Below are 72,089 nucleotides of genomic sequence, written 5' to 3'. Positions count from 1 at the left end.
ATTACCGAATTCACGTCGATTAACTTACGACGAAATTTTAATGTATAAAAATGCAGGATGTAATATCTCGTTTCCGAGCTTTCATCAATTTACTTATGGCGTACTTTTACGTACGAAAACATGGGGGTGTAACAACAATTTCAAGGATCTCTTTACTTCACTAAGGTATAAGACCTTTTATTCAAAAAGAGAGCAACGAGAGTTCTTGGATTTGCAAAGGAAGAATTCACCTTATATCAAATTCACAAGTAACGATCTTCAGCAAAGGAATTTATACGAAGTTATACTACGTAATAGCAACGGGATTTGTACTTCTAAGGGAGCCCGGTATAATATTTTTTTGAAGAACATCATATGGACTTTTTCCTACTTCGATCCGCTGTTACGTGTTTTCGCAAAAGACATATGTTAGAGAGGTTGTTAAGAGAATCGGCTCAGGTATGTTAAGGCTATCCCTTCTTTCCTTTTGGCATGATCCATACGATACAAACGAAATGAGTAAATGCATAACTTTCATAAATGACTCTATTCATAGAAGTACTAGAAGCGCCTATGTTCTTGATTCCCCATGTGTCCTATTATTCTATCATCTGTTCATGGGTCCCAAAAAATACGTAAGTTTGATAAAGTTTATTTTCTGATATTAATCAGAGGCATAATGGTCTTATGACGTTCCGAGAGATTTTATTAAAGTACTTCTCATGCATTGCATTCATTTACATTGACCCATGATCAGATGGCGTTATATACACGTGTATATGTGTATTATATATATATGGGATATGGGAAAAGGTTACGACGTTATATACGCACCACCACCTGATCAGCTGGTATACGTTGATGATTTTGCCCACAATGGCTGAGATGATATGATGGGATGCCCTCAGAGGCTTGATGATGTTATGAACGCATATACCTATGCATGATATGACATTTATACGAATATGCATGACATTATAATATTAATGATTCATAGAGTTATTCAGACTTACATGTTGAGTCTTTTACTCCATGTCTCTCTCATGTCTATTACTTACTAATTTTCATTCCTCACATACTCGGCACATTATTTGTACTGACGTCCCTTTGCCTGGGGATGTTGCATTTCATGCCCGCAGGTCTCGATAGAGAGGTTGAGAGCCCTCCAAGTAAGCTATCAGCTTAGCGGAAGGTGTTGATGCACTCCATTTGCTATGGAGTTGCCTATTTGGTCAGTATGCATTGGACACGTATTGATTGGTATGTCGGGGCCCTGTCCCGGCCTTATGAAATTTATGTACTCTTAGATTCTTGTAGATATATGTCATATATGTGAAAGATTGTATGGCCTTGTCGACCTATGTTCATTGTACGAGCGATCATTTTGGCCTTATAGGTCCGTTTGTTAAATGTATAAGTTTTTATATCAGATTTGGTCGTCTTATATTGAGTATTCCCTTATGTTTATTCTGGTTAGCCCATGACGGCCTGTTTGGCCCATTTTCCAATGACAATACGATAAGAAGGATATGTGACGTTGGTACTCGGTTGAATAAGGCACCGGGTGCCCGTCGCGGCCCATCGGTTTGAGTCGTGACATTTGCCTTCCATGGATGGTATAAAATATCAACACCATAGTCTTTCAGTAGCTCCAACCATCGCCTCTGATGTAAATTCAATTCCTTTTGCTTGAAGACATACTGAAGGCTCTTATGATCCGTATAGATATCAACATGAATGCCATTCAAATAGTGCCTCCACATCTTTAGAGCATGAATCACCGCGGCTAACTCTAGATCGTGGGTCTAGTAATTTTTCTCGTGCTTTCTTAGTTGTCTAGAAGCATATGCTACAACCTTACCATGCTGCATCAGTACAAAATCCAATCCAGTGCCCGAAGCATCATAATAGATAACATAACCATCGGTCCCCTCTAGGAGTGTCAGAACTAGTGCTGAAGTCAATCTGTCCTTCAATGACTGCAAACTCCGCTCACAAGCATCAGTCCATTGAAACTTAGTTGCCTTTTGAGTCAACTTTGTCAATGGTGCTGAAAGATAAGAAAAGCCCTCTACAAATCTCCTGTAATAACTTGCCAAACCCAGGAAGCTACGAACCTCCGTTAGTGTCGTAGGTCTAGGCCAAGTCTTCACTGCCTCAATCTTTTGTGTATCAACCCGGATACCCTCATCTAAAATAATATGACCAAGGAAAGCTACAGAATTCAACCAGAATTCACATTTAAAGAATTTTGAGTACAACTTCCTTTCTTATAGAACTGTGAGCACAGTATGCAAATGATCTACATGCTCAGCCTCTGAACGAGAATAAACCAAAATATCATCTATAAATACAATCACGAACAAATCTAGAAAGGGTCTGAACACATGGTTCATCAAGTCCATGAATACTGCTGGGGCATTGGTCAAACCGAACGACATAACACGAAAATCAAAGTGCCCGTATCTAGTCCTGAATGTTGTCTTTGGAATATCTTTCTCTTTAACCCTTACCTGATGGTACCCAAACCTCAAGTCTATCTTCGAGAGACACCTGACACTCTGCAACTGATCAAATAAATCATCAATCCTCGGGAGCGGGTACTTATTCTTAATTGTCGCCTTATTTAACTGCCTTTAATCAATACACATCCATAAGGAACCATCTTTCTTTCTCACAAATAATACAGGTGCTCCCCACGGTGATGTACTGGGTCTGATAAAGCCTTTTTCAAGCAAATCCCTCAGTTGTTCTTTCAACTCTCTCAATTATGCAGGTGCCATTCTATAAGGAGGAATAGATATCGGCTGAGTATTTGGTAATGTGTCACTAGCAAACTCAATCTCCCGCTCTGGCGGAAGGCCTAGAAGCTCATCAGGAAAAACATGGGGAAACTCATTAACCACTGGGATAGACTGAAGGGTTGGTGAGTCTGCTTTCACATCCTGTACCCGAACCAAGTGATAAATATAGCCCTTTCTGATCATCTTCCTTGCCTTGAGATAGGAAATAAACCTACCTCTCGGCGATGCAGTATTACCTTTCCACTCTAGAACTGGCTCCCCTGGAAACTGGAACCGAACCATCTTTGATCTACAATCAACGTTAGCATAACAAGAAGCCAACCAATCCATACCCATTATAACATCAAATTCTACCATATCTAGCTCAATCAGGTCTGCTACTGTAGAACGACTATGGACTACTACTATACAATCTCTATATACCCGTCTAGCTATCACTGGATCCCCAACATGTGTAGACATCTCAAAAGGTTTAATCAACTCAGGTTCTATCCCAAACTTGCTAGCGACCAGTGGAGTGACATATGATAAGGTGGAACCTGGATCAATCAATGCATATACATCATATGAGGAGATTGATAATATACCTGTAACAACATCAGGTGACGGCTCCTGATCCTGTCGACCCGCTAATGCATAGACGCGGTTCTGAGGACTGCTCGAGCTAGATGCTATACTTTTACTTCTTCCACGACTGGCTGGTACTTGTGAACCTTGCCTAGGGGGCGTACTGATGACGACGAACTAGCTACAAATCCCGCTGGCTGAAATATACCTGCACCATCTCTCGTCGGATAATCTCTCATGACGTGGCCTGTATAAACACAACTATAACAAACACTCAACCCCACGAGTCACTTCCCGACATACTACTTACCACAATGAGCACATCGTGGCAAGGGTGGCCTCATCTGACTTGACTCACCCTTACACTAAGAACTAGAGACCCCGAAACTCTGACTGGGCCCTGGATAGGTGGAACAATCAAATCTCCTACTGGCAAACTGAGGGGGTGCACTAGCCGATGGCTGGGCTGGATACCTCGGGTACTGCTATCTCTGACCACCTCGAAACTCACTAAAAGGACCTGAAGATCTCGCTATCTTACTTTGGCCCCTATCATGCTCACGGTCAGCCCTATGCTTCTGCTTACGCTCCTCTACACCCTGAGTGTATGCCTGAATACGATAAATATCAATGCATGGATGAAGTGAGACCGACATACAGTCATTAAGTAGGTGTGGCTCCAACCCCATCACGAACCGGTGAACCCAATCCTCCATCTTAGCTACAATAGTGGGAGCATACCTAGCCAAAGAATCAAACTGAAGGTTGTATCCTGAACACTCATATTACCCTGCCGAAGGGTCAAGAACCTATCAACTCGGGCCTGTCTAAGTTTTGGTGGCAAATAATAACGAAGAAAAGCCTCTGTAAACTCCTGTCATACTGCTGGAAGGGCATCCTCACCTCTAGACAATCCCAAGACTCGTACCAATTAACTACAACATCCCGAAGTCTATAGAAAGCTAGCTTAACTGACTCAATCGCAGTGGCCTTCATTACCCTCAAAGTCCTCTGCATCCTATCGATAAATACCTGAGGGTCCTCATTTAGATCTACTCCACTGAATATCGGAGGGTCCAAATTAATGAAATCACGAACCCTCGCACTGATGGCCCTATCTGCATGACCAATACCTACCTCTTAGCACCGAGCCTGTGCGGCCACTAATTGAATCAACTGCTGAATAACATCTCTCATCTCCTGATCCGGTGCATCTGGTTGAGGAGCTGGGGGTACTGGAGCGGGCGCTGGAGCTGGTGCCCTTCGGATCTCCTCTGGAGAGGGTAGGGTATGTGAAGTCTGAGATGGAGTGACACTATGCGACTCTCCCCGAGCCCTGGTAACTCGTGGCGCTTGACTTGTAGTCTCATCAACCACGGACTTGCCCTTCTAGGCGGCTATAGCCTTCTTGGGCATCACTGAAAATATAACATATTGTTAGGAAAATGAGTCCTTATATCGCATGATCTAAGATTAGAAGGGAGGATAACATCCTATATGTCTCGCAGCCTCCTGTTTATAAGTGTGGTGCACAACACACTCATAAACAAGACCCTACTAGACACTGTCTGTAGACAACCTACGATGGAACTGCTCTGATACCACTTTTGTCACGACCCAAACCGATGGGCCGTCACGAGTGCCCGAGTTCTACCTATCGAACACCCCTAAGCATATGTCTAAGATATAAACATGAAATAAGTGTAGGTCATACATAACATTTGAAAATAAACTACTAATTCATATGAACAACATACGTGGGAAAACATGCCCAGTACACACACACACACACACACACACACACACACACATATATATATATATATATATATATATATATATATATGTGTGTACGGTAGGGCGAGCCGATAAGGCCACATACTATCCAACTATACATGACTGTCTACAGACCTCTAACAGAGTGTAAAACTGTATAAAGGACGGGACTGGGCCCCGTCATACCCATATGTATACAAAAGTATCGTACCAAAACTCAATAGCAGCTCCAGATCAAATGGATCACACCAACTCTCGCTGAGCAAGGATCCTAAGATGGGGGACCGTCATCCTTTCTACCTGCACTTGCGGGCATGAAACGCAGCCCCCCAGGCAAAAGGGGCGTCAATATGAATAATGTACCGAGTATGTAAGGCATAAAAATTAGTACTCCCTCCGTTTCAAATTAGATGAGGTATTTTCCTTTTTAGTCTGTTCCAAAATAAATGACACATTTCTAAATTTGAAAATATTTCAACTTTAAGCTCTTCATTTTACCCATTTTACCCTTAATGAGAAGTTCCAAAACAAGTTTTAAAAGTCTTCTTTTTTTTCTTAAATTCTGTGCCGAGTCAAACTACCTCATCTAAATTAAAACGGAGGGAGTATATAAAAGACATGAGAGAAACATGGAGTAAAGGATTCAACCTGTAAGTCTGAATAGCTATGTGAATCATGAAACAACTATAATGTCATGTATATGCGTATAAATATCATATCATGCATAGGTATATGCATACATAACATCATTAAGCCTCTGAGGGCATTCCATCATATCATCTCAGCCTCTGTGGGCGAAATCATAAATGTATACCAGCTGATCAGGTAGTGGTGCGTATATAATGCCATAACCTTTCCCCATACCCCATATACATATACTATACACGTATATAATGCATTCTGGTCATGGGTCAGTATACATATATAAATGGATGCAATGCATAATAAAGTAAGTCAATAAGATCTCTCGAAATGTCATAAGACTTATGAACAGACGATATGATAGTAGGACATATGGGAAATCCAAAACATAGGCAACCCTAGTACTTCTAAGAATAGAATCATTTATGAAAGATGTGTGCTTGCTCGTTTCTTTTGTATCATATGGATCATGCCAAAAGGAAAGAACGGATAGCCTTAACATACCTCAAGTCGTCAATGCAACTCAACAATAAGCTGATGACAACTAACACGCCAACCCTATAAAAAAGAAATACATGTACAACTTAGATGGCGGTAGTATATCACCTATCTCAAACGATAACTCGATTTTAAAATAAAACGAGCAGCATTTCCCCTGATTTTACTGCTCCCTCAAGCCTAATATAGGCGAAATACAAACATAATACAATCAACAACTCAAAAATAACCCAACTACAATTCGGGACCTTCAATACAACAAAACCCCCAAATATACCATAACACACCCAATCAACAAGTTATCAATTAGCCTTAAATTGCAACGACGAGCGACCAACCTACTACCCTACCACATGTGGCATTTCTCCACACCCTTTTATCCTTCCAAACTTCATAAATCAGCAGCACAATAGGCCAACACAAGTGGACTACAATATCGCTATGCCCTGACACAATAACAATATCCATCCATATCGCTTTTCCCTGACACAATAATAATATCAATCATAATTGCACGGTAAAAACCTCATGACATACCCAACCAATCCGTCGAACATATCCGTGTGTGCCATAATCACAATAATGCAATAATCTGAATCATTATCATAGACATGCACTCATAATTTATTAACAACATGCACAAGGATATGGAAAATAAATGAATGCGGATGAAGGTTTAACATATAAATCATGACTATAGCAAAATTAATTTAGCAACCAAGTTCAAGTAGTCATACAAATGATCACATGTGTGTCACAGAGTGCACACATCCCAATTAAGGTACAACACAAGAACAAGCACAGTTGTATGTTTTTAACATATATGTATCTACTTCCGAGGCAAGTATAGCATAAATAACAAGATTAGTTCATCATGTTAAAACTAAGGTACCAATAGCCTTAACATTAGCTCTAGCATGATTTATGTAACAACTCGACCGGTTATTTTGAGCTTTGACATTTTATTTGGTGGTTTGCGCTATGACAAGCTTCATATAAGGTATTACGACATGCATTCATGGTTGGTTTAGTTTCGGAAAGATTTCAAAGTGATTAGGAACACTTAGTTCCTAATTTGGAAGCTTAAGTTGGAAGTGTTGAACAAGTTTAATTTTTTGCATATTTGACCTCAGATCAGAGTTTTGATGGTTCCGTTAGTTGCAATTGGTAATTTTGGACTTGGGCATATGATCGGATTTGAGTTCCGGTGCTCCTAGATAATTTTGAGGCTAATTGCCAAAAGTTGAAAGTCTGATGGCTTGGAGAGTTAATAGGTTTGACCCATAGTTGAATTTGTATTTTGTCGATGTTCGTTTTTTATTCTGAGCCTTGAAATAGGTTTGTATGGTGATTTATGACTTGTGTGTAAAATCTGAGATCATTTCGAGTTGTATAGGCATGTTCGGCGTAAGCTTGGATTCAGGAATTTAAAATAGTTCATTAGACTTGAATTGGTGGGCGATTCGTGGTTTTGATGTTATTTTGTGTGATTTGAGGCCTCAAGTAGGTCCATGTTATGTTTAGGGATTGGTTAATGTGATTGAATAGGATCCCGGGGGCCTCGGGTGTATTTCAGATGGGTTTCAGACCATTTTCCCTTGTTTTGGATCAACTGTCTTCTGGTGTTCAGGTGTTAATCACGATCGTGGAAGGGCTACCGCGATTTCGTAGTGTGTTTTATGGCTGGCACCTTTTTGTTCTCGCATTCGCTTTGTTTAGTTCACGATCGCAGTCATTATGGAGCTGAAGCATCGTGTTCGCGATCATTGGTTGCCATCGCGATCGCGTAAGGATTTTGTCAGGCAAGGAAAGTCAGGTGGTTTGTTCTTTGCATTCGCGTGTGGGCGTCTTATTCGCGTTGGCTTAGGTGATTGATGATTCGCGACCGTGTCCATGTAGTCACGTTCGCGTTGTGTCTTCTGAGTCAACTTTTGATTTGTGCTTTGCGGTCGAGATGTAGGTCCCGCGATCGCGAAGGGGACCCCTGGGCAGATATATTAATACTCTATTTTGAAGGTTTGAGTTATTTATCATATTTTGAGATTGGGAGCTTGGATTTGGGCAATTTTTGATAGGATTTTTATGATTTGGATTGGGTAAGTACTCTTGATCCGAATTTTATTATTATTCATGATTCCATCCTTGATTTTTGCATTTGATTGATGAATTTAAGTGAAAAAATAAGGGATTTTGGTAAAACTTTTCTAAAATAAAAATGGGGATTTGAACCCCAATTCAGAGTCAGATTTGGACGAAACTTATATAGTTGGACTCGTATATAAATGAGAGTTCAAAATTTATGACTTTTGTCGGGTTCCGGGAGGCAAACCTAAATTGATTTTTTGGTTGACTTTTTGTTTTTTTAAAGATCAGAGCTTTATTTATTGGAATCAATTTCTATAGCCGTGTTTGATAGTATTGAGTTATTTTTTGCTAGACTTGACCCGTTCGAAGGCTGATTCGAGAGGCAAGGTTTTTTCAGAGTATTAATTTAGCTTATTTGAGGTAAGTATCTTTCCTAACCTTGTATGGGAAAATATCCCATAGAATTTAGCCTTAATTGTTTATTCATGTTATCTAGAAAGCAACTTGTATTCGAGGTGATGACCGTGTACATGGGTGTTATGTGTGGTTTATGACCGGGTTAGACTGTAGGCTTTTAATATGCTTTAATTTGATAATGTACTTTATATGAAACATCTTAAACTACTTTGTGATTACATGATCATGATTGCTATATTTGACTTAGCCATAGTCATGCTTTAATTGTTGAACACCCCTCCGCACTTTTATGTTATTGTCATGTCCTTGTGCACTTTGTTGATAAGTTGTGAGCTTAAATCTTGATGAAACTTGGTATTGTTATTTTGTGATATTGTGGCACATGTGGACATGTTAAGCGGATTGATTGGGGTTATTGGCACGAGGTTCTGCCATGCGTTTGTGATTGTTGTTGTTGTTATTGTGATGGGAATATTTTTATTAAATAGGAGCGACAAGGCGGGATGTTGTTATATTGTCAGGCGGGAGCGACCAGGCAGGATATTGTTAAACAGGAGCGATAAGGTGGGATGTTGTAATATTGTCAGGCGGGAGCGAAAAGGCAGGATGTTGTTAAACAGGAGCGACACAGCGGGATGTTGTTATTTTGTCAGGTGGTAGCGACAAGGCGGGATATTGTTAAACAGGAGCGACAAGGCAGGATATTATTATTTGTTAGGCGGGAGCGACAAGGCGGGATATTGTTATTGTCAAGACAGAGTGATATTAGTGGCTATTTTTATCGTGACTGAATTGTGGGTGCCATATATTTGTGTTTCTATTTGATGACTTGTTGTCAAAGCTGAGCTTTTACTTGTTTGAGTTATTATCACATGTTCGGTAGAGGTTGTTGATATTGTTTTTATTATATATTCTCTTATCAGTTTCTCTTGATATATTGCACAGGTTATTTTGATTAATGAGTATCATATGATTTGAACCTTGTCACTAATCCACCAAGGTTAGTTTTGACACTTACTAGGTACCGATTGTGGTGTACTCATACTATGCTTCTGCATATTTTTGTGCAGATCCAGGTACTTCGGATCGGGCAGATTGTTAAGGAGGTGTTGTGCTTATTGGAGACTTCAAGGTATCCCTGTTGTTCCATTCACAGGCTTCGGAATCACCCTCCTTACTTTGTTTCTACTGTTTATGTATTTCAAACAGTATTGTATTTTGAGATATTCTCATGTATTCAGTTAGAGTTCGTGACTTTGTACTACCTAGCTATGGGGATATGTTGTGATTACCAGTTCTTGGGGATTGTATACGATCAGAATCTTTATTCACTTAAATTGCTTTAATAATTATTATTGAAATTGGATTGTTGGTAATTGGCTTACCTAACGGGTTGGGTTAGGTGCCATCACGACTAGTTGGATTTTGGATCGTGATAAGGTAATATTAGAGCCCTAGGTTCATAGGTTCTACAAGTCATGAGCAAGTGTCTAGAGTCATGCAGATCGGTACACAGACGTCTGAACTTATCTTCGAGATGCTACGGAACTATTAGGAAATTCCACTTCTTTCATTTCTTGTTGTGCAGATTTATTGATTTCGGAGTATGAGACTTTGTCTTCCTATTCTCTCACAAATGGTGAGGACATGAGCTTCAATTATCGATGATGCTTCCCCCAGGGCCCGTGTTGCTAGAGTCCAGGGCAGAGGCAGAGGCAGAGCGCGTGCCGCAGCAAGGGCCCGTGCTAGTCCGCGATTGAGGAACCACTAGTAGCTCCGGTTGGGGAGAAGACACCTGAGGGGCCTGCTTCTACCCCTGGACTTCAGGAGAACTTGGCACACATTTTGAGCATGTTTGGGACTCTGGCTCAGGCAGGGTTAAGGAGTCCAGACTTCCAATACACACACTCCAGAGCAACTGGCTCATGTTGATCAGGCTCCGAGTGTTATACCGGTGTAGCCTGTGATTGCGGTTCAGTCCGAGGTCGGTCCAGTTGCATCGGTGAGGAGCAGAAGAGGTTAGAGAGGTTCCAAAAGTATCCTCCTCCTTATTTCAGTGGTAGGTCTTCTGAGGATGCACGGGGTTTCTTAGATCAGTGTCACCTCATTTTGTGTACTATGGGTTTGGTGGAGTCGAGCAGGTTCGACCTTACTACCTTTCAGTTGACGTGGTCGGCATATAGATGGTGGCAGAATTATGAGGCGAGTAGGCCAGCTAGCGCAACACCATATACTTGGTCCTAGTTCTCTAATCTTTTATTGAGGGAGTTTATTCCATAGACCCGTAATAACGAGTTTTGCATTGAGTTCGAGCAATTTCGCTAGGGGAGTATGACTGTGTCCGAGTATGCTATGAGGTTTACAGAGCTATCTCGTCATGTAGTTGCTTTGGTTTCCACTGTTAGGGAGAGATTCCATAGATTTATTAAGGGACTTGCATACAGTCTCAGATTTGGGATGGCACGAGAGTTAGAGACTGAAACTCCATTCCATCAGGTTGTGGAGATTTCTAGGAGGTTGAAGCATATATGTGGGCAGGAGAGGGAGGATAGGGAGGCTAAGAAGCCTTATGGTTCTGGAGGATTTACTGGTTTCTATCCTACAACCAAGACTCGCCATAGTAGAGGTTTTGCCAGTCGACCAGTTCAGTCCGCACTTCAGATCTCACATGATGCTCCAACTAGCCATGGATTCCAGAGCACTCGTACTGGCAGCCATCCTTTAGTTCACCTTTTGTACAAGGTTCTTACAGTGATTACTTCAGTCGTTCTAGGCAGACTCAACTCCAGTAGCCACATTGGAAGAGAAGTTATTTTGAGTGTGGGGATACTAGGCACCTGGTGATAGATTGTCCCATACTCCCGACGTGTGTACCTCAACAATGTACTCAGACTATGGTTTCAGCTCCAATTGCTAGTCCACCTGCACAACCAGGTAGAGGTGGAGGACAGACGGGTAGAGGACGTCCTAGGGGGAGGCCATGCCCATTGTTATGCTTTCCCTGGTAAGACTGAGGCCATGGCATCAGATGCTATTATTATAAGTATTATTCCGGTTTGTCATAGAGATGCATCAATTTTATTTGATCCCAGTTTTACTTATTCGTATGTATCATCCTATTTTGCTGCATATTCGGATATGTCTCGTGATTCTCTGGATACTCCTGTTTATGTGTATATGACCGTTGGGGATTCTATTATGGTGTATCATGTCTATCGTTCTTGTTTGGTCACTATTTAGGGCTACGAGACTAGGGTTGATCCTATGTTGCTTCATATGGTGGATTTTGATGTGATTTTGGGTATGAATTAGCTATCTCCATATCATGCTATTCTTGATTATCACGCTAAGACTGTTACGTCGGCTATGCCGGGGTTGCTTAGGTTGGATTGGATGACTATCGAGAAAGTCCTAATGGGTTCAAGATTCATATGTGGTATTTAAGGATTTTCGAATTTATGCATGGCTAGGATTTGAGATCTATATTAGATGAGGTCTAGGCTTGTAGTACTTTTATATCATGATTGACTCTACATGGTAATATTAGAGAGACACAAGAAATGGCTTCGGATACGTAGAGGGTCCCTTCAGAGTGAGCGTTTCAGAATGAGTTACCTTCGGGTTTGGCCATCTACATGACTTGGTTAAGTTAGTGGGAAATCAGTTCTGTTGATTTGATTATGCGCAAATGGGTTCCGAAGAGTTTGAGATGGTTTGGCTGCAACTTGCGGTTGAGGTGCTCTACATGCATGGGGAGTCTGTTATGTGTTGAGATTTTGTTCTATGGGATTGAGTCAGTGAAAGGTTTACGGTTGATGGGATGTCTATCCTACTTGTGATTCAGAGTTGAGAATCGGATCCTCGTATTTTCATATGATAGCATGATATTAAGATTTCATGGGCAAGGTTGCGGTTCACTTTTGAAAGAAAGGTCATAAGTTCTAGATGGTGTGGGAGATTTTAGATGTTTAGAGGATATTAGTACTACCTTGTATCGCTTAAGAAGGATGTGGGTGTTAGGAGACACATTATGTTTTTGACTTGCGGATGCTTGACTAGTATTACAGTAATCGCCTAGATGATGACTGCTGATGTTCATATTTTGCTACGTGGCGTAGAAGATTATGTGAGTATTTTCTGTGACATAATTATGTGTGAGTGATGTGTCAGTTATTGAGTGGTAGAGTTGGGATCGGATATGGAGATTTCTATATTCCTGAGGTTTAGAGGCTGGATATTCTCAGAGGCAGACTAATTCCTTGGTTGTGGACTGTGAGGTTATGTTAAGAGTTAGACAGCTAATGGGGTGTGTTATGGATAGATTACTATAGACTTTTGGAAGGTTATTTACCTATTTTAGGATAGTCTGGATTGATTTTAGGGCCCATTGGTAGGCCTAATGAGAATGTATATCTGACAACAGAACGAGTTTCTCACTCTTGCGCATCAGTTACTGTGGGTGAATCACTGGGTGGAAAGGATGTTATTCGTATCCTGATTTGTTTCATATGTTGCTTTCTTATGCTACGATGGGTTGTGAGACTGCTTGGCTATTCATACGTATGATGTAGTTTTGTTTAGTCCTGGTGGCGGGATTTGGAGTGAGGTGGCTCTTGGGATATTGAGTTGCTTATTGCACCTTAGTCATGTTTTCCCTATCGGTTGTATATTATGCTATCCGTTTCTCTATTATTATGGTCATGTGTTTCGCGTGTTTACTGTTGATACATATGTGGCTGTTGATTATGAGCATTATGGCTCGATGGGTATTCCGTGTGGATCGGTGTGTTTGGACCGGGCTACCTAGGGTTATGTTAGGATGAGATTATTTGTGGTTATTTTGCGTATTTTTCTTCTCCCTTATGGGATAGATTCATAGTATGGTACCGTTGGGGGTTGTAACTGTTGGACTTGCCGGATAGTCCTCTCATTTGGTTCTCTTTAAATCTTTAATTATATTCAAGTTGTTGTTTGTTAGGTACGGATTGCGTCATATATGAATAGGTGGCATTTAATGTGGCTTGTTAGTTGAATAGCTTGTACTAGATGAGATTAGATCATTAGACCTGGAATTAGTGCAATCGAACTTGGATAAGGTATGTATGGATAAGAATGTCGTTAATCAACTTAGAGTTTGGCATTGGTTCTTGTCGTGCGAGAGGACTCCACGACTTGTTGACTGGGTGAGTGGTTATGAGTTTCTACATGTTTCTTACATCATTAGCGGTGTTGTGAAGGTTTGGAACAAGGTTTTATTTGATATGATGTTGTTTACTGGTATCGGGTTCAGTAATGAGCAGCTATTATGGTCAGAATTTATTACCATGAGTATATGAGTTATGTGGTATATTGTGTGATTATATCTTGGAATATGGTTACAACTTAATGCAGCTTGGTTATACTTATACAATGTATAGATGCGAGAATCGTGCCTTATAAGGAATTCCGGATGTTGGAGATTGGGTTCTAAGATTTATAGACTAAGGTTAAAGTAGGAATCTTCAGTTGGGTTGTGTTGACGGGTTTATATGAATTGTGGTAACGTGGGATCACCCATGGGTATGTGTATGGTGATTTTATACAGTGATTTGATGGCTTTGCAACAACTCTTGGTACGTTCGAGGACGAACGTTTATTTAAGAGGGGGAGATGTAACTACCCGACCGGTCATTTCGAGCTTTGGCATTTTTTTCGGTGGTTTAAGGTCTTGAATAGCTTCATATTAGGTATTACGACTTGCGTGCATTGTTGGTTTGGATTCGAGAAGATTTTAGAGTAATTAGGAACACTTAATTCTTAACTTGGAAGGTTAAGCTGGAAGTGTTGACCATGTTTGACCATTTGCGTATTTGACCTTGTATCGGAGTTTTGATGGTTTCATTAGTTCAGAATGGTGATTTTGGACTTGGGCGTATACTCGGATTTGAGTTTTGGTGTTCCTAGATGATTTTGAGGCTAATTACTGAAAGTTGGAAGTTTGATGGCTTGGAGAGTTGATGAGTTTGACCTATAGTTGATTTTGTGGTTATCAATGTCAGTTTGGGATTCCAAGCCTTAGAATAGGTTTGTATGGTGATTTATGACTTGTGTGTAAAATTTGAGGTCATTTCGAGTTGTTTAGGCATGTTCGGCGTTTGGAATTCGATAATTGAAATAGTTCATTAGGCTTGAATTAGTGTGTGATTCGTGGTTTTGATGTTATTTTATGTGATTTTAGGCCTTGAGTAGATCCGTGTTGTGTTTAGGGATTGGTTGGTGTGATTGGACGAGATCCCTGGGGGCCTCAGGTGTTTTTCGGATGGGCTTCAGACCATTTCCCCTTATTTTGGATCCGCTGTCTTCTGGTGTTCTGGTGTTAATCGTGATCGTGGAAGGGCTACCGTGATTGCACTTTGTTGATAAGTTGTGAGCTTATATCTTGATGAAACTTGGTATTCTTGTTTTGTGATGTTGTGGCACATGTGGACATGTTGAGCGGATTGATTGGGGTTATTGGCACGAGGCTTTTGCTTTGTGATTGGTGTTGTTGTTATTGTGATGGGAATATTATTGTTAAACAGGAGCGGCAAGGCAGGATATTGTTATATTGTCAGGAGGGAGCGACAAGGCTGGATATTGTTAAACAGGCGCAACAAAGCAGGATGTTGTTATATTGTCAGGTGGGAGCGACAAGGCGGGATATTGTCAAACAAGAGCGATAAGGAGGGATGTTGTTATATTGTCAGGCGGGATATTGTTAAACAGGAGCGAAAAGGCGAGACGTTGTTATATTATCAGGCGATAGTGACAAGGCAGGATATTGTTAAACAAAAGCGACAAGGCGGGATATCGTTATTTGTCAGGCGGGAGCAACAAGGCAGGATATTGTTATTGTCAGGGCAAAGTGATACAGGTGGCTATTGTTATCGTGACTGAATTATGGGCACGAGGTGCCATATGTTTGTGTTTCTATTTGACGACTTATTGTCAAAGCTGAGCTTTTACTTGTTAAGTTGTTATCACATGCTCGAGAGAGGTTGTTAATATTGTTTTCATTATATATTCTGTTACTACTTTCTCTTGATATATTGCATAGGATATTTTGACTAGTGAGTATCATATGACTTGAACCTCGTCACTACTCCACCGAGGTTAGTTTTGATACTTACTGGGTACCAATTATGGTGTACTCATATTACTCTTCTGCATATTTTTGTGCAGATCCAGGTACTTCGGATCGGGCAGATTGTTAGGAAGGTGTTTTGCTTATTGGAGACTTCAAGGTTTCCCTGCTGTTTTGTTTGCAGGCCTCGGAGTCACCCTCCTTACTTTGTTTATACTATTTATGTATTTCAAACAGTATTGTATTTTGAGATATTCTCATGTATTCAATTAAAACTCGTGACTCTATACTACCTAGCTCTGGGAATATGGTGTGGTTATCATCGTGTTGGCTTGTATCACATTTATTTCGCATTTATGTTAAACTCTACTTTATTCTATCTTGTTTTACTGATTTAAATGTTGATATGTGATCAACTTACCTAGTTTTAGATGCTAGGTGCCATCACGACCCCTATGATGAGATTCGGGTCGTGACAGTTTATTATGCTCACGTAGTCAATCAATTAAATAATACATAGAATCAAGTAGAACACACAACCAAACAAGGCATTAAGTAATGTAGAATCTATTCCGAGCATAAATACCCATGGCACATGTATATACGCTCTTCACCTCATATATACATCACCCCGCATGTAGCAAATAATATTAATTATTAGAAAAAATTTCCTCAACCAAGGCTAGGCAAGACACTCACCTCAAACAAGCCAAATCAATACTCTAAAAATGCCTCCCACGCGAATCAACCTCCGAACGGCTTGAATCTGGCCAAAAACAACTCATTAACATCACCAAAGCCATTGGAAACAACCTCAAACAATAAAGCTTCAATCTTTATTCAAATACACAAAGTCAACCAGTCCCGCACCCCAGAACCCGACAAAACTTACAAATCCCGAACACCCATTCCAATACGAGTCGAAATATACAAGTTTCATCCAAACCTAAGTCCAAATCGGGGGGTTCAAATCTCTATTTTTCACTTTAAAAAAGTTTGGCCAAAACCCCTGAAATACACTTTCTTATCTTTCAAGCCAATACCCTCTTTTATTCTTTAAGATTCCACGATTTAGAGAAAAAAGATTAATGATAGATTCATGTTATAATCACAAATTCGAATTAGGTTTACTTATCCCAATGAAGTAGATGAAAACTCCTTCGAAAATTGCCTCTTCCCGAGCTCCAAAACTTTGTGAGAAAAAAGTAACTAAATCCCGAAATAAGTAAAAAACAATACAGCAGCTGTCCCAGCCCGAATCAGATGCTAGATGATCCTCATATTTGATAAGCCCTACATAATCCTTGCGAGATTACACCTAAGATAGCTTTTTGAATCACCCAATTTGGCCTTCAAATGAGGAAATATGATGTTTTGAAGTTTTAAAGGAAGTCTGCAAATTTCAGGGACATAACCGGTATTTTTGGAATTGTTGTACCAGAAAATCAACAATTGCTTCATTTTAGCACCCAAAACTCATTCGGAACCTTCCAAACACAAATTATATTTGCATTTCAATCATAAAATATGCTAGGAACCTGCTCGCCCATTCAAAACACCGAAAAGATGTCACGCCCCAACCTCGGGGAGCATGACGGGTGCTCAACCGAGATAACCCGATCAAGCAAGCCTGCTAGATACTTTCTACCCGAGCTTAACCATGAATAAAGAGAAGGTATAATTTATCAATTAGACCATGGGAATATCATGTGAGCACACCAATTCATTACCATTAGTTACGTCATTTATAAGTCTCCAAAATATTAGATTACATATTCATAGTTTAAAAGTGGAACATGTGATACAAATACAACATTCTAGTTTGACTTTCCCCACACTAATATATATATATATAACCCATACCATGTCTATGGAGCCTCTAACGGATACAAAAGAGTACTATGTTAGTGCTGGCAACAAAACCCCGACACTCTCGAGTACTATGTTGTTTATCTATATCTAAACAACATATAGATAACACGACATTGCACCATATACATGAAAACAACAACAACCATGACTCTCGAGGCCAACTCTATGACCTTGCTTACCTTGGTCGTATCCTTGACTTTTCCTTCCTCCAAGATAATTGGGGACCTCACACATTATGCCTGTTATGTGCATCATTCCTTTAATCCTTAGGCCTTTCTCATTTCGTATCACGACGTGCAAATATTCCTTGATATTGACAAAGGAACTCCTAGACTAACTCGAAACCTTAACGCATGATCGAGGATAGAAGAAGAGAAACATTTCCTAAATGTCGTTGTAGCCTCCCTATTATAAGTGTGGCCGGTAACAAACCGATAAGAGGGACTCTACTGATATAACTCCATGACACCTTAGGACTCCTAAGCCGTGCTTTGATACCAAGTTTGTCACACCCCAAACTCGGGAAGTGCGACTGGCACTCAACCGAGTAAACCCAGTCGAGCAAGCCTAATTTAAATCAGCCTCTCATCATTACTCATGCATGATTTACCATAACATAATTAGATCTTGTGTAACGACCCGACCGGTCGTTTTGAAAGTAATAGCCTCGATCCCCTATTTACTGTTTCCCCCTACATCTTTTTCTGCTTATGTGACTTGCCGGGAGGTCTTGTTTTTGGTTTCGGAGTGTTTTGGGACACTTAGTCCCTAAAATGGGAGTTTAAGTTTTAGGATTTGGACTGTAGTTGGAACTGTGTGAAGATGACTCTAGAATGGAGTTCCATCAATTCCGTTAGCTCTGTTGGGTGATTTTGGGTTTAGGAGAGTGTCCGGATTGTGTTTTGGAGGCCTGTAGCTCATTTAGGGTTGAAATGGCGAAAATCAAAATTTTGAAGTTTTGGACCGGTAGTGGAATTTTTGATATCGGGGTCGAAATCTGATTTCGGAAGTTAGAGTAGGTCCGTAGTGTTGATTATGACTTGTGTGCAAAATTTGGGGTCAATCGGACGTGGTTTGATAGGTTTCGGCATCGGTTGTAGAATTTTGAAGTTTCAAGTTCTTTAAGTTTGAATTGGAGGGTGATTCGTGATTTTAGCGTTGTTTGATGTGATTTGAGGGCTCGACTAAGTTCATATGGTGTTTTAGGATTGGTTAGTATGTTTGGTTGAGGTCTTGGGGGCCTCGGGTGAGTTTCAGATGCTTAATGGACTAGTTCTTGGACGTAAAAGATAGCAGATTTCTGGTGTTTTTGTTGCAGACAATCCTTCATCGCGTTCGCGAGAGAGGTCTCGCGATCGCATAGAGCATCTGGGAAAGGCAATTGAGTTTGTTCTTTGCGTTCGCGACGTCGTTACCGTGTTCGCGAAGGTATGGAACACTAAGGCTACGCGTTCGCGATAAGGACCTTGTGTTCGCGTAGAGTCAACGGTCAGATGGGTTCCAGGCATGATAGCCTACGTGTTCGCGATGAGTGTCCCGTGTTCGCGTAGGGTCAGGTTAGTTGAGCTTCGCGTTCGTGACCTGTGCATCGAGTTCGCAATAGGGCTGTATTTTGTCCCGGGCCCGGGCCTTAGTGGGCCTAACGGGCCGGGCCTCGCGGTCCCGGGCTTCGTGGTCCCGGGCTCTGGCGGTCCCGGGCCTGGCGGTCCCGGTCTTCGTGGGCCTAATGGGTGGAACCGGCCCGTGACGGGCCTAAGCCCACATGGTCCTGTGCTTAACGGGCCGGGCTCGTGGGCTTCGCGGGCCTAGCGGGTTTTTTTTTTTTTTTTAAAGACAATTTCTTGTAGTATCATGGCTATATTAATATGTAGTATATATGTATATCTAATTATTAAAGTGCTTGACGAAAAAGAAAATAACAAAACAATAGTAAAACACTAAATTGTCATGCATAAATATCACTTCTTGATATTATATTGTATCTTATGTATATATATTCTCTTATATATTTTCTTTTAGTATATATATTGTATCTTATGTATATATTGTAGCTTATAAATATATTTTCTTGTAGTATATATATTGTATATTATGTATATATTGTAGCATAATATATTTTCTTGTAGTATATTATATTGTATCTTATGTATATATATTCTCTTATATATTTTCTTGTAGTATATATATTGTATATTATGTATATATTGTAGCATAATATATTTTCTTGTAGTATATATATTGTATCTTATGTATATATATTCTCTTATATATTTTCTTGTAGTATATATATTGTATATTATGTATATATTGTAGCTTATAAATATATTTTCTTGTAGTATATATATTGTATATTATGTATATATTGTAGCATAATATATTTGCTTGTAGTATATTATATTGTATCTTATGTATATATATTCTCTTATATATTTGCTTGTAGTATATTATATTGTATCTTATGTATATATATTCTCTTATATATTTTCTTGTAGTATATATATTGTATCTTATGTATATATTGTAGCTTATAAATATATTTTCTTGTAGTATATATATTGTATATTATGTATATATTGTAGCATAATATATTTTCTTGTAGTATATTATATTGTATCTTATGTATATATATTCTCTTATATATTTTCTTGTAGTATATATATTGTATATTATGTATATATTGTAGCATAATATATTTTCTTGTAGTATATTATATTGTATCTTATGTATATATATTCTCTTATATATTTTCTTGTAGTATATATATTGTATCTTATGTATATATTGTATCTTATAAATATATTTTCTTGTAGTATATATATTGTATATTATGTATATATTGTAGCATATAAATAATTCTAAGTATAGACAAAGAAATATTGCGAAAAGAAGCTCATGGGTAGAAGCAATAAATTTTATTACCAAAAAATGACATATCTTTCTTAGTCATCCTTCCCCCAATGGAATGAGCACAACAAGGTACTAATACCACCATTAGAAGGAAAAAAACTAAGGAAGATGTGCCAAAATACAAGTTACATATTATTCTATGTATTATCTCTAACAAATCTCATAAATCCTTCAAGGTTCGGAGGAGGTTGCGTTGGTGGTGGTGGAAAAGAAGCTTGTTCATCACCACTTCCGGGCGAAGCCGAATCCTCCGTAAGTTCCGCTATCATTTCTTCATAAGCTTCATCTATCGCCGGTTGTGCTTCTGCAATTCCAAAGTTTCTTCTTTCCGAGCGGATCCAATCTCTAAACAATACTGATTTTTCCAAGCTATCCCTCATAGACGCTCTATGATCACCTATTTGCAGTCTTGCTTGACTGAAAGCGCTCTCTGATGCAACAGTTGAAGCTTGAATTGATAAAATATCCCGAGCCATCCTTGCAAGAACAGGAAAATGTTTTTCCCTTGCCTTCCACCATTCCAAAAGATCAAAAGAGCCGTCTGGATTCTCCTTTTCAAGTCCCTGAGACAAATAAACTTGAAGCTCATTTAGATGTGAAGTTTCATCATAATTTTCACCTTGAGACCCCCTGAACTCCGTCCAAGATTTAAGAGCTTTTAAGCCCGCAACTCTTTTAGAGGATTGTGAGCTAGACGAAGTAGGGGTTGGAATAGTTGGCCTAGCATGCTCTAAGGCAAGTTGATAAGCATTATAAACTGTTTGAGCGTTAATCTTAATTGAAGCTTTTGCATCTGCAAGTGTCGCAATTTCCTCATTTGAAAGATCTAAAGCCTTATAAATATTTGAATACCAAAAATGAGGACCTCCCAATTTCATTGTAGGATTTAGCATTGCAGCAAGACCATAAATAGGAGGGATAGGAAAAAATATTTTTTAAACTTTTGTTTCATTTCATTTATAGCAAGTTCATAAATATCCCCACCCTCACTAAATTCAACAAACAAATCAGATAGTGCTGCAATATAAACTAAACAGTTTGAAATAGTAGGATAATATTGCCCAGAAAATGCATTTGTTGCAATTTGAAAATGTTCTAAAAAATCTAAAAGAATTTTAACATTAGTCCAATCTTGAGTGGTAAGCATTTCATCATCATCTTCACCACCTACCCGAGAATTAAACGTTGCATTAATTGGGTTTCTATATTCATATGCTACTACTAAACTTTCGTACATACAATTCCATCTAGTCGGGCAAGGTTTAGGAACCTTTCTTTCTCTAAGGCCATATTCATCACATTTTTTAAAATACTCTCTAAGTCTACTTCTACGGTTTGAATAAAAAAGCCAATTAAGAGCCATTCTAACCTTTTCAATTTCTATGTTTAATATTCGCATACCATCACCGACAATTAAATGATAAATATGACAAATACATCTAACATGGAAAATATTAGTAAATGCAGGATTTAGTGTTGTTGTAAGCATGCCTATAGCACTGGTGTTACTAGAAGCATTATCCATTGAAATTGCCATTATTTTATCGCTAAAGCAAAAATATCTACAAATATCTGCAACAGTGTTAGCTATAAATTTACCTGTGTGACGCGAATTAATTATTCTATATGCAATTATGCGTTTTTGCATTATCCATTCTTCATCTATCCAATGACTTGTAACAGTTAGGTAATCACAATCATTACCACTTCTACCAATATCAGTAGTAATAGAAATCCGATTAGGTATATGAGTAAATAAATAACGCAAATATTGTTCATATTCATGTTTGAATTTATAAATATCACTCTTAACTGTTGCGCGAGGCCAACCTTTATAAGTAGGATTAAACACTCTTCTAATATAATGAACCCAATTAGGATTAGAAGCAAAAGTATAAGGTAAGCACATAACAGTAATCATCTTTGCTAATTCTTCACGATCTCTATTTGGATCGTAATATAAAATACCTCCAGTGACAGTGTTAATTCCTGGTTGAACTAGATTTGAACCTGTACTAGGGTTAATCGCAGAATCTACACTTGTCCCCTCTAGATGCGCTTTCATTTGAAAAAATCTAGCCTTATCTCTAGGGTGTGTTTTTATGTGCCTAGTCAAACTACCTGTGCCGCTACGGTCTCCTACATATTTATGCGACATTAATTTCCCACAAGTTTTACACTTAGCCTTATTTTTTTCTCTTACTTGAGTAAAAAAATTCCAAACTAATGATGTTTCTAAGCGTTTAGCAGGTTCTCTATTAAAAGTAGGAGTTTCTACAGGTGGGTCGACCGGTGCATCACTTGGGTTATTAAGAGGACTAGTAGGTGTATCATCTAAATCCGGTGCTTGAGTTTCATCATCATCCTCATTTTCCTCATTATTTTCTAAGATGGTTTCATTAGGATAAAGAGCATTCATAATTTCATCATCTAATCTATCACCTGGTGCAACATTATGATAAAATTCACTATCGGTAAATTGAAAACAAGGGTGATCACTATCAAGAATTACGGAAGGAGGAGGACGTCTAGGTTGGCGACTACTTTCAACTTGCTTATCTTTTCTAGGTCGGGGAGCCGGGGAAGGGTAGTTGGTTGGCCACTACTTTCACCGGTTTTATCTTTTCCTTTACCAAACATTTTTTTCAAAGTAAATGCCATATTAATTATAATTATGCAAACTAAACCACACAAAAATATATTATAAAAACGTAAGAGTTGAAACGAGTTTACCGGATTGCCGAACAACTTCTTGAAAATTGAAAATCGTTGAACACTTGAAAACTTCAATTCAACAACTTCACAATTTTTCACGAAATTTCAACAATAAATTAAGTAATTGTAGTAGAGAGATTGAGAGAGATTGAGAGATATTGAGAGATATTGATGAATTGGTGAATAAAAATGAAAGAATGAGGGGGTATTTATAGTTGAGAAATGGGGAAAAGTGTAATTATATAAAGTTTGGGGTTAAAATAAAGTTTGGGGGCCAAATGGCCATTTTTTTAACTTAAAAAACGGTCATATTTTCAGCCCAAACGGCTAGATTTTAAATATGGCCGTTTGATTTTTTTTTTTTTTTTTTTTTTTTTTTTAAAATAGCCGTTGGGCCCGCCAGGCCCGCCAGGACCGGCCCAGGCCCGCCTGCCGGTCCCGGGCCAAACGGTCCCGGGCTCGTGGGCTCAACCATGGAGACCAGCCCGTGACGGGCTCAGAGGCCCACCAAGACCGGCCCACCCAGGACCGGCCCACCAGGCCCACCAGGCCCGTTAGGACCGCGGGCCCGGTCCGGTCCGGTTCAGGCCCGGCCCACCGAGCAGCATTAGTTCGCAATGAGTATATTTTCGGTTTGAAGCAGCTTGTGCTTCGCGAACGCGAGGCTTTAACCGCGTTCGCGAAGAAGGGCATACCTGGGCAGAATTTAAAGTTCAAAAACGAGGGTTTTGAGTTCATATCACAAAATTGAATTGGCAGCTCTGTAGAAGACGAAATTTTGAGATATTTTCAGAGGAAGTCATTGGGTATTGATTCCTAACTCCTTTATGGTTATATCCCACTAATCTATGCTTGAATTCATCATTTAATGTCGGATTTGGGGTGAAAAATTGGGAAAAAGTGAGAAAAGTTCTTAGGCCGAATTTTGGGGTTTTGATCGAGATTTTTGTATCAGATTTGAGTAATTTTGGTACGAGTGAACTCGTTAGTGAATGGGTGATTGTATTTTGTGACCTTTTCCCGATTCTGAGACATGGGCCCGTGGAGGTTTTTTGAGTGATTTTTAAATTTCTTGCGTTAGCTTTGATTTAATTAGCTAGATTAGTTTCTTGTAGTTATATTTATGCTATGTAATTGATTTTGGCTAGATTTGGGCCACTCGGAGCCGGATATTCATGGGAAAGGCATTATTACCAATTGATTGAGCTTGGTTCGAGGTAAGTGGCTTGCCTAACCTTGTGTGGGGGAAATCCCCTTAGGATTTGGTATTGTTTGATATGTGAGTGCCGTGTACGTGAGGTGACGAGTACGTACACGGGCTAATTGTTGTAAACAACCCCGACTCATTTTACCGAGTAGTAATCTATTCGTCTTTTAAATTGAGTCATACCGTTTAAATGAGTATTAGCATGTTTTCATTCTTATTTGAACTATCCCAATATGTGTAGCTATCCTGTTTAGTCTAATATAGCATGTCTACGTGCTTTAGCTGCTTAATTGAACTCTGTGAAGCATACCTAGTTGATTTTCCTGTTATCCCTTGACTTGTACTTAGTCTAATTTGTAAGATTTCGCGTCGTAATTGTCGAGTTCTATTGTTTGTTATGCATATTTACTTTGGGACTACAGAACGGTATTTCGGTAGATCCCTTTGTACTGCATATTTACTTTGGGACTACGGAACGATATTCCGGTAGATCCCCCCCTGTACTGCATATTTACTTTGGGACTACGGAATGGTATTCCGGTAGATCTCCCCTGTACTGCATATTTACTTTGGGAATACAAAACGGTATTCCGGTAGATCCACCTCCCCTGTACTGCATATTTACTTTGGGACTACGGAACAGTATTCCGATATATCCCCCCATGTACTGCATATTTACTTTGGGACTACGGAACGGTATTCCGATATATCCCCCCCTGCTCTGTATATTTATTTTGGGACTACGAGACGGTATCTCGGGAGATCCCCTGTTGTTATTTCTGTGTACTGAGCTGTTGACTTGCTATGATTTCATTCCTGTTAAATTTCAGTACTTATTTTTACTGCAATATTTCATTCTGTCTTAAGTGATTTGCGCAGATGCGCACATTTTCCGTACAAGCTCACCCGCAGGTGCGAGCCCAGTAGGGCCCCGACCTGACCTCGTCACTACTCGACCGAGGTTAGGCTTGGCACTTACTAGGTACCGATTATGGTGTACTCATGCTACTCTCTGCACATGTTTTTCATGTGCAGATCTAGGTGCTCCTTATCAGCTGCGCTATCAGTGAGCCGGGACAACTTTGGAGACTTCAAGGTATATCTGCCGCGTCCGCAAACCTCGGAGTCCCCTTCTACTCTTCCCTATGTCCATTATCTTATGTATTTTTTTTGTTAGACTTTGATGTATAGAGATATTAGATTTTTTTCCTTTTGTAGTTTGTGATTCACGACGTCACATGGAGGGGAAATTTGTTCTTTATAATTATTTTCTCTTTATGATGACCATGCTTATTTCTGCTACACCCTTGTTTGTTACTGCTTTATACACACTTTCATCATATTTCTTCCAATCGAGTCTTGGATGTACACTATCACACACAATGGCACGCGAGGGTTGCCTTTTACACCCCTCCGTACCTTCTTTTAAAAACTCTCTAGTTTCAGAGATTGGCTTTGTCAGGTCAACTGACATAACTTCTCGCAGCCTTCAGACCAATTCAAAAGTAGGAAACACTCTACTCTAGTAAAATAGGCCATACTTCATAAACCTTAGGTGAGTTGGTCCTTGGTACCGGCACACAATTAGGAAAGCCACCCTGATGTCAACGGATCATGCACCCAACGACATAATTTCTCTGGAAAGACAAACAAACATGACAAGACACTTAAGGATCTGAAGCAAACACTTATCCAAATATCTCTCTCTTACCTATCTCAGAAAATGGAAATCAACCAAAACATCTCTGAAATTAGCATGGTAATGGGAGCACCACATAAGTTGAAACCTGGGGGCATTAACTACACTAATGAATATCCGAGCAAACAGGGTGCTCACTCGCCTATTGATAGAATTTCGAGATCTATCTAAGGTGGTGTTCAAATTTGCCGACTGTGAGCTGGTACCGACATTGGAAGAAGTCACAAGTTTCATAGAGCTGCTGTTCAATGTAAGAAAGCGAGTATTGCTAGTTACTATGCCTGGTTATCAGTTCTTGAATGCCTTATGTCTTACCAAAAGCAGAAGCCTCAAAAGTATGGAGGAAGGATGGGTGAGCCTCGACCAGATGTTCGACATATTTGGGCATCGTGAAAGCTACGAATGGTATTCAAGGGAGTTTCAATGTGATCAGGCGACGTGAGAGACACTTAGGCTAATCAATTTCGCAATGGCACTATTTAGATTATTGGTCTTCCTGCAGCGAAGGGGTCGTATCAACATCAACCTATTACTAGTGGTCCTAGCAACCTTCTGCGGCAATCTTCAAGCTACTTTGGTGCCGATGGTGTTAGCTAATATGCTAAGAGCTTTGTTCGCATGTGCATGAGGGTATGATTTCTTTAAAGGTTGTAACTTGCTGCTTTAGATCTGGGCTACTGAACATTTCTTCCAGCGAGAGGCCACCATCGACCACTTTGTGGGCATCAACAACATGATCTGCAGCCATAATGAAAGAATGAGACACTGGATCCCCCGGCATAGACAAGAAAAATTGAGGGAAACGCTGACCAATCTGATAGGAGAATGGATCAACTGGAAACTCTCTTGGTTAGGTGGAAGGTCTGTAACGACCCGACTGGTCGTTTTGAGTATCACATCCTCGTTCCCCCATTTACTACTCAATTTATGCCTTACAGTTGATTTATGACTTATTGGGTTAGTTGGTTCGGGTCCGGAAGGATTTCGGAGTGAAATGAGACACTTAATCTCATAATTGAAAACTTAAGTTAAAATAGTGACCGGAAGTCGACTTATGTACAAACGACCCCGGAATGGAGTTTTGATAATTCCAATAATGCCGTATAGTGATTTTGGACTTAGGAGCGTGTTTGGAAAATTATTTGGAGGTCCATAGTAGAATTAGGCTTAAAATGGCGAAAGTTAAAATTTTGAAAAATTTGACCGAGGGTTGACTTTTTGATATTGGGGTCAGAATCCTATTCTGGAAATTGGAATAGGTCCGTTATGTCATTTATGACTTGTGTGCAAAACTTGAGGTCAATCGGACTTGATTCGATAGGTTTCGGCATCGAATGTAGAAGTTGGAAATTTCATAATAGACTAAAGTCAAGTGAGTTCGCCCATGGCCTAACTTCAAATGAGCATAACTATCATGATACGAAGTGTTATATGGTATATTACCTATCAAATGCAAGATCTTTGAGTCTGGTTTCTAACTCTTCAAACCGTTCATCATTTGGATATTCCTACAAGAAGTTATGACCAAATTACCAAAGGCTAGAAAAATGAGATTCTGCGGCAATTCTGCGACCATTATGTGATCGCAAAAGTGGTTATGCGACCGCAAGCTGGTCGCAGAATGAACCAAAACAGCCCAGTTCTGGGCACCGATTTTTGCGGCCATTTTGTGCCCCGCATACCCATTCTGCGGTCCATTATGCGATGCAGACCTGCTTTCGGTGGGTTAATTTTTCTATTTTCATAACCCGACCCCATTTTGATAAATAGGATTCGGGACTCATTTTTGAGCAAATATCTGACATTTTTAGAGATAAGGGAGAGTGTTCTAGAGAGAGGAAGAAGCTCAAGTGCTTTGTTCATCAAGATCTTGTTCAAGCTTTGAAATCCAACAAGGAAATATCACAAGATCTTCACCCAAGAGGTAAGGTTCTAACCCCTAGTCTTCAATTTCGAGTTTGGATAAAGATGGGTGATTAAGAGTATGATTCTTGGGTGTAATAGTATTATTTATACATATCAATAAGGTTTATGGAAAGATTATTGAGTTCAAATGGGTAAAGATTGGGTTGAAAATGGTAAAAATCTTCAATGACTTTAATTGAAGATTTGAGGGTTGAGTTGATGTCAGAATTTGGTGAAATTTATATGGTTGGACTCGTGGTTTGATGGGCGTTCATATGTTGTAACTTTTGTCGGGTTCCGAGATGTGGGCCCCACGGGCAATTTTTGAGTAAATTTCAGATTTTATTTGAAATATTAGTATTTCCTTATGGAATTAATTACAATAATTGGTATTGATTGAATCGAATTAATTGTGGCTAGATACGAGGCTTTCGGAGATAAATTCTCGTGGAAAGGGCATAGCGGAATAAAGAATTTACATGGGTTGAGGTAAGTAACTCTTTTAATCTTAGAGATGAGGGTATGAAACCCCAAATTTTGGGATATGTGATTGGTTTTGAGGTGACGCACATGGTAGGTGACGGGCGTGTGGGCGTGCACCATAGGAATTGTGACTAGGTCAAATTCCATGGAACTGTGAAGTTGAATAATATGTTGATATTTGTACATTTTCTACGTGTTAGAGAAAATTGAGCTGAGACTCGTATTAAAAATCATGCTTAGGCATATATTTTATTGTTGGTACCCATTGTGGTCATTTTTGTGGTTGAATAATATGTTCAAATTATAATTTTTCACTCAGTCATGTTTATTCATTTCATATCATACCTCAGTCTCTCTTATTTATTGTTGATGCATCATATCATTATTGTTGGGCTGCTTATCATAATTTCTGAGAGCCCGAGAGACTGGAGAGGTTGATTATTGAGTGAGGCCGAGGGCCTAATTGTGAGGATATTTATGGATCGGGCTACACACCGTAGCATGTTTCTTGATTTATGCCATGATTGGCTTGATATAGCGCTTGGGCTGAAGGAGCCCCTCCGGAGCGCAGGTACCTACTGAGTGCGAGTGCCGAGCGTGAGTGCCGAGTGATTTGGGAGGATTGAGTGACTGTGAGGCATGAGTGACTGTGAGGACTGAGTGACTGGGAGGACTGAGTGATTGGGAGGACTAAGTGAAATGATACTCTAAGAGTATGCATATGATTTTATCACTGAGTTGCATCCATCATGACCTCCTACGGAGGGAATTTGGTGTCGTATCATGTACAGTATTACATCATTCATGATTTCTCACACATGTGGACAGATGAGCATAGTGATACAATTGTTTTATACGGATTATTTGGAAAGAAAAGGAAACATCCCATTTATTATTGAAAAGATTTTTGGAAAATCACAGTTTTCAGACTTACTCATATTTTGGTGATTTTAGTGAAAATAATTGAGTTTTACTATTATATTTGAAAAGAAAAATGTTTATTTTTCCGGAACTGTGAACGAACTGAGCACTTTATTATTGAGTTATTCATTGTGCTGCCTCTATTCTGTTGTTATGAGATTTGTTTTCTGGATATTGTTGTGGACCCGACCTTGGTAAAATCTCGTCACTGCTTTCAACCTAAGGTTAGGTTTGTTACTTACTCAGTACATGGGGTCGGTTGTACTGATACTAAACTTCTACACCTTGCGTGCAGATGTTGGCTGCTGATGTTGCTGTGTTTGATGGAAGGTGGATTTGAAGATATATCTACGTTTCGGTTGTAGCTGCCTCTTGTTCATGATAGCCTTAGATTCATAAAACTCTGTTTATGTACTTCTCAAATAGATGATGTATTTATTTCATACCAGTTTTGTAAACTCTATTCTTAAAAGCTCGTGATTTGTACTACCAGTTCTTGGGAAAAGTATTGGTTTTAGATATTTTCTTTTAATTAATTGCCTCGTTAATTTTATTGGAATCAGATAGTTGGTAATTGGCTTACTAGGGTTAGGTACCATCACGACTAGTTAGATTTTGGGTCGTGACAAGGTGGTATCAAAGCTCTAGGTTTATAGGTTCTACAAGTCATGAGCAAGTGTCTAGTAGAGTCTTGCGAATCGGTACGATGACGTCCATACCTATCTTTGAGAGGCTACAGGGCATTTAGGATAATTTCCCATCTTTCTTTCTTTATCGTGCAGAATTGATTCAGCTTGAAGTATAACTCTTTGAATTCCTCCCATGCATTCGTATGCGCACATGAGCACTCGGTATCAGTTATGTATCGCCGGCTTGTTATTCCATGAACAAGGTTCGAAATGTGTATTCTGTGTTTTGGTGATGGGCCAGTCTGGAATACTTGAGGCCGGGATTAGACTGAAGCTTAGGCTCGGTAGTTTCAGTTATTTGAACTTGTACAATTGAACTCATATGTTCGGTAGTATCCCTATGAGAGGAATTTGTAGCTCGATCTGGGTGACCATATGATGATTTTATTATGACCGCGTGATGTATTCAGATGGTTTGAAAGTGACGGGAAAAAGGGATGTAAAGAGGGACTATTGGGTATTTGACTTCTGTCTCGATTTGACATAGAGTCTCGAGTTATGAATGTGTTGAAAGATCTTTTACGTGGTGTAATTGTGGAACAAATTAAATTTTCGTGTCTTGTTGATGAGTTCAAACTCATGAAGGTTAAGTGATTATGTAGGAGTTGTGGCAATAAAAAAGGGTATAGAAAGATGCCAATTTGAGGCTAAACATGCGGGTTATCACCTGCGAAATATACTACAGAGGTGTGATCTTTATAATGTTGTGTGGAGAATCTTCTTTTCTACCAGTAGGGCGGATGTATTGGGATTTGAATTTGAATTGGTCAAGAAAGTTGACTTGACCGTCACGAGAATTGAGGTACCATATAGGTTGTGATACAGGAGCTTGGGAATAATTTAGTTAAATCTTACTACGGTGTTATGGAAGTAATTGAATATGGGTATTGTGAATTACTGAATGTCTTGATCTATGGCTTTGAGCCAAGTGGGGGAGCCTACTATTGATAATTCGATTTCATGGTTATAGGTTAAATTAAGTTTTGGTCCGAGAGATACTTGTGGAGCAGTTATGACTGTAGAGGCTGAGATCAAGGATGACTCGAGTAAGGAAATTTCCTGAATATGGGATATAATGCACTTACGAAAATATGAAAAATCATGGAATGATTAAGTTGTAAATTGCGAAGAATGTAGTGCGCATGGAATATGAATTTGGCCAGTGGTGTTAAGGCATGGTTATTTCTTTGAGTGATGTTATGCTAATGGGGCATGTGTAATGGGCCGTGCAATTCAATTTTGAGCCGAGTGGGTGACTCCTGAGAAGGTTCTAATGGGTCCGAGATTTATATATAGCAATTGAAAATTTTTCCGAAATTTGTATTGATAGAATCTGATATTTGCGTTTGATGGTGTCGGGACTCGCGGTAATTCTGTATGACTATGGATTCTACATTCCAGTATAAGTAAGGTAAAATAATAATTTTAAGTTCACATGAGGTCTCTTCAAAGTGGGTGTCTCAGTGGTGGTACTTATATGGTGCTTAAGAAGGAATACAACGACTTGTGAGCCTTAGGGCGGTGTGGTTCTAAGTTAGGATGTCTTATAATGAGGCTTTACGAGTGTTTCGTGGCAATACCCTAGGGTTTTGGTGACCTACGTGGTTTGGTCGAGTTAGAGAAATTTAATTCTAATAGCTTGGTTATGTGCAGATGGATTTCAAAGTGTTCTTGATGGTTTCTACCATCGTTTGAACCGGATATTTCCTACTGGTGTGGGAAAACGTGTTGTGTATTGTGATTTCCTCTTGCAAGGAAGCAAGGGAAAGTTTTCTAACTAACCAGGTATGTAATTTGCTGGTGACTCAGAGTTGATAATGGGATTCTTATGCTTGTCACGTGATGGCATAATAGATGTGGTGTGTTGTGCGGGATTAGGATTTACATGTACAAGGTGACAGTTTAGTCTTAAAGAGAAGGTAACGAATGTTGGACAGCATAGTCGGTTTCAAATATTTCGATGAATGTTATAACTGCTCGGTAATTCCTGATAAGATTGTGCATTTCAGAAGGTGCATTGTGTTTTGACTTACGGATGTTCATCGGTATTGCAGTACTCACCTGGTTGATAGACTGCTGATATTCACATTATTGCTATGTGGCACGGAAGAATTATGAAAGTATTCCTCATGGGATTATCGTGAATAGAAGATGTATTAGTCATTTTAATGCTGGAGTTGGGATCAGTTACGGTGATTCATGTGTTCGATGAATTTTGAGACTGGGAGTTCTCAGAAGTATATTGTTTCGGGTTGCAACCTATTTGAGGTGAATATTTTATTTAAAACTCGGTGGAGGCACTAGGCACTAGTTGCGTTAATTATTTGTGACAGCTATGCGCTATGAGTGCCCATATATGTGAGGTTTGAGCCTATTTGCGGTCATTAAAGCAAGTATTCATACTCGGAAGAATGCTTAGGCTATTATATGCCTAAAGTTGACTGTTAAGCGTAAAGTCATAACGTTTCCCATATTCGTACTTTTGTTGAGAACTATATAGGCTATACTTGAGGTTATAAAGAAGATGATTCCCTAAATAAATGGGATAGTTACTAATTCTGCGTTATTTCCGATTTGAAGTGTGGTAGCAGACTTTGCACGTGCTTACACTATGGCGTGCTATTTCTACCAGTCCAGGAGCATGAGAATCTTATTTCATTATCATATACAAGTGTACTTGTTTAATTGCTCATGTATGATATGGTGGGACTGCTGGCCTATGACCATGCCGAGCGATTCATATTATTGGCGCGTGAGTTGTCCGTGCCGTGTGTGGGAATTCTATTTCTATAGTAATTTATCTGATCTATTAATTTCCTTCCTCTACAATTGTGCACATGCACCTACGGTTATCCTCTTCACGAAATTTGAGGAGTTGGTTGTAACATTGCGGTTGTGGTGATGCTTGTTGAACTTGCAATACGGTTCTCTTCCTTGAGACATCTCCCATATTTGGGTACACAGATTGCGTGTTTTGGCTTGAGTTATATTGATGTGGCGTGTCTATGGAATAGTTGTGTTTAATAATATAATGTCATTGGACCTAGAATGGGTACTATCAGGCTTGATTATGGCATATTTGGGAGGATAATATTGAAAGTCGGTTTAGGAGAGGATTATGGTTCTGGTTGGGGCGAGAGAGCTCCATGGCTAGTTGATCTGATGAGTGGTTATGAGTTTTTGATTGTTTCTTTCATCATTGGCAGTGTACGAAGGTTTGAGAATGAGGTTCTGTTGAATGCGGGGTTTCATACTAGTACTTGGTTGGTTTTGAGTAGTTACTGTGATCAGAAATGGTGCTACGAGTGTGCGAGTTGTGTAGTATGTTATGTGATTATATCGGGGATTATGGTTATGGCTGGATACAGCTTGTTCAGGCTTATACAGTGTGTAGATGTGAGATTCGGGTCTTGAAAAGAATTCTGGATATTAGAAATTTGGCTCCATGGTTTTTGGGCTAAGGTTAAATTAATGATTTTCAAATATGTTGTGTGGTCAGGCCTATATAAAATAGGGTGACGTGAGATCACCCCCGGGTATGTGTGTGGTAAGGTGGAATAGAGATTTGAAGGTTAAGAACAACTCTTGGCACGTTCGAGGACGAACATATGTCTAAGTGGGGGAGAATATAAGACCCGACCGGTCGTTTTTAGTATCATAGCCCCGTTCCCCCATTTACTGCTTAATTTATGCCTTACAGTTGATGTATGACTAATTGGGTTAGTTGGTTCGGGTCAGGAAGGATTTTGGAGTGAAATGAGACACTTAGCCTCAAAATTGAAAACTTAAGTTAAAATAGTGACCGAATGTCAACTTATGTGTAAACGACCCCGGAATGGAGTTTTGATGATTCCAATAGCTCCGTATGGTGATTTTGGACTTAGAAGCGTGTTCGGAAAATTATTTGGAGGTCCGTAGTAGAATTAGGCTTGGAATGGCGAAAGTTAAATTTTTGGAAAGTTTGACTGGGGGTTGACTTTTTGATATTTGGGTTGGAATCCGATTCCGAAAATTGGAATAGGTCCGTTATGTCATTTATGACTTGTGTGCAAAATTTGAGGTCAATCGGACTTGATTCGGTAGGTTTCGGCATCGAATGTAGAAGTTGGAAATTTCATAATAGACTAAAGTCAAGTGAGTTCGCACAAGACCTAACTTCAAATGTGCATAACTATCAATATACGAAGTGTTATATGATTTATTACCTATCAAATGAAAGATCTTTGAGTCTAGTTTCTAACGCTTCAAACCGTTTGTCATTTAGACATTCCTACAAGAAGTTATGACCAAATTACCAAACGCTGGAAAAATGAGATTCTGCGGTAATTCTGCGACCATTATGCGATCGCAGAAGTGGTTATGCGACCGCAAACTTGTCACAGAATGGACCAGAACAGCCCAGTTCTGGGCACCAATTTTCGCGACTATTTTGCGACCCGCATACCCATTCTGCGGTCCATTATGCGACCGTAGACCTGGTTTCGGAAGGTTAATTTTTCTATTTTCATAACCCGACCTAATTTTGATAAATAGGCTTTGGGACTCATTTTGGAGTAAAAATATGAAATTTTTAGAGAGAAGGGAGAGTGTTCTAGATAGAGGAAGAATCTCAAGTGCTTTGTTCATCAAGATCTTGTTCAAGCTTTGAAATCCAACAAGGAAATATCACAAGATCTTAACCCAAGAGGTAAGGTTCTAACCCCTAGTCTTCAATTTCGAGTTTGGGTAAAGATGGGTGATTAAGAGTATGATTCTTGGGTGTAATAGTATTATTTATACATATCAATAAGGTTTATGGAAAGATTATTGAGTTCAAATGGGTAAAGATTGGGTTGAAAATGGTAAAAATCTTCAATGACTTTAATTGAAGATTTGAGGGTCGAGTTGATGTTGGAATTTGGTGAAATTTGTATGGTTGGACTCGTGGTTTGATGGACGTTCATATTTTGTAACTTTTGTCGGGTTCCGAGACATGGGCCCCACGGGCGATTTTTGAGTAAATTTCGGATTTTATTTGAAATATTAGTATTTCCTTATGGAATTAATTACAATAAATGGTATTGATTAAATCGAATTAATTGTGGCTAGATACGAGCCTTTCAGAGACAAATTCTCGTGGAAAGGGCATAGCGGAATAAAGAATTTACATGGGTCAAGGTAAGTAACTCTTCTAATCTTAGAGATGAGGGTATGAAACCCCAAATTTTGTGATATGTGATTGGTTTTGAGGTGACGCACATGGTAGGTGATGGACGTGTGGGCGTGCACCGTAGGAATTGTGACTAGGTCAACTTCCATGGAACTGTGAAGTTGAATAATATGTTGATATTTGTACATTTTCTACGTGTTAGAGAAAATTGAGCTGAGACTCGTATTAAAAATTATGCTTAGGCATATGTTTTTATTGTTGGTACCCATTGGGGTCATTTTTGTGGTTGAATAATATGTTCATATTATAATTTTTCACTCAGTCATGTTTATTCATTTCATATCATACCTCAGTCTCTCTTATTTATTGTTGATGCATCATATCATTGTTGTTGGGCTGCTTATCATAATTTCTGAGAGCCTGAGAGACTGGAGAGGTTGATGACTGAGTGAGGCTGAGGGACTAATTGTGAGAATATTTATGGATCGGGTTACACGCCGTAGCATGTTTATTTATTTATGCCATGATTGGCTTGATATAGCGCTTGGGCTGAAGGAGCCCCTCCAGAGCGCAGGTACCTACTGAGTGCGAGTGCCGAGCGCGAGTGCCGAGTGATTTGGGAGGATTGAGTGACTGTGAGGCATGAGTGATTGTAAGGACTGAGTGACTGTGAGGACTGAGTGATTGGGAGGACTGAGTGAAATGATACTATGAGAGTATGCTTATGATTTTATCACTGAGTTGCATCGCATTGACATGCACACATGACATACAGGCTTAGAGATGGATTTTTTCCTCATGCTATACAGTATCACGTCATTCATGATTTCTCACACATGTTGACAGATGGACATAGTGATGGAATTATTTTATACGAGTTATTTGGAAAGAAAATGAAATATCCCATTTATTATTGAAAGGATTTTGGGAAAATCACAGTTTTCAGACTTACTCATATTTTGGTGATTTTAGTGAAAATAATTGAGTTTTACTATTATATTTGAAAAGAAAAATGTTTATTTTTCCTGAACTATGAACGAACTGAGCACTTTATTATTGAGTTATTCATTGTGCTGCCTCAATTCTGTTGTTATGAGATTTGTTTTCTGGATATTGTTGTGGACTATTGGTTTTGGACCCGACCTTGGTAAAAGCTCGTCACTTTTTAACCTAAGGTTAGGTTTGTTACTTACTCAGTACATGGGGTCGGTTGTACTGATACTACACTTCTGCACCTTGCGTGCAGATGTTGGTTGCCGATGTTGCTGTGTTCGATGGAAGCTGGATTTGAAGATGTATTTGCATTCCGGTTGTAGCTGCCTCTTGTTCATGATAGCCTTAGATTCATAAAACTCTATTTATGTACTTCTCAAATAGATGATGTATTTATTTCATACCAGCTTTGTAAACTCTATTCTTAGAAGCTCATGATTTGTACTACCGGTTCTTGGAAAAAGTATTAGTTTTAGATATTTTCTTTTAATTAATTGCCTCGTTAATTTCATTGGAATCAGATAGTTGGTAATTGAATTACCTAACGGGTAAGGTTAGGTACCATCACGACTAGTTGGATTTTGGGTCGTGACAAGATCAATCTTGAAAACTCCTCAGAAATACTTCATTAAATTGATCGGACTGGAGGCATTCAACCATACTCACCCCTGTGGGTCCTCAGACAATTCAGAATGATCCAAGATGTGCCTATGTAGACAAGGACGGTGCTATACGAGGATGAATACTATGGCCAAATCCCAATTCCCAGGATAAAAAGACTGCAAGAAGAGTGGAATGACATGGTAACAATGCCTATGGGTCAAAACTCATGGTGTACTCCCGAGTATTTCGTCTGGATTAACGAAGAAGAAGAACTGGCCCGCCCAAGCAGAGAAGGTATAGCCTGGTTAGAAGACGCAGTGGTTTCTTTGCAGATTTATCATGAGATCCTGCCACATTATGTTGTAACCATATTAATGCATCGTCAAGTGGTCCCAGAATCTATTGACCATATGTTTCCACCTACTGAAGATGATGATCGTAGTGGAGTGCATCAAGATAGAGTCCAACACAGAGCCAGAAGATGATCAGGAGGAGGAGTCTGAATTCAATGATGATGAGGAGGAGTTTGAGGAAGATCCGGAGGAGGATCCGGAAGAGGAGAAAGAAGAAGAGAAGGACAAGGGAAACAACTCAGGGGATGGTTATTAGAGTTGGTTAATTTCTCTTCTTTCCCACTTTGTACCCTTATCCCTAGTTTTCTCTTTTACTTTCCAAAAAGGCGAGTTGTCCAAGCCCATGCAATTCTATGAAACAATGATGCAATCCTTGTTCTCACTTGTATCAGTCCAAATTATCAATGAAAACAAATTGCTTCAGATCTAACTGTGTCAAGTATAAATGTCTATCAAATATCTACGATTTGGGCCTACCTCCGGCAATGAGAGATCCCCATGAATTCTAGGAACGCGCTAGCTGTAATGCACAATTATCTGCTCTGTGTGATTTCCTGCTCATAAATGAAGATACTGACTCTTGCTCCTTTTCTTTTCTTTCTTCTTATTTTCGTTTGCTTTATTGTTACCCCAACAGAAAAGAAAGTTGGTTTGTGTCGACCAAAACTGGCGGAACCACCATACAATATAAGGTAAAAGGGAAAGATGTCAGTCGCAGAAGACGCAACTGAACATGCTCTGGTCAAAACCAATTGCCCGGGGCAATCGGGGGAAAAGCCAACACTAGGAATGATGAACACGTGACCAGGATGGCCTAGAAACTGGAATTCTTAAGGGAGGAGGTACAACATATCAGAGAACTGGCACACCTGGTCGTGACAACACTTCCTCAACCACCTAGAATCCTCCAATAAAAGGGCCTTAAGGCATTGATGCACACCTAGTGTTTTATAATATGCTCAAATGAGCTAAAACCATGTCCATCTTCCTAATTTTGGTTCAATTTTGTTATAATGCTAAAATAGATTGAAGTGGCTAATATTACGGAACATCATAGAGTTTTAAGGAGCTCCATTGAGGTATGTTGGCTAAACCCCCTTCTTCTTAGAATCGAACCCCACGGTGATCATGTAATTGGAGTAAGCCCTTGATCATTATAGAATTGGCGATTTCTAACGTATTTGTGTTAAAGGATGTAAGTTCAATATTTATTCTAAATGCTTCATCATGTTATCTTGTTATTGAGGATGTGTTCAAAAATGTGGAATATGTGTTAGAAATGTTAAGACTTCATGTCAAGATCCAAATAAAAGGTTTTGTGCCAAATTGTATGAAAAGCTTATATGTGCCTAAGATTCCCAAATTGCTCATATGTGATATTAATGTCTTGAATGTGAAGTCTTATTGTTGTTGATAATGATATTGAATGTGGAAAAGGGTTCTGGAACTATGAAATACGGCCAAGTGCCAAGAATGACTTTGTAATCGTAATCACTAGTGTCAATGAATCGAAAGTATATGAAAGAAGTACGATGTGAGAAAATTGACTAAAAAAGGTAATGTCTCAAATGAGATGGCCTAGCCGGTAGGGCCGAGATCGAACTCCGTGTAAGGACACGGTGGTATTGTGGATGAAATTATGAAAAGGGTTGATGTCTCAATGAGATGGCCTAGCTGATCGGGCCGTGATCGGACGCCATGCCGCACACATGATGGTACTGTGCAGGAAAGTTATAATGTAATTATGGTAATGTCTCAGATGGGGCGGCCTAGCTGATCGGGCCAAGATCGAACTCCGTGTACGGAGGTATTATGAATTGTGGAGCATCGGTACTAACAGTCACCCAACCTAGTAATATGGAAATTGTCTTGAAAATGTATATGATCCTTAACTTGTTGTTTTACTATTATTTGAAGCCCTTATTGAATTCTTGACTGTTCCTCTTGTATTATTATTCATTCTATTGAGTTGGTGTTTAGCTATACATACTGGTGTTATTCGACGGTACTAACGTCCCTTTTGCCGGGGGCGCTGCATCTTTAAATGGATGCAGGTCGTGACATAGCAGACAGTGCGGATCACAGATAGTGCTGCATCCTCTTCTCAGCGTACTGAGTGAGCCCCATTTCATTCCGCAGTCATGTATTGTACCTTTTGTTTAGATTAGGGTCACTTTTTGAGGTATAGCCGGGTCCTTCGGCACCATCTTTACTCTTTTTTGTATCTTTAGAGGCTCCATATACACTTTGTAGGTTGTATATGGGTGTTGGGAATGTTAAATAAGTTATGTTGTGCTTGATGACTTGTTCCACTTGAACTATAAGAAATGTGTATTTTGAGACTTAAAGGCGCAATGACTAATGAAATAATTTAGGATTGTATGAATGAGATTCCTACTATATAATTAATGAAATCACACCTTTTCTTGATCATGGGTTAATTGGGTAGAAAGTATCTAATAGGTTTGCTTGGCCGGGTTCACTCGGTTGAGCACTGGTCGCGCTTCCCGAGGATGGGGCGTGACACCCTATCCCGACCTTTATGATAAGTATGTAATCTTAGAGGCTTGTAGACAGACATGTATACAGATACTTGTATGGCCTTGTTGACCTATGTTTTAAGTATATAATGGATCACATTGGCCTTAGAGGCCCGTATGTCACAAGTATGAGTTTCTGTATCAGGTTGGGTCGTTCTATGTCGGGTATTCCCTCATGTTTACTCTGTTTATCTCTGACACCCCTTCTGTTCCACTTACCTATGAGGATGTAATAAGAAAGATACGTTATGTTGGTACTCGGTTGAGTAAGGTACCGGGTGCCCGTCGCGGCCCATCGGTTTGGATCATGACACAAGTATACCTTGATAGAATGCACTTGTTGTGCTCTAACTTGGATTGCTCAGAAGCTAAGGCATTACTTGTCCGCATACACCATGCATCTGATATCTCGGCTCGACCCGCTGAAGTACATTTTTCAGAAGCCAATGCCTACCGTAAAGCTAGCTAAATGGAAAATTCTCCTCAGCAAATTTGGCATTGTGTACATTACTTAGAAGGCTATCAAAGGACAAGCTTTAGCCGATCACCTCGCCGAGAATCCAGTGGATGGAGATTACGAACCGCTTACCACGTATTTCCCCGATGAAGAAGTACTATTTGCCGGAGAGGATATTGTAGAATCAAACCCTGGGTGGAGAATGTTTTTCGATGGAGCAACAAATTTCAAAGGAGTCGGAATTGGGGTAGTCCTAATTTCGGAATCTGAACAAGACTACCTAGCATCGGCAAAGATAAGATTCCCTTGTACCAATAATATGGCTGAATACAAAGCGTGCATCCTTGGAATCAGAATGGCAGTCGACATGAACATCGAAGAACTTTTGGTCATAAGAGATTCTGATTTGTTGATACACCAAGTCCAAGGAGAATGGTCCATCAAGAATGTCAGGATACTTCTATATCTGTATTGTGTGAAGGAGTTGTGCAAGAAGTTTACAAAGATTGAGTTCAAGCACGTCCTCAGGATTCATAATGAGTTCGCTGACGCCCTTGCAACCCTATCACTTATGATTAAACCTCCAAACAAAAACTACATCGACCAATCGAGGTAGAGATTAGGGATTAACATGCCTATTGCTTCCATGTAAACGAAGAACCAGATGGTAAACCATGGTACCACGATGTCAAAAAATTCCCTGAGACCCAAAAGTACCTAGAGAATACTACTAATGGTCAAAAGCGTTCCCTCAGGAGGTTGGCAAACCTCTTTTTCTTTAATGGGGAAGTCTTGTACATGAGGACCCCAGACTTAGGTTTGCTAAGATGTGTAGACGCCGCTGAAGCAACCAAACTGTTGGAAGATATACATGCAGGGACATGCGGACGCCACATAAACGGGTTCACATTAGCCAATAAAATTTTAAGAGTGGGATACTTTTGGATGACTATGGAAAGCGACAGTATCCGCTACGTGCAGCAGTGTCATCAATGCCAGATTCACGGAGATTTCATACGGGTTCCACCAAATGAGTTAAATATAATGGGTTCACCCTTGCCGTTCGTGTCACGGTCCAAACCTATGGCCGCGACAGGCACCCAATACCTTACTCAATCGAGTACCAACATAGCATATCATTCTTATCGTACTTTCATTGGCAAATGGGCCAAACGGGCCATCATGGCTAACCATAATGAACATGGGGGAGTACACCATATAGGACGACCCAACCTGATATAAAAACTTACACATGTGATATACGGGCCTATAAGGCCAACATGATCATTTGTAAACTCAAAACATAGGCCGACAAGGCCATACAAGTATCCGTATACATGACATCTGTCTACAAGCCTCTAAGAGTACATAAGTATCATAAAGGTTGGGACTGAGCCCCACCATACCAATCAATACATGTCCTAGTTATACTGACCAAATAAGCAACTCCGGAGCAAATGGAGCGTACCAACATCTTCCACTGAGCTGATAGCCTATTTGGAGGACTCTCGACCTGTCTATCGGGACCTGCGGGCATGAAACGCAGCATCCCCAGGCAAAAGGGACGTCAACATAAATAATGTACCGAGTATGTAAGGAATGGAAATCAGTAAAAAATAGACATGAGAGAAACATGGAGTAAAAGACTCGACATGTACGTTTGCATACCTCTGTGAATCATTTATTTTTATAATGTCATGCATATGTGTATAAATGTCATACCATGCATAGTTATATGCGTTCATAACATCATCAAGCCTCTGAGGGCATCCCATCATATCATTTCGGCCACTGTGGGCAAATCATCAACATATACCAGCTGATCAGGTGGTGGTGTGTATATAACGCCGTAACCTTTTCCCATATCCCATATATATATAATATATGCGTATATAATGCCATCTGGTCATGGGTCAATATATATGTATAAATGAATGAAATACATAAGAAATACATTAATAAGATTTCTCGGAATGTCATAAAAATAATATGCCTGTCGGATAAACTTTATCAAATACGTATTTTTCTGAGACCCATGAATAGAAGATATAATAATAATTCACATGGGGAATCAAGAATATAGACACGCCTAGTATTTCTATGAATAGAATTATTTATGAAAGTTGTGTATTTTGCTCGTTTCATTTGTATCATTTGGACCATGCCAAAAGAAAGAGGGGATAGCCTTAACATACCTGAATCGATTATCTTGACAATCCTCCAACACACATTAATTATGACAAAACACGGAACAAGTCTTATGAAAAGCTCGAAGCAATCACGTTGCTATGCAAAGGAAATCTTGGCCGAAACTTTTCCTTAAGCACTTAGCAATAACGTTGCTATGCAAGGATATTTTGGAAAATGATTTAACACTTACTATGTAAGGAAGCTTGGCTAAAGTTCTTACAACTAACATTACTAATGTATGGAAGTGTAAGGATCCGTAAAAATTTTAACCAAAAACTCGGGGTTTCGTGGTGCCAAGATAGATTCTTGTGTTACTATAGTAGAAGAATGCGTTTGGATTGAACAGTACCCTACGGACTTAGAGGAAAATGTTTCGCAGAAGAACGCATTTCTGCGGCCCATTATACAGCCGCATAATCACTTTGCGGACCGCATAATGGCCGCAGAGTGAAGCAAAAAGTTGGCCAATTTGAAGTCAGCTTTGCGATCGATTATGCGACCGCATAATCACTATGCGGACCGCATATCGGTCGCATAATCCCTCTTGGGTTTTTGCGGAGGGAGTTCTGCGGTGCATTATGTGACCGCAGAACAAGTATGCGGACCGCATACTGGTCGCATACCTAGGCCGAAAATTTAGGCCCCTGAGGGCCATTTTTGCAGTCACTTTGCGGACTGCATAGGCAACCGCAGACCTGTGTCGGGGCACCTTTTTCTTAATTTAAAACCCGACCCTCATTCCGTTAAAACACCCATTTAGTCTATTTTGAAGCTCATTTCTGATATTTCTAGAGTGAGAGAGAGGGTTCTAGAGGGAGGGCCTAATTTTTCATCAAATTAATCTTCAACCATCACTCAAAGCTTTGGAAATATTCAAGCAGAGCACCAAAATTCTTCATCCTAAAAGGTAAGGCTTCATCACCCTAGCTCTAAATTTCAAACATAGCTATAATGGGGTACTAGGGTGATACTTCATGTGTATGAGGGTGGTTTATCTTGCATGCATGTGTGATAAAGAGTGTGGGGAAAAAGTGGGCTAGAACCATGAACGCTTTCCTAATTCTGGATTTAATTTGTATATTGCTAAAATATATTGAGGTTGCTAAGGGTTCCAGATAATTGTAGAGTCTAAAGAAGTTCAATTGAGGTATGAATGGCTAACTCTCTTCTTCCTCGAATCGAACTCCTGCTGTCCGAATAATGGGTGTAAGTTCCAACTTGATCATACTAGAATTGTTTTCCTTAGTGTGTTGGATTGAAAGATTCATGTTCCGTAATTATTTTAGATGGTTACTATGTCATCATGCTATTTGAGAACATAATTATGATTTTCCAAGCTCCTTCCCTTATGTGTGAAATGCCTTATGTGATGGTACTTATCGATATGAATGATGATGTTATTTGAACAAACAAAAAGGGAAATCCTTGAATTGTAAAATGTTCCCAAGTGCCAAGAACTGCTTAATAAATGAGGTTGTTTGTGCCATGCAATGAAAGATGGGAAAGAAATGTGAATTGAGTAAATAATTGGAAGAGGTTATGTCTCAAGTGAGATGGCTTAGCCGATCGGACCGAGATCGGACGCCATGCTGTACTCATGGTGGCATTTGTGTTGGAATTATTTATTTACAATGTGGATATGGATATGTCTCACTTGAGATGGCTTAGCCGGTCGGGCCGAGACCGTACTCCGTGTAAAACATGGTGGCATTGTGAGTTGTGGCTTTGGCACTAAAGATTATTAATCTAAAAAGATGGAAAGATTGAATTGGAAACTATGTGATCCTTACTTGGTATTTCCTTGTATTTATATGAAGTACTTATTGATTATTATGACTAACTTCTTTTTGTTTCACTATTCATTCTACTAAGATTGGTGTTTGCCTTACATACTAGTACTATTCGACAGTACTAACGTCCCTTTTGCCGGGGCATTACATCTTTGAATAGATGTAGGTGGTTCCATCGCAGATAGTGCCGATCGCAGATAGTGGTGCTCTCTTTCTCTCCTCACAGTAGTCTTGGTGAGCCCCATTTCTCCCAGAGGTTATATAGTCCTTCTTTTGTATAATTTTCATATTTTGAGGTATAGCTGGGGCCTTGTTGCCGGCATTGTCATCTTGGTCTTTTGTATCATTAGAGGCTCCGTAGGCGTTTATGTGGGTCATGTATGTATGTTAGGGTGGTCGTTGGATCGAGTTGTATTTTGGAAACTCAACTATGGCATAATGTATATAAGGAAAAAAAATAAACTAGCAACGTTTATATATTTATATAACTGATCTCTCCCCTGTTTTACAAATGGTGATGCGATCCATTTTTGGATTATGAATGAGTCGGGTAGGAAAGTTTTAATAGGCTTGCTCGACCGGGTTCACTCGGTTGAGTGTCGGTCACGCTCCCCGAGGTTGGGGCGTGACAGGAAGCTTGGTTGAAATGCTTTCTTACGAGATTATAAAAGTTATCCAACTTTTTAGGTGGCCTCACATAATAAGATGACTAAGACACTTAATTCTCTAAAGTTGCCACATTTCTTTATGACTTAAGAGTCATATTTTAACCAAGGTTCTTGGCTGCCACATTTTTGGCTTGTCAAGCATATCCAAATTACTTAATTAACTTAATCACTTAGTTAATCTCCCACTAAAAATCCATAATTACCCAATTATCCACATAATTAAGAATTATCTTAAATTACTTAAAATATTTCTCATTTTTAGCACACCTTGTACACCTCACTATCATGGTCATGTAGTACCTTGTATGACACTAGTCCATAAATACCGGGTATTTTAGCTCGGGCCGCATTTTATCCCAAAATGTCAAACTTCGATGAAATTCATTTTCTTCGATTTGCTTACCCTCTCACCTTCATGAATTTACTCATCACTTGTTTGAAATAGCATAGTGCTTATAATCTCCAAAATATTCTCATTCCCGAACTTACGTCGATTAACTTACAATGAAACTTTTAACATACAAAAATGCGGGATGTAATGTCTCATTTTCCGAGCTTCCATCATTTTACTTATGGCATACTTCCATGTACGAAAACATGGGGTGTAACATCATTCCCCCCTTTGGAACATTCATTCTCGAATATTGACTGATGAACTTATCATTTTCATGACTTATGCCTTCCGAATACTTTAGTACTCCCCTTGCCATCTAGGAAACTGTTCTGTGAATAATTCCAAAGGCCAGGGAATTCCCTCCTTTAGGCCTCTTTCTCACACCATGACTTGTGGTCGGAATCTGTTGCTACCTTCTGTCATGCAGCCTGTACGACTTTTTCCTTGTATGTGCGCCTATGCGATTCTTCTCTTTAACTTTTAGCCAATCTCTAGGCCTCGACATATACAGATCTTGACAAGATGTCCCTCTGGGCATCTATAGGTGTACTAAAGTTCTTTGCTCGGTACTTTGTCGTACTTACGAATATTGCTTTATCTTATTTCATAGACCTGGCTATCCATCCGCATGATTTTTACTGCATCTAGGTAGGTCATACGGTACCATAACTCTTACTTTGATTTATCGTTACTGAGGTCTGCTACCGAACTCCAGGTTACTTTCGTTGCTTATCCCATATTTATAAATATAAGTCCTTTAATACTTCCTCATTACTGTTCATCTTAAGAATGACGGCCTAATCTCATCTCATACTTTGTGACTTTTGTCCATCCATTATTGATACACCTCAATATTGATCTATAATCTACCACTGATAACTTGAAACCTCTTACATAATCACTAGGGCTCATGTTGCGTAGTGGAACATTTGAGGTGATTTTCCTGATCCACCTGGGGGCGATACGATACTATACTTCCATAATCGTATTTCATAGCATCCCAATGTGATTCTCCTTACGTGGGTATTTTAATCCTGTACAATTCATCAAATCATTACTCAATCGAAGGCCCAATCGTCATCGTTTATCTATCACAATTACACCCTTATTGTACTATCAGGGCGGCATTCCATCTCTTCTTAATGCCTTTAGTCTTAGACTTCTTTGAGTTCAGTCAGGCTATACTGAGCTTTCTATAACTTAGAGAAATCATCAACTCTTTTGTTTTCATGGGCTTAATCCTGAGGACTTATCCATTCTCGTCACCTTCTCACTCGCCCTTTCTTATCCTTATTCCTGTCTCTAACTCTTCTTTACTCTCTTAACTAGACCTCTCGATATGTAGAAACCATAGGCTGGAAGATATGCCACTAACGATGCCGCTCTCATTCCTGGATATTAAATCCCAGTGCTTCTAGCCCTCTATCTGAAGTATAGATTATTCACAACCTTCTGCACCTGAGTATCTCGTACGTTGTTCACCTTTACCTTACTTACCTTAAAATCTCGCATCACGTGTTCTATCTCTCTCATGACCCCCCTTCCACATAGGTATGATTCACATCCACAACTTGAAGCTCTATTATAATACTTGCACCTCTGGTGCATACATAATCCGGTGGGAGCTTCATACTGACTTCTTACGAGATGGGTATTCTTCTAACTGGCTTTATCGTAGAGCCGTCATAAAATATGGCTATTGTACTATCTCTCTTGTACCTCTGATATTAAGAGTAATTCTGCAATTTTCTCAATCACGATGTCTAAAATTTTTTGGGTCTAATAATCAGACTCCTGATTTACTTAGTCGATGTAACTCTTTAGTTTGCTCTTTCTTCTGATCAACCTTTATGTAGGCTTAAGCTATCTTCCGATCTGCAGCTCCTGGTATTAGTTATTACTTTAGCTTTTCATGGGCGCTATGGAATATCCATGATACAATCTATTAACAATTCAATTCTTTGTCTATGACCTGGACTCAATTATTTCTTTTAACTTATACCGGAGTCTTCTACGGCTGTATGATTGTCAACATATATACTGCATGGATAATGCTCCGAAATCTCAAGTGCGTTCATAACGTAACTAACTCTGGATCTTTGATAGAATAATTACTTTCGTTCCTTCTCAACTTTCTTTAAGCGTAAGCTATTACTTTTCCTGGACTTTTTGTCCCCTTGTTGCTTGCATACTTAACTTATCTTAGTTCCCATGCATGCCGGAATTTTCGTGCAACTCATATGATTTCGAATATTACTTTTGATGTTACTTTCTATTCATTAGCCATGGTAGGTGCCACTTCCTTATGGAGTGCATACAATGTTGTAGTGGGACTGTTTTTACAAGACCATTTCCTCTTTAGGTTACTGTGCTTAGGTTGAAGCCTTCTTGCTTATTCCCTCAGCTAGTCTTTCATTGTAGTACTTAGGGAGGACCCTCTGACTCTTGCAAATCTGTAGGCTGATTACATTGTATACTCGACGGACCTTTTGATGTCCTTCCTTGCCTATAATTATCCGTAGTTACTTACTTCCACGCCCTTGTGCTTGTAGGGTTGTTCTGAACTGATATTTTGACTGTCTTCCCCGTGAGACTATCTTTTATTTCCATAACATTCCTACGGAACCTTTAACTACCCCAATTCTCATCTGAATATTTCTTAAGGGTCACGATGTCGTATCTGTAAGACTGACTTCCCCATGTTGGGGTTCACTATGTACGTCTTACACAATCTCTTAATTTGTCTGAGTCCTCTTGTTTAGCCATAACTAGGCTCTTCCTGAATCAACTACTAACTACTCGTTGTCCCATTCTCATATCAATATTCCACGTAATCTTTCTTGGGTTATTTCCTTTGTCTTAACTTACGTCTCGCACTGGTTCCTTATCTATCAATAACATCTCGGGTAGGAAACCTTACTTCCTCTCCTTGACACCGTGCTTGCATAATGTTATGGAATCATAATATATCTGTAGGATTTGAATAAGTGCAATCTCATCCCTTTTTCATTTTATTTTTTTCGTATTCTTCCTTTACCATTCCATAGTTATAGAACCACTTAATTCTGACTTAATGCCACATCACACCATATTCCCCCCTTTAGGGGAGCACTAAGATTTAATGCTATGATGATCTACGTATAGATGTTTTACCCTCTCATCTTTGGCATCTTTTCACATCATGGATGATCCTTACTCGCCTCGCGGTAATCCTTTTGTACCAAGGATAACGAAACTCCTCACTCGTGAGGGTGACACTTAGTGTAACTGTCACATACAGTCCCTTAAGCTTAACTTTACTCACCTTGCTTGATTTAGGGAAGCGTCTTCCTGAATGAACTTTAAAGGGTATTCTTCTGTCGTTCATTCTATTATCGCCGGAACGAAATCTGAAATTCTCATGATGTCGACCATTATCGAATCATTCAGTCCCTAATTCATGTTTAGTTTATCTTGTTCACCAATCCATACTGATTTCTTTTTACTCTGGGGTCTAATTTTTCCTTTTGGTAGTCCCGTTGGAGTCACGAACTTATTTCTCGAAATGAGGATATGACTTTATGGCCTATACTCTTTTGTTGTCTCAAGGCCTATCACCTCTCGTCCATTCCTTCACTTGACTATAGACTCTGTAATACTGTCATCTTTTTGATCTACCGTTGTTATCCATGTATCATATCTTACTCATAATGCTTCATTAACTCTCTTCTTATTTCCCGCTAACATCTATGTCTATTACATTATTCTGAAAATTCGAACAAGACATTCTTTTGCTTTTAGCTCCCCTTGCTCCATCCATTGGCTCTTCGAATTGCCTAACATTCTTTCTCTACTAGGGACGGGAGCCACACTAAGGTAATATTTATCCCTTCAAGGCTTCCAGTGCCTATCTTTGTATTATTCATATCTAGTTGTACTATTTTAGAGTGCACCGTCTGGGTGTCTCACAAAGAGATCTATTACCACATCTGCAATATCCTTCGGAAATGCCAACTAACGCAAATATTCCATCCACACTTTTTGGGTCACTCTAACCCCAGCCGGACCCTGATATCCGTCCTTCTCTTATACTACTTCTGTTAGCTTCCATATGGCATAAATGAGATGGGTGTGGCCAATTGTACATACCTCTGCTACCGTTGAAGGTAACTCAAAATGCTTATATCTCCCATCATGAATTGTAAATAATGATAGTCTTCATTAACCGGGTGCCTCGTACCCTTCTTCACCTTGCTTCATTTACTTGTTGAGACTTGTACTATCTTCTAAATCTCTCATTGCCTTTCACCATACGGGTGGATAGATATCCTTGCCTCAAGGATCCTCATCAAGAGGCTTACACGTCTTAGTACACACATGATCTACTGAAGACCTTACATTTTCTCATCATAAGCATCATGAAAAATCGAGTTCCTCTAACTCAACTCTTCCATATCCGCATTCAATCTCTTACCAACTGGAGGTATCATCATATTACGGATAAAATAGAAGCTATGAGTTTGAATTCTTATAAATGAGCTCTACCACACGATCTAGAGTAAGAAGAAAGAGTGACAGTCCTAAATTCCCTGTAGCCTCCTGCTTATAAGTGTGGTGTACGACACACCCATAAATAAGACTCTACTAGACACAGCTTGTAGACTCCCTAGGACAGAACTGCTCTGATACCACTTTTTTCACGACCCAAACCTATGGCCGCGACGGGCACCCGATACCTTACTCCACCGAGTACCAACATAGCATATAATTATTATCGTACTTTCATTGGCAAATGGGCCAAACGGGGCATCATGGCTAACAAGAATGAACATGGGGGAGTACTCCATATAGGACGACCCAACCTGATATAAAAACTTATACATGTGACATACAGGTCTATAAGGCCAACATGATCATTTGTAAACTCAAAACATAGGCCGACAAGGCCATACAAGTATCCTTATACATGACATTTGTCTACAAGCCTCTAAGAGTACATAAGTATCATAAAGGTCGGGACTGAGCCCCGCCATACCAATAAATACATGTCCTGGTTATACTGACAAAATAAGCAACTTTGAAGCAAATAGAGCGCACCAACATCTTCCGCTGAGTTGATAGCCTACTTGGAGGACTCTCGACCTGTCTATCGGGACCTGCGGGCATGAAACGCAGCATCCCTAGGCAAAAGGGACGTCAGTACAAATAATGTACCGAGTATGTAAGGAATGGAAATTAGTAAATAATAGACATGAGAGAAAGATGGAGTAAAAGACCCGACATATACGTCTGCATACCTCTGTGAATCATTTATTTTTATAATGTCATGCATATGTGTATAAATATCATACCATGCATAGGTATATGCGTTCATAACATCATCAAGCCTCTGAGGGCATCCCATCATATCATTTCGGCCACTGTGGGCAAATCATCAATGTATACCAGCTGATCAGGTGGTGGTGTGTATATAACGCCGTAACCTTTTCCCATATCCCATATACATATAATATACGCGTATATAACGCCATCTATTCATGGGTCAATGTATATGTATAAATGCATGAAATGCATAAGAATTACGTTAATAAGATTTCTCGGAATGTCATAAAAATACTATGCCTGTCGGATAAACTTTATCAAATACGTATTTTTCTGAGACCCATGAACAGAAGATATAATAATAATTCACATGGGGAATTAAGAATATAGACACCCTTAGTATTTCTATAAATAGAGTCATTTATAAAAGTTATGTATTTTGCTCGTTTCATTTGTACAATTTGGACCATGCCAAAAGAAAGAAGGGATAACCTTAACATACCTGAATCGATTCTCTTGACAATCTTCTAACACACGTTAATTATGACAAAACACGGAATAAGTCGTATGAAAAGCTCGAAGAAATCACGTTGCTATGCAAAGGAAATCTTGGTCAAAAGTTTTCCTTAAGCACTTAGCAATAACGTTGCTATGCAATGATATTTATGAAAATGATTTAACACTTACTATGTAAGGAAGCTTGGCTGAAGCTCTTACAATTAATGTTACTAATGTATGGAAGCTTGGTTAAAATGCTTTCTCATGAGATTATAAAAGTTATCTAACTTTTTAGGTGGCCCCACATAATAAGATGACTAAGGCACTTAATTCTCTAAAGTTGCCACATTTCTTTATGACTTAAGAGTCATAATTTAACCAAGGTTCTTGGCTGCCACGTTTTTGGCTTGTCAAGCATATCCAAATTACTTAATTAACTTAATCACTTAGTTAATCTCCCACTAAAAATCCATAATTACCCAATTATTTACATAATTAAGAATTATCTCAAATTACATAAAATATTGCTCATTTTTAGCACACCTTGTACACCTCACTATCATGGTCATGTGGTACCTTGTATGGCACTAGTTCATAAATACCGGGTATTTTAGCTCGGGCCGCATTTTATCCCAAAATGTCATACTTCGATGAAATTCATTTTCTTTGATTTGCTTACCCTCTCACCTTCACGAATTTACTTATCACTTATTTGAAATAGCATAATGCTTATAATCTCTAAAATAATCTCATTGTCGAACATACGTCAATTAACTTACGATGAAACGTTTAACATACGAAAATGCGGGATGTAACGTCTCGTTTTCTGAGCTTCCATCAATTTGCTTATGGAGTATTTCTATGTACGAAAACATGGGGTGTAATAGTTCACCGCCGGGGACATGGACGTGATTGGTCCCATAGAGCCTGCAGCATCAAACAAATATCATTTTATCTTGGTGGCTGTCGACTATTTCACCATATGGGTCGAGGCGTCTACTTACAAGGCAGTCACAAAGAAGGTAGTGGCGGACTTTGTCCGAAACAACATCGTCTATAGGTTTGGGATACCGGTGTCCATCATCACTGACAATGCCGCAAACCTCAACAACGACCTCATGAGAGAAATCTGCGAGAAGTTCAGAATCATCCACCGCAATTCCATAGACTACATACCTCAAATAAATAGGGTAGTCGAGGCAGCCAACAAGAATATCAAGAGGATTCTGCAAAAGATAGTGGACAATCACAGACAATGGCACGAGAAGTTACCTTTTGCTCTACCGGGATACCGGACCACTATGAGGACATCCACTGGGGAAACACCATATATTTTAGTATACAACACTGAAGAGTGATACACGCACAGGTAAAGATACCGTTCTTAAGAGTCATTCAAGAGGCAAAATTGGATGATGCATAGTGGATACGGATCATGCAGGAACAACTCATGCTCATTGATGAGAGAAGAATGGATACAGTATGTCATGGTCAATTATATCAGAACAGGATGGCCAGTGCATTTAACAAAAGAGTGAAGCTTCATCAATCACACCGGGATAGTTGGTTCTGAAGAAAAATTTTCCCCATCAAGAAGAAGACAAAGGAAAGTTCATACCAATCTGGAAAGGTCCTTACGTGGTTCACCGAGCACTGTCAGGTGGAGCTCTAATCTTGACAGAAATGGATGGAAGAGTCAACACGATGCCTATTAACTCAGATGCAATTAAGAGGTACTATGTCTGAAGACAAATAGAGTTAGGGTCTTTGATGTAACAGAACAACGTTCAACCTGACTTCCCATAGAGGGATACGTAGGCAACCCATGTAGGGTTTGATTTTTCTCTCCCCCCTTTCTCTTGTAGTAGAAAAACCAAATATCACTTTTGTATGTTTTTCCGGAACAAAGCCGATTGATTTCCTCATAAAGGAATACGTAGGCAATCCTCATCGAATTTAGTCGTCTTTTGTAATTGAACTACATTCTGGCCTGATTCCACTTGGATACATAGACTGCCTGAGTCAGACTCGGCCATTTTCATTCTTAATCTCATCATTTTGCATATGTTGTAATCGAACTACGCTTCGACCTAATTCCATTTGGATACGTAGGCTGCCTGAGTCAGGCTCGATCATCTTCATCATATTTTATCAGAAACCACGAACTACGTTCAAACCTGATTCCGTTTTGGATACGTAGGCAACCTGAAAAAGTTCGGTCACAACCTTAGGAAAGCATTTGTAATGCATTAGTTCAAATTAGGATGCAGTCGCAATAGCAAGTAGCTGCGTTGTCATAGGCGTCACGGAAGATCGACATCAACAGGATGGAGTTTTCAAGAGGATACGCTCAAGTGTGGAGAACCTTTCGTCACATGTCATAATCTGGAACAACGACATTTGCCTTAAAAGACAAAGTATTTTCAAAATATTTTCTCTCTCTCTCTCTCTATATATATATATGTATGTATGTGTGTGTGTGTGTGTGTGTATATTGTAATTTGTTCCATCTACCAAACTTCATGGCGCAATCATGTCAAAGGTCGGGGCAAGCCAACACCGTGGTTGACACAAACCAACTCCCCCCCACTAAGAAGTTTTCTTTGAGTGCAGGGTCAACAGGGAATAAGGAAGCACTAGGACCACACTAGGAAAAATGATGGATCTGCCACTTGCCTAAGATTATCTCTCCTCCTTGGGTTAGTTACAATTTTCTAGTACAACCAAAGCTAACTTTTAAATCCTCTGCAAGTGCCTCGGAATCAGACAGCTGATACGAAAATTTGTACATAGCCAAATCATCTACTCACCTAATCAGAGCATCTTGTACAGAACGAGTTGTCGACTTCACCAATTGAAGTCCTGTATATAGTAAACCGTCAGCTCAATCAATCAGAGTGCCCCATACAAATCAAATGTCGGCTTCACCAATCGAAGTCCTATATATAGCAAACCATCAGCTCAATCAATCGGAGCACCTTGTAAAATTGAACGTCGGCTTCGCCAACTGGAGCCTTGTATATAGCAAACTACAAACCTTGCCAGCAAAAGCAATTCACACCATCGCTCCATCATCACGAACACTGAAATAGACCATCGCAAACCTCGTCATCAACATTCCACCAATCGATGGCCGCAACCTAGCTTCGCAATATCTTTTGACAATTTGCTTGTGCAGCTTCAGGCATGATTACGGTTTTAATCAATCACTCCCAAGTAGAGATTACCTTACATTTCAGTGCAAAGCTCTCCCAATAAGCGGAGATGCACTTTACAAATCAAGCTCTCCCAACAAGCGGAGACATTTCCCAGTGCAAAGGTCTCCCAACAAGCGAAGACCTACTTTACCAATCAAGCTCTCCCAACAATAGAAGACAATTTTCAAATGCACCGACAACAGCGGAATGGTACACAGCCCGGCTAAATAATCGAGTCAGGATCAAGTATCCCATCATCCTAATCCCAAATAATGGATCACAGGCAACCAGGAATCATAATTCCTACATCATTTACATCGCATCTTAATATATTTTGCATTACAATATATTGGTATGTGTGTATTTCACTTGTTTTGTAGGGACAAACATTGTAGTTTGGAACTTTTTCTTAGCAGCAAACCGAAACACAATGCTATGGGGACAGCCAACCCAGTAGTGGGCCTAAGATCCCAGCTCTAGACGATCAACGAGCTCAAAATTTTGAATCATTCAAATCAGCCTGCAAAATTCAAACCACCATGAGTGACCAATCTTCCGTCTCGTCGTATCGTCACACTACGATACTGGGGCAATTCCTGCGAATGCCGCTTCCCCAAAATCCCTACTCCATAACTACATACAGCCTGATCCTCGCTAAGCCCGAGGTATGTAAGCAATTCAAAGCCAGAATTCAGCCCAATATTCCCAAAATTTTCTAGATTCGTCCTCAATTCAATCCTATAATTCACCATCCCCATTTCCTTCAATATCTGCCGAAAGTCGGGACAACATTGGCTTTGGTTCAATTACTTTGTCCGAAAACTATTTCATCGTCTCCAGTCAAAGAGGGGTAGCTGTTGACAGCCATTTTTGACCCTCTCTTTTAAATAAATTTATTTATACTTAATAATTTACAATAAATATTTTCTATCAATAAATACCTATTAATTCAATATTAGTTTTTAAAATTAATCACTTAGTATTAGTATTATGTAATTAAAAATATATCTACTATTTTAGGATTATTAAAATAATTTCTATACGTAAGTTCTATAATTAATTTAATTACTTGCTCTTTAATTTCTGGTTAATTAGGTTACTATTTTAATAATTCAAAATTAATGTTACAATTTAGGAAAAAACAATGTATTTTTACAAATAATTAATTAATTATAATAATTAGTAATATTTAACAATTATAATATTTTACTATAATTTGTTGAAATATTTAAGTTTATTTAAATTAATTTCAAAAGGGATAAATACTAGAAGATTACGATAGAAATTCCTTTACTAATTGCAAAGTGGCTACCATTTAAATGATTTTTAGCCCAATCCGAAATGACCCAAGTCCAAACACCCATCTCATTTTCCACCTTGGTGATCCGTGACACCCTCTCTTACCAATGAGAGAACGCCACGTCACTCGCCTCTCTCACTCACAAAGAAAGCACAAAGTCATCTGGGACGTTCATTTTTTTGATCAATGGACCACGATTTTCAATCCTTTTTCTCATTAATTGCAAAACATTCAGACCATTTAATCCTAGCCGTTGGATTACAGGAATCCAACGGATATCGAAATTCTGCCCAAAAAATCTTTAATCCCTGATTTATCAAGGCCGTTGATCTAATGATCCAACAGCCCAGGTTGTATCTCTCAACTTTAACCTAGAGACCAACCAAACTCCTCCCAAACCCTAATCATTCACTCTGTTGACCACTGCCGCCTCCTTTCCCCTTTCATCTCTATTATCGCAACTCCCATCATCCTAATCAGTCAAGAAAACCTTGCACAAATTCGTGCAAGGTCTCAAATCGCCCAGAAAATGTTCCTTCCGCCTTCATTACCCAGGATTCTCGATGAATCCTTACTCATTTCTCCTTTGGAACTCAAAGCCCCAAAGTCAAAAAACCCTAGCTTGGAGATGAAACTTCAAATCGACCGTGGCTTTTCAAATCCGTGGCATGCATGGCCTTCCATTCTGCCCCTGCACTACGAAGCTCATCATTTCTTTCCTTTTTCTCCATTTAATTTCAATAGCCCTATTTGAAGAGGTCATACCAAATGGTGAAACTTCAACTCGCTAGACCTCCTCCTCTGTCTTTTCAAATCAAAGTCGAGTTCTTGACGTTAACTGGCCTCAATGTTGATATTCAACACCCAGAGGTCAAATGCAATGACCTCTGGGTATTAGGGTTCTGACCAGCGGTCCTTCTCACCTCATCGATTAGCTTCTCTCTTCTCAGGTAAATCCCTAAATGATTTTCCCTTTATTTCTTTCTAATTTCACTCAGTCTTGCTATCATCATCAATCTTTCATCACTTTCCACTATTATTTTGAATCTGTTCAAACCCTAGAGCCTTAATGGAAGTAAAAATAGAGCCTTTAATGTTCTCACCAAACACTCAACGAAAATCACGAACCAATCACCTAACACTAAAGAGATACACACACACAAACACTAAGAAGTTTAGGATTCCAACCCTTAGGTTCTCTTACTGTTTTCTTTTCTTTTGCTGAGTACTATCGCTGGTCTAAACTTGAGGTTCCTGGGGTTTTAAGCAACTGGAAAAGAGCTCTCGCTTAGTCTGCTGCTCTCAAAAGGGTCAGCACATCTCTCATTCTTCTCTTTTGTTCATTTTATTTGAATGCTACAAGCATGCTAAGTTAGGTTCTGAGTATTACAATTGTTTTATGGTGTTCAGTATGTTAATGTTTATGTTATGTCAGCTTAATATCTGCGTGTGATTAGTTGTCTTGCTTTGAGTCTTTAATCAATGACTGATTAAATCAGTAATTGATTCCTGCTGATCTTTATTCCTTAGTTTCCAACAGTCTACATGTTTAAGTTATCATATGTTCATGTTGAGATGAACCTCATAGCTTTTATTGGCCTGCAGTAACCTTTATCCTTGTATGTTGCATATATGTAGTTTGTGAGTTTTTGAAGTTGAACTTATATTCTGATAACTATGATTGAATGAATCTGAAGGTGTTAAGTTTTAATCCTTTATCCTTTAAACCTTGAGCAGGAACTCTAAATGTTTATATGATATCTTCTCTACTTATGTCTGTTAGACTGTTTCTGAGTTGCCACTATGGTCTTTTATTTTGCTTGTTGTTTCTGTTAACCTAATCTTCTTTGAACTAAACTTCTCTTTTCTTCTCCCATTAATCCTATTGTACACATCTGTTAAGGCTAACTTATCTATCCTCATAATGTGTTCATGATCCTGTTTCTTTCTCTTTGTTATAAAATCTGATAATTGGTTAGATTGAACTTAACTGTTTTCTTGATTAATCAACACCCTCAGTTGCATGCTCATTTGGTATCATATCTCTTATCTCTTATTTTTAGGGTTATCATTCATCTTTGAAAAGGTATCATGCATTTTATCTTTTGAGATTGTCCCCCTTTTAAAGGACCTAGTTACTCTGCCCTAGTTAAGTGATAACAAGCATGATCATCTTTGTATTCGTGTACTAACCTAAACTTAAGTTTGAGTTGAACATGTTCTAATGCAATACCTTCCCTTTATCTGTAACTCTTTCCCCTCATGTCATGCTTAATCTAATTCTATAAATGTGTAAGGTTTCTCCTGCCTACATGAGATCATTACTGCATTTGAAGTGTTAAGCAGTTAATTGAATACTGCATGTTTTTACTTAGCTCTTGATTTTATATCTTGTCCAAAACTCCTCTAGTACTTGTTCTCCTGATAACTTTAAAACCAAATCCAATCCTTAAGTCTCAAAAAGATCCTTGCTGATGCTATCTAAACTTGATGATTTGTTTGAAGCTAATACCATTAGGAGTATGATTCTGTAGAAATCCTAAGGGATTCCATGTTGTAGTCTATAAATTTGTGGACCTATTGAGAATGTTGATCATGTCCTAGATATCTTTGGAACCTCTGTATATGCTGAGTTGTTGTTCTATAGCTTTGCCTTTCTTGGACTATTACTCTACCCTAAATTTAGACCTTTGTAATATGCTCATGATGCTCACCTATATGTGTTTCAGAATTAGATCTTTAGAATTTATGTGATATATGTTTGTTAATCCAGTATAGACTATATGTTCTTATGTTAGGAGGGAAAGTATATATTTTGTAGTTGGATATGCTATAGCATTTAGTTACATTGAAAGGGCCTTATTGGCATTTAAACCCGTAAGGAAAATATGTTGTTAGTGTTTAAGGGTATTTGGGAGTGGAGTTCGACTCTGGGTTGGGCTGCCCTCTCTAGCACAAGCATTGCCCTGGGCCTTGAGTCCCTTGGGAACTTTGAAGTGTCAGGGGATCCAAAGGGGACATCGACCTTGAGTGGAGCTTCCTCCTTAGCCCTTAATTCATTGACACATTTAGTTCTTTGGGGGCCTAATGTTTAATGACAATGAAAGGTTTTCAATGTAAATGATTTGCTAAGTAGAACCATGACATTAATATAATCTTCCACAGCATTGATTATGTTCTTGTTTCAATTATTTGTCTGTATAATTGTCATGTGTATTTGGATATATTGAGAATGTGGGAATATTTCTAATGACCTTTTTTTATTCTTTTGGGCATGTGTATATTTGGGCATGCTGAGTTCCTAAGGAACTCAGGCCTAAACCAGCTTTGGTGCATCTTTGAAGAAGTCCAGTCTGTTATAGCCTCGCCTCTCAAATTGCTGGGCCTACCTTATTGAGACCCATTCATCAGAGTCCAGTCCTCTCTCCCTTACCTCTTTCGTTACTGCTCATTACTTCCACAGCTTAGCTTACTGCTTTTATCATTTATCTGTTTAATGCCTTTGTTGTCTTATCGTATTTCATATTCATCTATTCAACATTCATATATTAAATTATGTGCTTTACCTTCGTACTTCATATCATATGAAACATAGGTAAACCTTAACTAATATAGGACTTAAGATAATTGATTAATAATTAGTCTTCGCCCCTATCAATTATAGTTTGCTCATCTTGTATACTCACCTTTCATAAAGACTTTTTGAAGCTCGGGCCTATAATCAAACAACAGCCCGTTTTCAAAGAAAATTAGGAAAACATCACTGATTTTCACTAACAAGGAATGAGACTAGATTTTCATGAAAGGCAGTAACGAATGATCACCCAAATGAATTTTCAAAGACTCGCCTTCTTCAGAATTTTAAGAAAAACCGAGGTACATTTAGAATCGTTTTTTCTTGTGTACATCTTCTAAAATTGTACAAGTATTTGATCTTCAAAGGTAATCACTTTCTTAACTTAATAATTACCAGCCTTAAAATATAGACCACTTTCAAAACTCGCTTAACCTTCAATAACTCTTTTTAAAATCCCATACCCTTCTTAAGTCTTACACATATACATTCCCTTAATATATAGTAAGCCATGCCTTAGTATTAATTAAGCATAGTTTAAATAAGTGATTCCTTAAAATTAGTCTAAGTCCTATGGAGCTACCTTAGGTAGATTTTAAGGGGTGCCTAACACCTTCCCCTTAGAAGAAAAAAAATCCTTACCCATAATCTCACCGGTTCGCAGACCTATAATAAACATAACTTAGTAATTAAATATGTACCCTAGTATACCTTTAAATATTAGGTGGCGACTATCTTTCATCAACAATAGAGAAACCACAAGTTAAATTCTGTCTTGACTAGTGCAAAATATGGTGCAACAATTATTATCATTTTTTTCTTTTAGAAATTCTATATTTAATTCGTTAATTTAACTGATGTTTTGCTTTATTTAAAAATGATACTTTAGCTTAATTTTATTTATTTCTAAACTAAATGTAATGACCCGGCCAGTCGTTTTGATTGTATTAGCCCAGATCCCCTATTTACTATTTTCCCCGTATCTGTTTTTGCTTATGTGACTTGCCGGGAGGTCTTGTTTATGGTTTTAGAGTGTTTTGGGACATGTAGTCCCTAAAACGGAAGCTTATGTCTCATGATTTTTACCGTAGTTGGAAGTGTGTGAAGACGACTCCGGAATGGAGTTCCGTTAGCTCCGTTGGGTGATTTTGAACTTAGGAGCGTATCCGGATTGTGAATTTGAGGTCTGTAGCTAATTTAGGCTTGAAATGGCGAAAGTCAAATTTTTGGGAAGTTTGATGGGGGGTTGACTTTTTGCTATCGAGGTCGGATTGGAATTCCAAAAGTTGGAGTAGGTTCTTGGTATCATTTATGACTTGTGTGCAAAATTTGGGGTCAATCGGACGTGATTTGATAGGTTTTGGCGTCGTTTGTAGAATTTGAAAATTTCAAAGTTCAGTAGGCTTGAATCTGTGTGTAATTCGTGTGTTTGGTGTTGTTTGATGTGATTAGAGGATTTGACTAAGTTCGTAGCGGGTTATAAGACTTGTTGTATGTTTGGTTGAGATCTCGGGGACCTCGGGTGGTTAACGGATCAAAGATTGATGTTGAAGGATAACTGAAGTGTTGTTCTTGTTGGTGTAATCACACCTGCGAATGGGGAACCGCAAGTGCGGATACGCAGAAGCGAAGAGGAAACCACAGATGCGGGCAAGGCCAGGAGGGCAGGGGGCGCATGTACGAGAAAGGATGCGCATCTGCGAGACCGCAGATGCGAGGATGGGCCGCTGATGCGAAAAAGCAAAAGTTTGGCATTTCCGCAGAAGCAGATGAAGGGCCGCAGGAGCGACTCCGTAGGTGCGAGACCTGGAGCAGTTCTGCATGTGTGGGTTCCGCAGGTGCGGATGTTTTTGCGCAGGAGCAATTCCGCATGTGTTGAAATAGGGCTGCAGGTGCGAAATGTTTGGGCAGAAGGTTTAAAAAGCAATGGTTCGCGATTTTAGTCTTATTTCACCATTTGAGAATCGAACTTTGGCGATTTTGGAGAAGATTTTCGAGGAGATTATTGAGGTAAGCTTCTTGTACTCCTTTTTATCATAAATCTTGATTCCCCACTGATTTCCCCACCTAATTAGCGAGATTTTGAAGTGCAATTTGGGGGTTTAGGGCTTGAGAATTGGAGAGTGGATTTTGGAGATTTGGAGGACCAAATGATGTCAGATTTTGATGAATTTAGTATGGTTAGACTCGTGAGTGAATGGGCTTTCGGGTTTTGTGACTTTTATCAGATTTCGGGATATGGGACCGGGGGACGGGTTTGAGCTGATTTCAGATTATGGCTTATAATTTTGTGTTTTTCTTGTGGAATTGATTCTTTTAGCCTATATTAATTATATCGTACTGCTTGTGGCTAGATTCAGAGCATTTGGATATTTATTCGAGGGGAAAGGCATTGCGGAGTTGGATTTTGCACGGTTTGAGGTAAGTAACAGTTTTAAATCTGGTCTTGAGGGTATGAAACCCCGGATTATTGGATTATGTGAGTATTTTGGAGGTGACGCACATGCTAGGTGATGGGCGTGTGGGCGTGCACCATAGGAATTGGGACTTAATCCATTCCGTCAAACTGTAAAGTTGAATAACTTGTTGCTGGCTATATGCTCACCCTGTGTTATAGAACTTTGACTGCAAAACATGTTAGAAATCATGCTTATGCCATGTGATGGTACTGTTGGGACCCGCAGAGGTCGCGTACTTGTTGAATTACTTGTTGATTGCTGTCTTATACTCAGTCATGGTTTTACTTGCATATCATATCTGAGCCTCTTCTTGATTTTTTTTGATACACTATGTTATCTTTTTTTGGGCCGATCTTTGTGATTTACGAAAGCCCGAAAGATTAGAGAGGTTGATGACTAAGTGGGCCCGAGGGCCTGTCTGTAAGGTATTGATACTATGGGACATGAGTTGTCCGTGCATCACATGAGTTGTCCGTGCGATTCCACATATTGATATTATAGTACGTGAGTGGTCCATGTAGCACGTGAGTTGTCCGTGCGGATATAGCGCTTGTGCTGAAAGGAGCCCCTCCAGAGTCTACACACCCCCAGTGAGCTCAGGTACCTGTTGAATGTGAGTAATGAGGGCTTAGAGCCCAGTGATTGAGCTGTTGTGACAAGTTGAGTGACTGTTGCCCTGAAAGGCTGTACTTGCTTTTTCATTTGTTGATGCACTTAGTTGTTATCTGTCATTGTCGGGAAATTTCTGAAAGATTCTTTATCCCGATTTACCTGCACTATAACTGTTTAAAACTAATTTGATTTGAACTGCCAGATTTGAAAGCATGTCTATTCTTAGCTGGAACTACTGAAAATGAACTGTATTTGTATAGCTCGTCACTACCTTCTCGGTTCCTTATTTATTTCTGTTACTTGCAGAGTTGGTTGTATTCATGCTATACCCTGCACTTTATGTGCAGATCCAGGTGTGCTTGTTCACGGAGGTCGTTGAGTTCGTGCGCGATCGAGTACCGGAGACTACGAAGTAGCTGCCGGCGTCCGCAGCCCTTGTCTCTCGTTTTATGTTTTCTTTCTTTCCTGTATTAATACTTAGACACTGTTTTTATTAGACTGGATATCTAGATGCTCATGACTTGGTGACACCCCAATGTTTGGGGCTATCTTTCCGCATTTTATTTTGAATTCAACTCCTATTTTTTTTTTGTATAAATTTCTAATATGAAAAAGCTTTGAATTATCCTTTTTATGAAATATTGAAGTATTTTGAAATGTCGGGTTTCCTAGTACCATCAATAGGCTCCATCATGACAGGTTAGAGTATTGGGTCGTGACAAGTCGGTATCAGGGTGGCTTCAGTGGTGTTCCTTCTGGGGGCAATTCCACCACGATAGGGGTCGTCCTATCAGACATGCTCAAACGGCTTGCCCAGTTCACCGTGGTGTATCATCGGACCATAGTTCACATAGCTATCAGCAGGGTCAGTCTTTATTTAGTGCACTACCAACGTAGAGTTCTCACCCTGCTTCGTCAGCTCAGGTATCTACGGGTAGTTCTTCGGGGCATCAGGAGCAGCAGTTCCGTCGGAGGAGGGGTTGTTTCGAGTGCGGGGACTTTGGTCACATTAAGAGAGATTGCCTAGGTTGTTAAGTGGGGCTCCACAACAGAGTATTCGGCCATTAGCACCAGCACCAGCAGCTCCACCACCCGCCCAGCCAGCTAGGGGTAGGGTTAAGTCAGCAAGAGGTCGCCCTAGAGGGGGAGGCCGATCAGGGGGCTGCCAAGCCCATTTATATGCTCTTCCTACCAGACCAGATACCATTGCTTTAGATGCTGTGATTACAGGTATTGTCTCAGTTTGCCACAGAGATGCCTCTGTATTATTTGACCCTGGTTCCACTTATTCATATGTGTCTTTGTATTTCACTCATTTTCTGGATATGCCCCGTGAGTCCCTAGTTTCGTCTGTACATGTATCCACTCTAGTGGGAGATACAATCATTGTAGACTATGTATATTGGTCATGTGTGATGACTATTGGGAGTCTGGAGACTAGAGTTGACCTCTTGTTGCTTAGTATAGTCAATTTTGATGTGATTTTGGGTATGGATTGGTTGTATTGATGTCATGCTGTTCTAGATTGTCACGCTAAGACCGTGACGTTGGCGATGCCGGGGTTGCTGGGGGTTGAGTGGAGCGGCTCTATAGACTATGTGTCCCAATAGAGTGGTTTCATACTTGAAAGCTCATCGGATGGTTGAGAAAGGTTGTCTATCTTATCAGGCTTTTGTGAGGGATATTAGTGCAGAGGCCCCTGCAATTGATTCTGTTCCGGTGGTGTGGGATTTCTCGGATGTGTTTCCTGCAGACCTGCCGGGAATGCCGCCTGACAGGGATATTGATTTCGGTATTGATTTGGTGCCCGACACTCAGCCCATTTCTATTCCTTCATATCGTATGGCACCAGCTGAGTTGAAAGAATTGAAGGAGCAGCTTTAAGAACTCCATGATAAAGGGTTTATTCGGTCTAGCGTGTCACCTTGGGGACCAATTCTACTTGTGAAGAAGAAGGATGGTGCCATGAGAATGTGCGTTGATTACAGACAGTTGAACAAGGTCACAATCAAGAATAAGTATCCATTGCCGCGTATTGATGATCTGTTTGACCAGCTTCAGGGAGCGAGGGTGTTCTCCAAGATTTATTTGAGGTCAGGGTATCACCAGCTGAAGATTCGGGACTCGGATATTCTTAAGACGGCTTTCAGGACCCGATATGGCCACTATGAATTCCTTGTGATGTGTTTTGGGTTGACCAATGCCCCCAGCAGTGTTCATGCATTTGATGAACAATGTGTTTTAGCCTTATCTTGACTCGTTCGTTATTGTATTCATTGATGACATCCTGGTGTACTCTCGTAGTCCGGAGGATCATGCTCAGCATCTGAGGATTATGTAACAGCGATTGAGGGAGGAGAAGCTTTATGCAAAGTTCTCCAAATATGAGTTTTGGCTCAGTTCAGTGGCGTTCTTGGGACATGTGGTGGCCAACCAGGGTATTCAGGTAGACCCAAAAAAGATAGAGACAGTTCAGAGTTAGCCCAGACCATCCTCAGCTACGGAGATTCGGAGTTTTCTCGGTTTGGCTGGTTATTAAAGCTGTTTCGTGGAGGGCTTCTCATTTATCGCATCGCCCTTGACTAAACTGACCCAAAAGGGTGCTCCTCTCAGGTGGCCGGGGGAGTGCGAGGAGAGCTTTAAGAAGCTCAAGACTGGTTTGACCACGGCTCCAGTTCTAGTTCTACCATTAGTTTCTGGTTCTTACACAGTGTATTGTGATGCCTCGCGGATCGGTATTGGGTGTGTTCTGATGCAGGAGGGTAGAGTGATAGCATATGCTTCGTGCCAGTTGAAGCCTCATGAGAAGAACTATCCTGTCCACGACCTTGAGTTAGCAGCTATTGTTCTCGCCTTGAGATTTGACGGCACTATTTGTATGGGGTCTATTGTGAGATTTACACTAATCATCAGAGTTTGCAGCATCTGTTCAAACATAAGGATCTTAACTTGCATCAGCGGAGGTGGTTGGAGCTTTTTAAGGACTATGATATCACCATTTTATACCATCCTGGGAAGGCCAATGTGGTGGTCGATGCCTTGAGTCGCCGGGCGGAGAGTTTGGGGAGCTTAACATATCTTCCAGTAGTAGAGAGGCCACTAGCATTGGATGTTCAGGCCTTAGCTAGCCAGTTTGTTAGATTGGAAGTTTCTGAGCCGAGTCGAGTATTGGATTGTGTCGTCTCTCGGTCTTCTCTTTATGATCATATCAGGGAGTGTCAGTATGAGGACCCCCATCTGCTTGTCCTTAAGGACACGGTCCAACACAATGATGCTAAGGAAGTCACTATTTGGGATAATTGTGCTTTGAGGATGCAGAGCAGGCTATGTATGCCCAATGTAGATGGTTTGCTTGAGCTGATCCTCCAGGAGTCTCACAGTTCGCGGTATTCTATTCATCTGGGTATCATAAAGATGTATCAGGACTTGAGACAACATTACTGGTGGAGCATAATAAAGAAGGACATAGTGGAATATGTAGTTCGGTGCCTATATTGCCAGCAGGTGAAGTATGAGCATCAGCGACAAGGTGGGTTACTTCAGAAGTTAGAGATTCCGGAGTGGAAATGGGAGTGGATCACTATGGATTTTATTGTTGGGCTTCTACGGACTCAGCGGAAGTTTGATGCAGTTTGGGTGATTGTGGACCGGCTGACCAAGTCAGCTCATTTCATTCATGTGATGACTACCTATTCTTCCGAGCAGCTGGCTCGAGTGTATATCCGCGAGATCGTCAGGCTTTATGGCATACCGTTATCTATCATCTCTGACTGGGGTACACAGTTTACATCACAATTCTGGAGGGCCGTGCAGCATGAGTTGTGTACTCGAGTGGAGTTGAGCACAACATTTCACCCTCAGATGGACGGATAGTCCGAGTGCATTATTCAGATATTATAGGATATGCTATGTGCGTGTGTGATGGAGTTTGGGGGTTCGTGGGATTAGTTCTTCCACTAGCGGATTTTGCCTACAACAACAGTTATCAGTCGAGCATCCAGATGGCTCTGTATGGTAGGCGGTGTAGGTCTCCAGTGGGTTGGTTCGAGCCTGGCGAGGCTAGATTATTGGGTACAAACTTGGTTCAGGATGCTCTGGACAAGGTTAAGGTGATTCAGGATAGACTACGCACAGCCCAGTCCAGATAAAAGAGTTATGCGGATCGGAAGGTTCACGATCTTGCATTTATGGTTGGAGAGCGGGTCTTGCTCCGGGTGTCACCCATGAAGGGTGTTATGAGGTTCGGGAAGAAGAGCAAGCTGAGCCCGAGGTTTATCGGTCCATTTGAGGTATTGCGACATGTTGGGGAGGTTGCTTATGAGCTTGCCTTGACTCCCAGTCTAGCAGGAGTTCATCCAGTATTCCATGTTTCTATGCTTCGGAAGTATCATGGCGATCAATCTCATGTATTGGATTTCAGCTCAGTCCAATTGGACAAGGATTTATCTTATGTTGAGGAGTCAGTGGCAATCTTGGATAGGCAGGTTCGAAAGCTGAGGTCAAAGAATATTGCTTCTGTGAAGGTTCAGTGGAGGGGTCAGCCGGTCGAGGAGGCGACTTGGGAGACCGAGCATGATATGCGTAGCCGTTATCCTCATCTTTTCACCAATTCAGGTATGTCTCTATGCTCGTTCGAGGACGAACGATTGTTTTAAGATGGGGAGGATGTAATGACCCGGCCGGTTATTTTGAGTGTCTTAGCCCCAATCCCCTATTTACTATTTTCCACGTATCTGTTCCTGTTTATGTGACTTGCCGAGAGGTCTTATTTTTGATTTTGGAGTATTTTGGGACACTTAGTCCCTAAACAGAAACTTAAGTCTCAGGATTTTTACCATAGTCGAAAGTGTGTGAAGACGACTCCAGAATGGAGTTCCGTCGATTTCGTTAGCTCCATTGGATGATTTTGGACTTAGGAGCCTGTCCAGAGTGTGAATTTGAGGTCTGTAGCTAATTTAGGCTTGAAATGGTAAAAGTCGAATCTTTAGGAAGTTTAACTGGGGGGTTGAGTTTTTGATATCGGGGACGGATTGGAAGTCTGAAAGTTGGAGTAGGTTCGTGGTGTCATTTATGACTTGTGTGCCAAATTTAGGATCAATCGGACGTGATTTGATAGGTTTTGGTGTCGTTTGTAGAATTTGGAAATTTCAAAGTTCATTAGGCTTGAATCCGTGTGTAATTCATGTTTTTGGTGTTGTTCGAAGTGATTAGAGGATTTGACTAAGTTCGTAGCGGGTTATAAGACTTGTTGGTATGTTTGGTTGAGGTCCCGGGGACCTCGGGTCGATTTCGGGTGGTTAACAGATCAAAGTTTGATGTTGAAGGATAGCTGAAGTGTTCTTCATGCTGGTGTAATCGCACCTGCGAATGGGGAACTGCAGGTGCAGACACGCAGAAGCGAAGAGGAGGCCGCAGATGCGGGCAATGCCAGGAAGGGCAGGGGGCGCAGGTGCGAGAAAGGATGCGCATCTGCGAGTCCGCAGATGCGAAAAAGGAAAAGTTTGGCATTTCCGCAGAAGCGGACGAAGGGCCGCAAGAGCGAATCCGCAGGTGCGAGACCTGGAGCGCAGGTGTGAGCCCAGTGTTTTTAGTGGGTTCCACAGGTGCATATGTTTTTGCGTAGGAGCAGTTCCGCATGTGCGGAAATAGGGCCGCATGTGCGAAAAGTCTGGGTAGAAGGTTTAAAAAGCAAGGGTTCACGATTTTAGTCTTATTTTACCATTTGGGACTCGGACTTAGGAGATTTTGGAGAAGATTTTGGTGGGGATTATTGAGGTAAGCTTCTTGTACTCCTTTTTTATCATAAATCTTGATTCCCCACTGATTTCCCCACCTAATTAGCAAGATTTTGAAGTGAAATTTTGGGGTTTAGGGCTTGAGAATTGGAGAGTGGATTTTGGGGATTTAGAGGACCAAATGATGTCGGATTTTGATGAATTTAGTATGGTTAGACTCGTGAGTGAATGGGCTTTTAGGTTTTGTGACTTTTATAAGATTTCGAGACGTGGGAGCGAGGGCCGGGTTTGAGCGGATTTCAGATTTTGTCTTATAATTTGGTGTTTTTCTTGTGGAATTGATTCTTTGAGCCTATATTAATTATATCGTATTGCTTGTGGCTAGATTCTGAGCATTTGGAGATTGATTCGAGGGGAAAAGGCATTGCAGAGTTAGATTTTACGCGGTTTGAGGTAAGTGACAGTTTTAAATCTGGTCCTAAGGGTATGAAACCCCGGATTATTAGATTATGCCAGTATTTTGGAGGTGACGCACATGCTAGGTGACGGGTGTGTGGGCGTGCACCGTAGGAATTGGGACTTGGTACATTCCGTGAAACTATAATGTTGAATAACTTGTTGCTAGCTATAAACATGTTAGAAATCATGCTTATGCCATGTGATGGTACTGTTGGGACCCGCAGAGGTCGCATACTTGTTGAATTACTTGTTGATTGTTGTCTTGTACTCAGTCATGGCTTTACTTGCGTATCATATCTGAGCCTCTTCTTGATTTTTGTTGATACATTATGTTATCTTTGTTTTGGCCGATCTTTGTGATTTACGAGAGCCCGAGAGATTAGAGAGGTTGATGACTGAGTGAGGCTGAGGGCCTGTCTGTGAAGTATTAATACTATGGGACGTGAGTTGTCCGTGCATCACGTGAGTTGTCCGTGCGATTCCACATATTGATATTATAGTACATGAGTTGTCCGTGTAGCACGTGAGTTGTCCGTGCGGATATTGCGCTTGGGCTGAAAGGAGCCCCTCCAGAGTCTACACCCCCAGTGAGCGCAGGTACCTATTGAGTGTGAGTAATGGGGGCTTAGAGCCGAGTGATTGAGCAGTTGTGACGAGTTGAGTGATTGTTTCCCTGAGAGGCTGTACTTGCTTTTTCATTTGTTGATGCACTTAGTTGTTATCTGTCATTGTCATGAAATTTCTGAAAGATTCTTTATCCGGATTTACCTGCACTATAACTATATAAAACTAATTTGATTTGAACTGCCAGATTTGAAAGCATGTCTATTCTTTGCTAGAATTATTGAAAATGAACTGTATTTGTATAGCTCGTCACTACCTTCTCAATTCCTTATTTATTTCTGTTACTTGCTGAGTTGGTTGTACTCATGCTACACCCTGCACTTCATGTGCAGATCCAGGTGTGTTTGATCACAGAGGTCGTTGAGTTCGTGCGCGATCGAGTACCGGAGACTACGAGGTAGCTGCCGGTGTCCGCAAACCTTGTCTCTCCTTATATGTTTTCTTTCTTTCCTGTATTGATACTTAGACAGTGTTTTTATTAGACTAGATATCTAGATGCTCATGACTTGATGACACCCCGATGTTTGGGGCTATCTTTCCGCATTTTATTTTGAATTCAACTCCGGTTTTTTTGTAAAAATTTCTAGTTTGAAAAAGCTTTGAATTATCCTTTTTATGAAATATTGAAGTATTTTGAAAGGTCGGCTTGCCTAGTACCATCGATAGGCGCCATCACGACAGGTTAGAGTGTTGGGTCGTGACACTAAACCCATCTGTTACTCAATTTCGTATAAATTGTATATTATTTTATTTTACTTGATTTCTAAAATAAACTCATTATTTCATTTGACACCTTACTTTATTCAATATTGCTATTATGTTTTATGGTTTTTAAATATATCTCTCATTTATCTAAATTTATATTTGTCACGGTTTCAAAGTACATGGTAGCACGTGGGCTTTGCCATGCGAAGGTGATTGTTATTGTGGGCACAAGGTGCCATATGTATAAGATTTGGAAATTGTGGTTCATGACTTGTGGTTTATGAGGTGTGGTGCCTCGGGGTAATTCTTGTTATAAGTCCATGCATTGGGAGCGATTTGATTATTTGGGTTGTCATCCGTTTTTCCTTATTTGATTTCATTTACATCTCATCGTTGATATTTTTTATTACGCATTTACTACTTTCTGCCATTTGTATTTATATTACTTCATTGTTGGTTGTAAATCAATAATCTTTCCGCCATTGGTCTTACATTGATATTCTTTTCATTGTTAGCTTATGTATATCTTGAACATGTTTCTATGTCTAGTTGGTGTCTTGACCTGGCCTCGTCACTACTCTATCGAGGTTAGGCTTGATACTTATTGGGTACCATTGTGGTGTAGTCATGCTATGCTTCTACACATTTTTGTGCAGATCCAGGTATTTTGATCATGTTGTAGAGAGTTGTGTCTATGCGGCGAGAGACTTCAAGGTATACCTGCTTGACGTTCGCAGGCCTCAGAGTCACCATCTTACTTCATTATGCTACTGTTAAATTATAATTCAAAACAGTATTATGTTTAGAAATTCTACTGTGTTTCAGTAGTGCTTATGACTTCGTACTATCGGTTTTGGAAAATGTATAACTATTGGCCGCTAGCGGCTATGTATGTCATTTAATAGTTTATGATTAATTATTAAATTGCTCAATTCTATTATTAAATCAGCATGCGTTAGGCTTACCTAGATTTAGAGACTAGATGCCATCATGACATCCTAAGGTGGTAAATTAGGATCGTGACATATATAGAACATGTACTAGTAACTTCAAATAAAGCATGTAAGAGCACACTTAACAATAGAGAATATAACATGAAATGACAACTTCAATTAAATGCATGAAAGGAGTCTAAGAGTCTAAACTGGTCAAATACCACATATAAGAAAGTGTACACACTCGTCACCTTGTGTACACGTCTTCCACATAATTCAAATACAATCTACCCAAATCCTAAGGGGTAGGTTCCCCCCCCCCCACAAAGTTAGACAAGATACTTACCTCAAACAAGCTAAATCAATCTACTAATAAGCCCTTCCCGCAAAAATCCACTTCTGGGCGGTTCGAATGTAGCCAAAATAACTTAATATCATAAATAAAAGTCATAGAAAATAATTTCGGATAATAAAGATTCGATCTTTACCTAAAATCAAAAAGTTAAGCCAAAAGGTCAAACCCAGGATCGCACCTCGGAACCCGATAAAACTCACAAATTCCAAACATCCATTTCGATACGAGTCCAACCACACCAAAATCATTCAATTTAGACCTTAAATCAGCATTCAAACCACCAATTTAAGTTTTAGAAAGTTTTTACTAAAATCCCCAATTTCTCCAATTCGTTCATTAATCAAACATTAAAATCAAGGTTGGAATCATGAAATAATAACAAATCCGAGTCAAAAATACTTACCGCAATCTAAGTAGTGAAAATTCCCTCCAAAATCACCCAAAATCGAGCTCAAAAACCTTGTGAGAAAAAGTAACTAAATTTCGAAATAAGTAAAAAAGCAACAGATGTTCCATCCTGAATTAGTCCTAGATGTAACGATCCGACATGTCGTTTTGAGCTTTAGCATTCCATTCGGTGGTTTGAGACTTTGAGTACCATCATATTATGTATTATGACTTGCGCGTATGGTTTGTTTCAGTTTTCAAGCGGTTCGGGATTAATTTGGAAGAATGATTCTCGTTTTAGAAGCTTTAAGTTGGAAGAGTTGACCAAGGTTTAACTTTGGGGTAAACAGACGTGGAATCAGGTTTTGGTTATTCCAATAAGTTTGTATGATGATTTTGGATATGTCCACAAAGTTTGGTAAAATTCTTATGAGTTTTGGATAAATTTGGGTTGTATCATGATTGTTTTCGGTTTCAACGCCTGTAAGGCTCCGTAAAATTTTGCCAATGAATTTAAGGTTTTGGGGTGCCAAAGAATGCACT

The sequence above is a fragment of the Nicotiana tabacum genome, chromosome 15 (assembly GCF_000715075.1).
Source record: "Nicotiana tabacum cultivar K326 chromosome 15, ASM71507v2, whole genome shotgun sequence".
NCBI lineage: Eukaryota > Viridiplantae > Streptophyta > Magnoliopsida > Solanales > Solanaceae > Nicotiana > Nicotiana tabacum.
The sequence above is the reverse complement of the archived record's forward strand: the minus strand, read 5'-3'. Positions refer to the sequence as shown.